At 46.7% G+C, this 72089-nt stretch overlaps 3 protein-coding genes and 1 pseudogene across 3 annotated transcripts; 2 read left to right on the top strand and 2 right to left on the bottom strand.

Moving 5' to 3' along the window:
* Window positions 1-28217: 28217 nt before the first annotated feature.
* LOC119314453 (sodium/potassium/calcium exchanger 1-like) lies at window positions 28218-29978 on the top strand. Its single transcript, XM_037589177.1, has 4 exons — window positions 28218-28589; window positions 28685-29124; window positions 29223-29387; window positions 29487-29978. Exons 1-4 carry the CDS (start codon window positions 28250-28252, stop codon window positions 29847-29849), a joined length of 1308 nt encoding a protein of 435 aa, XP_037445074.1. The 5' UTR covers window positions 28218-28249; the 3' UTR covers window positions 29850-29978.
* Window positions 29979-29994: 16 nt separating this feature from the next.
* Window positions 29995-32886, bottom strand: LOC119314454 (annotated as a pseudogene).
* A 2117-nt stretch (window positions 32887-35003) lies between these two features.
* LOC119316071 lies at window positions 35004-36299 on the top strand. The gene has a single exon (XM_037590450.1). The coding sequence runs from the start codon at window positions 35004-35006 to the stop codon at window positions 36297-36299; it is 1296 nt and encodes a 431-aa protein (XP_037446347.1).
* Window positions 36300-53896: 17597 nt separating this feature from the next.
* On the bottom strand, window positions 53897-55132 carry LOC119314452 (ubiquitin carboxyl-terminal hydrolase 23-like). Its single transcript, XM_037589176.1, has 3 exons — window positions 54511-55132; window positions 54294-54390; window positions 53897-54210 (listed from the first exon to the last, which is right to left on the bottom strand). The coding sequence occupies exons 1-3, from the start codon at window positions 54998-55000 to the stop codon at window positions 54048-54050; spliced, it is 750 nt and encodes a 249-aa protein (XP_037445073.1). The 5' UTR covers window positions 55001-55132; the 3' UTR covers window positions 53897-54047.
* Between the last annotated feature and the right edge of the window lie 16957 nt (window positions 55133-72089).

Here is a 72089-nt window from a genome sequence, read left to right as displayed (position 1 = left end):
TTGCGCCGTGTGCCGCTCATGGTGCTCTGCCATGCGCCTCCACGGATCCCCTCGGCAGGGGCTGGCTTGGATCATCCATGAGTATGGCGCCTATCAGGCGCTCCTGGACAGCCGAGTCCATTAGCTCCCTCTTCCCTAGACCATGACATGTGTCGGCTCCACCACCGACTGGATCGCCCTCCACCGCGTGGACTACGCTGTGCAAATACACACGTACACACTGTACAACCACTTCTCCGGTGTCACGGTGTCGCTGCCAGAGCTGGACTCCGTCATCAGGAAGGCCCATGAGAACTTTGAGATCCGGAAGGTGCTCATGCGGTCGACACCTGACGATCTTGTTGCTGTCACAGGCAACATATGCAAGTACCCTCTCATCTTGTGCCGACCTGGTAAGCAAGCATGGGTGGCGAGGCCATTGGTTATGCCGTATTTCCGTATCATCAATTTTACGTTCCTCGGGGACGTGCTCTATGCGATCACCAAGGCCAAGGACCTTTATGCCATCCATCTTGCAGAATATGGTGAAGGCAACCCTAGGGTCTCATTTGTCAAACGAATCACGAGACACACCCCTTACCCAAATGGTGATAGATACAATGATAACATGTGGATGGGTACGACCGACAACTATAATGAAGACACCCCTAATCAAGAAGATGCCCCCGATGAATTGGTTGGTGATGATAGTGAGACCGACAATGACAATGACCACTCATACGTGTACAATGGTAGGTTGCCTAAATGTGTAGAGTTTGTGAACGAAGGACGAGAATTACTTGTGACTTTCAGACACCTTGTTGAGTCGCATGGTAAGTTGTTCATGGTTCGGCGGCAATGCTTAGTCTCTGCTTCCACTCCAAACCACCCCACTTGCAAGGTCGAAGTCTTTGAGGCGGACGTGGACAAAGGCACATGGGTCCCAGTGCCCACCTGTTGGGGATATCACTACTGGGCATAAACCGGCCTATCTGTGCCGGGTTAACTTCATCAGTAGTTAACTATGTTAAAGCCCAAGAAGGCAGATGAGGGCTCAAGGCCCATAGTCGGTTCAAGGCTTGTAGCCATAAACCGGCGTTGGTATGTCACTTGTATTGTAAGTTAGGAATAAGTAGAGACCAAACCGGACACATCTATGAGCCGGTATTGGGACTCTGTGAACCGACGGGCGTCACCCGTGTATATAAGGGGACGACCCGGTGGCGGTTCAAGGAGAACAGACAACAACTCGAGACTTAGGCGAAGCTTATTTGCTCCATAGTCATCGAAACCCTATCAATTCCATCACAACTAGACGTAGGCTTTTACCTTCACCGAAGGGGCCGAACTAGTATAAGCTCCCTTGCGTCCCTGTGTCCGCTTTAACCCCTTCAAGCTAACCCGTTGCGATGGCTCCACGACTAAGTCCTTTCACAAGGACATCTGCCGTGACAAAACCACGACAGTTGGTGCCCACCGTGGGGCTATCGCACGATGGTTTCAAGTTCTTGGAGGGCCGCTTTGAAGGACTCGAGGGCTACGCTGTGGCCTGGATGACTAAGAGTCGTCGCGGCAAGCTCTACATCGACAATGCAGGCTGGGGCCCCGAGGCCGGATCAGTTGAGTACGGGTACCAGGTCCCCTTTGGTGGCATACACGTTTTTATCGGCAAGATTGGTGAACTGGGCCCTGAGCCGGACATCTGCACCGACCTCGTCGAAACGGCTCAGCGTGCGCGATCCGCCCGGGTTAAACCGGCCGTGAAGCGTGCCTTCTTGGGAGTCATCCATGGAGGAAGTTATGAGGATGGATCGGAATCTCGCGGCGAGACCGTCGTTTGTTACGGCGACGGGTCATCAACCAGAGAAACCGAATCTCTATATCAGCTACAAGATGGCCGGATTGGGGGCTGTTCCGATGGCGACAGTATTCCGGACCCCTCTGATCTACCCAACCGAGTTGGAATATTCATGGCCGGCACACAAGCAGTGCTTCATTCTTCGACCGCTGCGCCAATAACCTTCGGTTCAGTAGCGGCGACGGTTGCCGGGGCAGGAGGCTTTGTATGCTCGCCGGCTCAAGTTCTATCAGATCTATTTGATGCATTGGTTGTGCTTATGGCAGAAGCTAACCCGGCGGATCAGGACGTCCACAACGCGGAGATAGCAAAGGTGAAGGAACAGATCACCCAGGCCAAGGCGGACCTAGCAGCTGAGAATGCCAGGATGACCGCAGAGCGGGCCGCTTTAGACGCACAAGCCTACAGGCTCATGTTGGACCAGAACGCGACGCATGAAGTCATGAAGAGGAAGTACCGATCCCGTTTGCCTTCGGTTTTCGAGGCCAGAGACCTTTTCAACACCCCAGGAGCAGGAACCAGTAATCCGCTGGAGGTAAACCGGGCGGAAGCTCCTGCGACCGGCACGCTGGTCCAGCCCCGTCTGATGGATCTGCCTCGTCAAGGCACTGTTATACCTTAGGCTGTTTCAACACCTCCGGGTCACTACTCCAACCCGATGGACAATCTCGTTGCTGTTGCTGCACGGCTGGAGGCCATTCCAATTGAAGGTGACTCACCGCAGGCAGTAGAGACGCGACGGGTCAAGGAGCTTCTTAGGACAGCTTTGGTCCAACAGGAAGCATACTCGTACAGCCGCGACCGGATCCACTCGACCCCTCGTCCAAGCCGGAGCTATAGCAGGCATATGGATGAACTGGCAGTGTCAAGTAATGAACGACGTGGAGCACCCCGCGGCAACAACCCGACGGGTGGTGCTGATAACGCTCAGGAAGTGGTGGACCGGGCCCGAGCGCGCAGGGAGGCCGAGTTAGCCGCACAGTATCAGGCTCGGTAGCTTACGCCGGTTCGTCCAACTATCTCGATCGAACCTGGTGTTACTTCTAGTTCTTTGGGGGTGCCTTGCCTTGTCCCCGCTTTATGCAATGTGCGTCTGCCCAAGGATTTCAAAGGCCCCCGCAAGGTACCAAATTACACAGCGGATCAACCTCCAGAGACATGGGTGGAGAGCTATGAGATGGCCATGTAGATGCTCGATGTGGATGATGCGGCATGTGCGAAATACTTCACCATGATGCTTGAAGGAACGGCCCGTACTTGGTTAAAAAGCTTACCGGCCAATTCTATCAGTTCATGGGCCCAATTACGAGCCCGGTTTATCAGTAATTTCAAGGACACATGTAAGCAGCCTATGTCGATAGTGGACTTAGCTGCCTGTGTCCAGGAGGAAGGAGAATCAACGACTCATTGGGTGCGCCGGGTCTCGCAGGTTCTGCATTCATCAGACTGCATCAACGCTGACACTATGGTTATAACCCTAGAAGGCAACTGCCGGTTTGGGCCCCTAAAGTTGAAATTGGGACGAATGAAGCGCCATTGCACTGACATGGGGACCCTCATGGCTGCCTTGGTAAAATATGTTGATTCTGATAGTACCAAGGATCCCAAGTCTGATGATGACAAGACAGGGAAGGGAAAGAAGAACAGCAACCCCAAAGGTCAGCAGCACCACTCGGCAGGTAACGGTAGCGGAGGCAAGCGTAAAGCGGATGGCAACATGGACTTCATAGCTAATACCAACGCGCAGGACAAGGGTCAGCGACGCAAGGGTAAACCGCCGAATCGCAGTGGAGCGCCTAACCCTAACCCAGACTGCTTAAATTATCTATTGAACCAGCCCTGTCCAAAGCATGGGACGAAGGAGGTGCCGGCAAACCACCTTTGGAAGGATTGCTTCATTATGCAGGAGTTCAAGAATTCTAATGCTTTCCGGTATGATCACGACTCCGACGGTGGCTCAGGATCCGGGCCGGGATACGGTGGAGGAAATTCCGGTTCAGGATTTAATGGTAATCCGGGCGGACATAACAATCAAAATAATCAGAACAACTAGGGTGGTTACAACCAGCAGCAGCAATAGTCGGGTTACTAGAGCAACGCAAAGCAGTTGAATAGTGGGCAGTACCATGTTTTCACCACTAGCTTGGACAAGCGAGACCGGAAGGTTCAGAGGCGGGCGGTCAACTCTGTTGAACCGGCCGTGCCCCGTTACCTACGCTGGTCTGAACAGCCAATCATATGGAGCAGAGAGGATCACCCTCCCCAGGTTGATAATCCGGGTCAGCTGGCTCTGGTGGTGGCGCCTCAGGTGGGAGGTTACAAGTTCACCAAGGTGCTCATGGATGGAGGGAGCATCATTAATATCTTGTACTATGAGACCTTCCGTCGTATGGGACTAACAGATAAAAATCTCAAACCGTCCAATACGGTGTTCCACGGTGTGGTACCTGGCAAGTCAGCATATCCTGTTGGTAAGATAGCTCTGTAAGTGGCCTTTGGAGATGATCATGATTCCAGGTCGGAAACATTGACGTTTGAAGTGGTGAAAATCCAAAGTCCGTATCACGCCCTGTTTGGGCGACCGACCTACGCCAAGTTTATGGCACGGCCCTGTTATGTGTATTTGCAGCTCAAGATGCCGGGTCACAAGGGGACAATAACGATTCACAGAAGCCGTAAAATCGCTTTGGAGTGCGAGGAAGGAGATGCGGCCTACGCAGAGTCGGTTTGTGCCACCGAGGAGCTGAAGTATTATAAGGACAATGTTGATCCGGGGACATGACTCCATTAAAGAAGCCAACTACGGAGCATGATCCGGCCCTGAAGTTCAAATCAGCAGCTGAAACTAAGCTTGTTGACTTCGTGCCTGGCGATTCATCCAAGCAGTTCAGCATCAGTGCCAACTTGGATCCGAAATAGGAAAGCGCGCTCATCGAGTTCATCCGTGAGAATCGGGACATTTTTGCATAGAAGCCCTCTGACATGACAGGTGTACCGAGGCAACTTGCTGAGCACACCCTTAATGTGGATCCTAAATACAGACCGGTGAAACAGTTCCTCCGCTGGTTTAACGAAGAAAGACGCAAGGCGATTGGAGAAGAGGTAGCCAGGCTCTTAGCAGTTGGCTTTATTATTGAAGTATTCCACCCTGAGTGGCTTGCTAATCCGGTGCCGGTCCTTAAGAAAAACGGCACCTGGCGCATGTGTGTGGATTATACAGATCTTAATAAGGCTTGTCCAGCAGATCCTTTTGCCCTCCCCCGTATTGATCAAATTATTGATGCTACGGCGGGTTGTGAGCGTTTGAGTTTTTTGGATGCATATTCTGGCTATCATCAGATCAAAATGGCAGTTAAGGACCAGGAGAAGACGACATTCATAACTCCCTTTGGAGCCTTCTGCTATGTGTCTATGCCCTTTGGGCTCAAAAGTGCCCAGGCAACTTATCAACGGTGTGTACAAAATTGTCTTCATAAGCAGATTGGTCGTAATGTACATGCTTACGTGGATGATATTGTGGTTAAGTCAAGGGAGAAGGGGACTCTGGTTGACGACTTGAAGGAAACCTTTCATAACCTGAGGACGTACAAGATGATGCTTAATCCGGCCAAGTGTGTCTTTGGTGTACCGGCAGGCAAGTTATTGGGTTTTCTGGTGTCCAACAGGGGAATCGAGGCTAATCCGGAGAAGATCACAACCATCACCTCCCTGGCTAAACCGAAGTGTATCAACGATGTTCAACGCCTGGCAGGCCGGATTGCCGCGTTAAGCCGGTTTATCAGCCGCCTCGGTGAGAAGGCAATCCCTTTGTATCAGATGTTGAAGAAGACGGATCAATTCGTCTGGAGTTCTGCTGCTGACAAAGCATTTGAGGACTTAAAGCGGCAATTGGCCAATCCGCCTGTGCTCGCCGCTCCCATGGACAAGGAGCCATTGCTGTTATATGTTGCTGCTAATGCTCGTGCGGTCAGTGTGGCTATTGTGGTGGAGCGAAAAGAGGCAGGCAAGGAGCATCCGGTTCAACGTCCGGTCTATTATATCAGCGAGGTACTCATCGAGTCCAAGCAAAGGTATCCGCATTGGCAGAAGCTGGTATATGGAGTTTTTATGGCAAGCCGGAAGCTCAAGCAATACTTCCAAGGGCACCCCATTATGGTGGTCAGTTCTACTCCCTTGGGGGATATCATCCAGAACCGGGAAGCGACTGGCCGGATTGCCAAATGGGCTATAGAGCTTGGGCCGCACGGGTTGAAGTATGTGCCTCGGACGGCGGTTAAGTCTCAAGCACTTGTTGATTTCATCAATGATTGGACAGAACTGCAAGCACCTAAAGAAAAGCCGGATCACACGTATTGGACCATCCATTTCGACGGATCCAGGCAATTGGAAGGCTCGGGGGCTGGAGTCGTATTAACTTCCCCACGAGGTGATAAGTTTTGTTATGTTCTCCGCTTAATGTTCCCTTGTACTAACAATGCAGCTGAGTATGAAGCCTTGCTCCATGGTCTCCAGATGGCTAAGGAGATGAATCTAAGTCGAGTTAAGTGCTTTGGTGACTCGGACCTCATGGCTCAACAAGTATCTGGCACTTGGGATTCCAAGGACCCACTCATGGCAGCATATCGTCGTGAGGTGGATATTGTTGCAGGTCACTTTAAAGGCTATCAGGTGGACCACGTGGACCGACGGAAGAATGAAGCGGCGGACGCTTTAAGCCGGCTGGGCTCTCAGCGCAAACCGGTCCCGCCCAATGTTTTTCTAGATGTGCTGCACAACCCGTCGGTCAAGCTCCCTGGTGAAGCGGATTTGGCTATTCCTGATTCGGAGGCTCAATTGGTAGCAACTCTTCATGTCATTCCGGATTGGACGCTTCCTTACCCGGCGTACATGAACCGGGGCGAATTACCAGAGGATGAGACTCTGGCCCGACAGATAATCCGGCGGTCCAAGTCCATGACTATTGTCAATGGCGAGTTGCATCATTACAGTGTATCAGGGGCGCTTCAACGCTGTGTGTCTCCTGAAGAAGGCTGTGAAATTTTGCATGAGATCCACGAAGGAGATTGTGGTCACCACGCCAGTTCAAAATCTTTGGTGGCTAAAGCGTTCCGCCATGGCTTCTATTAGTTAACTGCTCATGCTGATGCGGAGGATCTGGTCAGACGATGTGATGGTTGCCAAAAGTTTTCAAGATGTGCTCATGTGCCGGCTTAAGAATTGAGAATGATTCCAATTACTTGGCCGTTTGCGACTTGGGGGCTGGATATGGTTGGGCCTTTCAAAAGGTCCAAAGATAAGAAGACCCACCTCCTGGTGGCGGTTGACAAGTTTACAAAGTGGATGGAGGCAGAACCTGTTAGCAAGTGTGATGCGGCCATGGCAGTTCAGTTCATCAAAAAAGTGATTTTTCCGGTTTGGCTTTCCACACAGTATCATCACAGATAATGGTACCAATTTGTCCAAGGGTGCCATGAAGGAGTTTTGTGAACGGGAGCACATCCGGCTTGATGTTTCATCAGTGACACACCCACAGTCCAATGGTCAAGCAGAAAGGGCTAATCAAGAGATCTTGAGAGGCATCAAGCCCCGGCTTATGGTTCCTTTGCAGAGAACACCGGGTTGTTGAGTAGAAGAGTTACCATCTGTGTTATGGAGTATCAATACTACACCCAACAGATCAACAGGATACACACCATTCTTCATGGTCTATAGAGCGGAGGCGGTTCTCCCCAGTGATATCTGTCATGACTCACCTCGTGTGGCGGCTTTGTTGGGGAACGTAGCAGAAATTCAAAATTTTCTACGCATCACCAAGATCAATCTATGGAGTAATCTAGCAACGAGGGGAAGGAGAGTGCATCTACATACCCTTGTAGATCGCTAAGCGGAAGCGTTCAAGTGAACGGGGTTGATGGAGTCGTACTCGTCGTGATCCAAATCACCGATGATCCTAGTGCCGAACGAACGGCACCTCCACGTTCAACACACGTACAGCCTGGTGACGTCTCCTACGCCTTGATCCAGCAAGGGGAGAAGGAGAGGTTGGGGAAGACTTCATCCAGCAGCAGCACGACGGTGTGGTGGTGGTGGAGGAGCGCGGGACTCCAGCAGGGCTTCGCCAAGCACTACGAGAGACAAGGAGGAAGAGAGGTAGGGCTGCGCCAAGAGGGAGAGGATCTCGTGTGTTGCAGCCCCAAATACCTCAAGTATATATAGGGGAAGGGGAGGGGCTGCGCCCCCACCTAGGGTTCCCTCCCTAGGGGTGGCGGCAGCCCCCAGATCCCATCTAGGTGGCGGCCACAAGGGGGAGAGGGGGAGGCGCACCTGGGGTGGGCCTTAGGGCCCACCTGCCCTAGGGTTTGCCCCCCTCCCCTCTTGGAGGCGCCTTGGGCCTTGGTGGGAGGCGCCCCAGCCCACCTAGGGGCTGGTCCCTTCCCACTATTGGCCCATGTAGGTCTCCGGGGCTGGTGGCCCCACCTGGTGGACCCCCGGACCCCTCCGGTGGTCCCGGTACACTACCGGTGATGCCCGGAACACTTCCGGTGGCCAAAACCATACTTCCTATATATTAATCTTTACCTCCGGACCATTCCGGAAATCCTCGTGGCGTCCGGGATCTCATCCGGGACTCCGAACAACATTCGGTAACCGCGTACATACTTTCCCTATAACCCTAGCGTCATCGAACCTTAAGTGTGTAGACCCTACGGGTTCGGGAGACATGCAGACATGACCGAGATGACTCTCCGGTCAATAACCAACAGGGGGATCTGGATACCCATGTTGGCTCCCACATGTTCCACGATGATCTCATCAGATGAACCACGATGTCAAGGACTTAATCAATCCCGTATACAATTCCCTTTGTCTAGCGGTACGATACTTGCCCGAGATTCGATCGTCGGTATCCCGATACCTTGTTCAATCTCGTTACCGGCAAGTCTCTTTACTCGTTCCATAACACATCATCCTGTGATCAACTCCTTGATCACATTGTGCACATTATGATGATGTCCTACCGAGTGGGCCCAGAGATACCTCTCCGTTTACACGGAGTGACAAATCCCAGTCTCGATTCGTGCCAACCCAATAGACAATTTCGGAGATACCTGTAGTGTACCTTTATAGCCACCCAGTTACGTTGTGACGTTTGGCACACCCAAAACACTCCTACGGTATCCGGGAGTTGCACAATCTCATGGTCTAAGGAAATGATACTTGACATTAGAAAAGCTTTAGCATACAAACTACATGATCTTGTGCTAGGCTTAGGATTGGGTCTCGTCCATCACATCATTCTCCTAATGATGTGATCCCGTTATCAACGACATCCAATGTCCATGGTCAGGAAACCGTAACCATCTGTTGATCAACGAGCTAGTCAACTAGAGGCTTACTGGGGACATGGTGTTGTCTATGTATCCACACATGTATCTGAGTTTCCTATCAATACAATTCTAGCATGGATAATAAACGATTATCATGAACAAGGAAATATAATAATAACCAATTTATTATTGCCGCTAGGGCATATTTCCAACAGTCTCCCACTTGCACTAGAGTCAATAATCCAGTTCACATCGATATGTGATTAACACTCAAGGTCACATCCCCATGTGACTAACACCCAAGAGTTCTGGGTTTGATCATGTTATGCTTGTGAGAGAGGTTTCAGTCAACGGGTCTGCAGCATTCAGATCCGTATGTACTTCGCAAATTTCTATATCATCTTGTAGATGCAACTACTACGCTACATTTGGAGCCATTTCAAATAACTATTCTACTTGGAGCTATTCTAAATTGTTGCTCCATTATACGTATCCGGTATCTCTACTCAGAGCTATCCGGATATGTGTTAAGCTTGCATCGACGCAACTCTTTACGTCAAACTCTTTATCACCTCCATAACCGAGAAACATATCCTTATTCCTCTAAGGATAATTTAGACCGCTATCTGGTGATCTACTCCTAGATTACCTTTGTACTCTCTTGCCAGATATGTGGCAAGGCACACATCAGGTGCGGTACTCAGCATGGCATACCGTATAGAGCCTATGACAAAAGCATAGGGGACGACCTTCGTCCTTCCTCTTTCTTCTGCCGTGGTCGAGCTTTAAGTCTTGACTTCATACCTTACAACTCAGGCAAGAACTCCTTCTTTGACTGATCCATCTTGAACACCTTCAAGATCATGTCAAGGTATGTGCTCATTTGAAAGTACCATTAAGCGTTTTGATCTATCCTTATAGATCTTGGTGCTCAATGTTCAAGTAGCTTAATCCAGGCTTTCCATTGAAAAACACTTTCCAAATAACCCTATATGCTTTCCAGAAATTCTACGTCATTTCTGATCAACAACATATACTCATCAGAAATTCTATAGTGCTCCCACTCACTTATTTGGAAATACAAGTTTCTCATAAACTTTGTATACACCCAAAACTTTGATCATCTCATCAAAGCATACATTCCAACTCCGAGATGCTTACTCCAGTCCTTAGAAGGATTGCTGGAGCTTTGCATACTTGTTAGCATCTTTCAGGATTGACAAAACCTTCCGGTTGTATCACATACAACCTTTCCTCAAGAAAATCGTCGAGGAAACAATGTTTTGACATCCTATCTGCAAGATTTCATAAATAATGCAGTAATCTCTAATACAATTCCAACAGACTCTTAGCATCGCTACGAGTGAGAAAGTCTCATCGTAGTCAACTCCTTAAACTTGTCGGAAAACATCTTAACGACAAGTCGAGCTTTCTTAATGGTGATACTTACCATCATTGTCCGTCTTCCTTTTAAAATCCATATGTACCTAACAGCCTTATGACCATCAAGTAGTTCTTCCAAAGTCTACACTTTGTTTTCATATATGGATCCTCTCTCGGATTATATGGCCTCGAGCCATTTTGGAATCCAGGCCCACCATTGCTTCTCCATAGTTCGTAGGTTCATTGTTGTCTAGCAACATGACTTCCAAGACAGGATTACGTACCACTCTAAAGTAGTACGCATCCTTGTCATCCCACGAGGTTTGGTAGTGACTTGATCTGAAGTTTCATGATCATTATCATAAGCTTCTACTTCAATTGGTGTAGGTGCCATAGGAACAACTCCCTGTGCCCTGCCACACACTAGTTGAAGAGACGGCTCAATAACCTCATCAAGTCTCCACCATCCTCCCACTCAATTCTTTCGAGAGAAACTTTTCCTCGAGAAAGGACCCGATTCTAGAAACAATCCCTTATTGCTTTCGGATCTGAGACAGGAGGTATACCCAACTGTTTTGGGTGTCCTATGAAGATGCATTTATCCGCTTTGGGTTCGAGCTTGTCAGCCTGAAACTTTTTCACATAAGCGTCGCAGCCCCAAACCTTTTAACAAATGATAGCTTAGGTTTCTCTAAACCATAGTTCATACGGTGTCATCTCATCGGAATTACGTGGTGCCCTATTTAAAGTGAATGTGGTTGTCTCTAATGCCTAACCCATAAACTATCGTGGTAATTCGATAAGAGACATCATGGTATGCATCATATCCAATAGGGTGCAGTTATGATGTTCGGACACACCATCATACTATGGTGTTTCAGGCTGTATTAGTTGTGAAACAATTTCCACAATGTCTTAATTCTGTGCCAAACTCGTAATTCAGATATTCATCTCTATGATCATATCATAGATATTTTATCCTCTTGTCACGACAATCTCTCACCTTCACCCTGAAATTGCTTGAACCTTTCAATAATTCAGACTCGTGATTCATCAAGTAAATATACTCAACATCTACTCAAATCATCTGTGAAGTAAGAATATAACGATATCCACTACATGCCTCAGCACTCATTGGGCTACACACATCAAGATGTATTACTTCCAACAAGTTGCTTTCTTGTTCCATCTTACTGAAAACGAGGCCTTTCAGTCATCTTGCTCATGTGGTATGATTTGCATGTCTCAAGTGATTCAAAATCAAGCGAGTCCAAAGATCCATCAACATGGAGCTTCTTCATGCGTTTTATGCCATTGTGACTAAAATTGCAGTGCCACAAGTATGTGGTACTATCATTACTATCTTATATCTTTTGGCATGAACATGTGTATCACTATGATCGGGATTCGATAAACCATTCATCTTACGTGCAAGACCATTGAAGGTATTATTCAAATAAACAGAGTAACCATTATTCTCCTTAAATGAATAACCGCATTGCGATAAACATAATCCAATCATGTCTATGCTCAACGCAAACACCAATCTCGATGGTAGAGGGAGCGTGCGATGCTTGATCACATCAAGCTTGGGAAAAACTTCCAACACATATCGCCAGCTCACCTTTAGCTAGTCTCCGTTTACTCCGTAGCTCCGTAGCCTTTTATTTCGAGTTTACTAACACTTAGCAACCAAATCGGTATCTAATACCATGGTGCTACTAGGAGTACTAGTAAAGTACACATTAACACAATGTATATCTAATATACTTCTATCGACCTTGCCAGCCTTCTTATCTACCAAGTATCTAGGGTAATTCTGCTCCAGTGGCTGTTCCCCTTATTACAGAAGCACTTAGTCTCGGGTTTGGGTTCAACTTTGGGTTTCTTCACTAGAGCATCAGCTGATTTGCCGTTTCATGAAGTATCCCTTCTTGCCCTTGCCCTTCTTGAAACTAGTGGTTTCACCAACCATCAACAATTGATGCTCCTTCTTGATTTCTACTTTTGTGGTGTCAAACATCGCGAATATCTCAAGGATCATCATATATGTCCCTGATATATTATAGTTCATCACAAAGCTCTAGCAGCTTGGTGGTAATGAGTTCGGAGAAACATCACTATCTCATCTGGAAGATCAACTCCCACTCGATTCAAATGATTGTTGTACTCAGACAATCTGAGCACAAGCTCAACAATTGAGCTTTTCTCCCTTAGTTTGCAGGCTAAGAAAATCGTCGGAGGTCTTATACCTCTTGACGTGGGCATGATCCTGAAATCCCAATTTCATCCCTCGAAACATCTCATATGTTTCGCGACGTTTCAAAACGTCTTCGGTGCCTCAATTCTAAACCGTTTAACTAAACTATCACGTAGTTATCAAAATGTGTATGTCAGATGTTCCCAACATCCACAGACGACGTTCGAGGTTCAGCACACTGAGCGGTGCATTAAGGACACAAGCCTTCTATGAAGCAATGAGGACAATCCTCAGTTTACGGACCTAGTCCGCATAATTGCTACTATCAACTTTCAACTAAATTTTCTCCAGGAACATATCTAAACAGTAGAACTGAAGCGCGAGCCACGACATAATTTGCGAAGACCTTTTGACTATGTTCAGGATAATTAAGTTCATCTTATGAACTCCCACTCAGATAGACATCCCTCTAGTCATCTAAGTGATTACATGATCCGAGTCAACTAGGCCGTGTCCGATCATCACGTGAGACGGACTAGTCAACATCGGTGAACATCTTCATGTTGATCGTATCTTCTATACGACTCATGTTCGACCTTTCGGTCTTCTGTGTTTCGAGGCCATGTCTGTACATGCTAGGCTCGTCAAGTCAACCTAAGTGTTTGCATGTGTAAATCTGTCTTACACCCGTTGTATGTGAACGTTGGAATCTATCACACCCGGTCATCACGTGGTGCTTCGAAACAACGAACTGTCGCAACGGTGCACAGTTAGGGGGAACACTTTCTTGAAATTATTATGAGGGATCATCCTATTTACTACCGTCGTTCTAAGTAAACAAGATGTAAAAACATGATAAACATCACATGCAATCAAATAATAGTGACATGATATGGCCAATATCATATAGCTCCTTTGATCTCCATCTTGGGGCTCCATGATCATCTTGTCACCGGCATGACACCATGATCTCCATCATCATGATCTCCATCATCGTGTCTCCATGAAGTTGCTCGCCAACTATTACTTCTACTACTATGGCTAACACGTTTAGCAATAAAGTAAAGTAATTTACATGGCGTTTCTCAATGACACGCAGGTCATACAAAAAATAAAGACAACTCCTATGGCTCCTGCCGGTTGTCATACTCATTGACATGCAAGTCGTGATTCCTATTACAAGAACATGATCTCATACATCACATATATATCATTCATCACATCCTTTGGCCATATCACATCACAAAACACTTGCTGCAAAGACAAGTTAGACGTCCTCTAATTGTTGTTGCAAGTTTTTTACGTGGCTGCTATAGGTTGCTAGCAAGAACATTTCTTACCTACGCCAAAACCACAACGTGAATTGCCAATTTCTATTTACCCTTCATAAGGACCCTGTTCATCGAATCCGATCCGACTAAAGTGGGAGAGACAGACACCCGCTAGCCACCTTATGCAACTAGTGCATGTCAGTCGGTAGAACCAGTCTCACGTAAGAGTACGTGTAAGGTCGGTCCGGGCCGCTTCATCCCACGATGCCGCCGAATCAAGATAAGACTAGTAACGGCAAGATAATTGACAATATCGACGCCCACAACTACTTTGTGTTCTACTCGTGCATGGTAACTACGCATAGACCTAGCTCATGATGCCACTGTTGGGGAACGTAGTAGAAATTCAAAATTTTCTACGCATCACCAAGATCAATCTATGGAGTAATCTAGCAACGAGGGGAAGGAGAGTGCATCTACATACAATTGTAGATCGCTAAGCGGAAGCGTTCAAGTGAACGGGGTTGATGGAGTCGTACTCGTCGTGATCCAAATCACCGATGATCCTAGTGCCGAACAGACGACACCTCCGCGTTCAACACACGTACAGCCCGGTGACGTCTCCTACGCCTAGATCCAGCAAGGGGAGAAGGAGAGGTTGGGGAAGACTTCATCCAGCAGCAGCACGACGGCATGGTGGTGGTGGAGGAGCGCGGGACTCCAGTAGGGCTTCGCCAAGCACTACGAGAGAAGGAGAAAGAGAGGTAGGGCTGCGCCAAGAGGGAGAGGATTCATGTGTGTTGGAGCCCCCAATACCTCAAGTATATATAGGGGAAGGGGAGGGGCTGCGCCCCCACCTAGGGTTCCCTCCCTAGGGGTGGCGGCAGCCCCAGATCCCATCTGGGTGGCGGCCACAAGGGGGAGAGGGGGAGGCGCACCTGGGGTGGCCCTTAGGGCCCATCTGCCCTAGGGTTTGCCCCCCTCCCCTCTTGGAGGCGCCTTGGGCCTTGGTGGGAGGCGCCCCAGCCCACCTAGGGGCTGGTCCCTTCCCACTATTGGCCCATGTAGGCCTCCGGGGCTGGTGGCCCCACCTGGTGGACACCCGGACCCCTCCGGTGGTCCCGGTACACTACCGGTGATGCCCGGAACATTTCCGGTGGCCAAAACCATACTTCCTATATATTAATCTTTACCTCCGGACCATTCCGGAACTCCTCGTGACATCCGGGATCTCATCCGGGACTCTGAACAACATTCGGTAACCGCGTACATACTTTCCCTATAACCCTAGCGTCATCGAACCTTAAGTGTGTAGACCCTACGGGTTCGGGAGACATGCAGACATGACCGAGATGACTCTCCGGTCAATAACCAACAGCAGGATCTGGCCATGTTGGCTCCCACATGTTCCACGATGATCTCATCAGATGAACCACGATGTCAAGGACTTAATCAATCCCGTATACAATTCCCTTTGTCTAGCGGTACGATACTTGCCCGAGATTCGATCGTCGGTATCCCGATACCTTGTTCAATCTCGTTACCGGCAAGTCTCTTTACTCGTTCTGTAACACATCATCCTGTGATCAACTCCTTGATCACATTGTGCACATTATGATGATGTCCTACCGAGTGGGCCCAGAGATACCTCTCCGTTTACACGGAGTGACAAATCCCAGTCTCGATTCGTGCCAACCCAACAGAAACTTTCAGAGATACATGTAGTGTACCTTTATAGCCACCCAGTTACATTGTGACATTTGGCACACCCAAAGCACTCCTACGGTATCCGGGAGTTGCACAATCTCATGGTCTAAGGAAATGATACTTGACATTAGAAAAGCTTTAGCATACGAACTACATGATCTTGTGCTAGGCTTAGGATTGGGTCTCGTCCATCACATCATTCTCCTAATGATGTGATCCCGTTATCAACGACATCCAATGTCCATGGTCGGAAACCGTAACCATCTATTGATCAACGAGCTAGTCAACTAGAGGTTTACTAGGGACATGGTGTTGTCTATGTATCCACACATGTATCTGAGTTTCCTATCAATACAATTCTAGCATGGATAATAAACGATTATCATGAACAAGGAAATATAATAATAACCAATTTATTATTGCCTCTAGGGCATATTTCCAACAGGCTTATGTTGAAGCGGAAAACGAGACAGCACGGCAAGACGCTTTGGACCTGTTGGATGAAGAACGTGACATAGCAGCCACCCGCTCGGCGATTTACCAACAGGATCTTCGTCGTTATCACAGTCGCCGAGTCAGAACCAGAACCTTTTAGGAAGGAGATTTGGTGCTTCGGCTCATCCAAGATTAGACTAATATGCATAAGATATCCCCACCTTGGGAGGGACCTTTCGTGGTCAGCAAGAATCTGCATAACGGGTCATACTATCTGATCGATATTCGAGAGCATAAAGACTCACGTACATCAGAGGAGGAGACCAACAGGCCATGGAACATAGCTCATCTTCGGCCTTACTATACCTGAGCCATTGGCTCTACTTATGTACATATTACGACGATGTATATATATGATTAAATATAATAAACCGGAACCTCAGCTAAAGCGGGGTATCTGTTCTTTTACATCATGTGTGGTTACACGGAGTTGTTCTAAAGCGGCCTCCGGTTTACCCCTTGAATTAGCTTTTCAAAGCATCATGTTATATCACTTGGGGGCTTGGTCGTGTCCGAACCAATGCAACACCTCTTGATAGGCGAGAGCCACCAGATCACTTGGGGACTTGGTCACGTCTGAACTAGTCACGCCTCTTGATCGGCCTAAGGCCACAGAATCACTTGGGGGCTTGGTCGAACCCGAACCATTGCCACGCCTCTTAATCGGCATCAATGCCACGGTTTCATTTGGGGACCTGGCTGACTTGAACCACAGCTACACCTAACGGGAGCTTGGTCGTGTCCGACCATGGTAACGCCATCTGATCAGCTCAAATAAAGCCTCTTTTTTGCAAACGGTTTTATCATTGCCTTTGCTTCACATTTTTCATTGACAAATATTTCTTTTTGTTGTGTTTTTTAAACCGACAAAGTTTTAAGCCGGTTCAAACTGTCAATTGACATAACAGAGTCCATTTTTTGTCCGGAGACTATTTGCCCGGTTTGATTTTTTGTTAACATCCTATTACAGAGTAACACGGTGTTTTGTTATAACCCGGCATGGTTTACATGGTAAACCGGCATTATATATATACAGGAGCTGCTATCTCCTCCAATAGTGCGGGTTTATAAACCTCCGCTTCAAGATTGGCCAAGACAACTTCATGCCCAACGATGGCAGAAAATACTTTGGAAAGTTCATCACCCAAAGGAAGAACAAGTTGCAGTAATTATGCACGAAGGCATATCAAAATCAAGAGTATCGGCTAGCCTATTACAAGGCAACACGGTGCCCAAAATAAGATCATTGTTTTTTCGCAAAGGAGAAGCAGTTTAAACCGGCTTCAGGTTCAAGCTTGGTCACCAGCCTGGCCTGATGGTTGTGGGTCATCCCGCGCCGCTTCAACTTCAGCTTCTCTACCCAGCGGCTGGAAATCAACAGTTGTCCAGTCGATTCCCATTAATGCTCGAAAGACAGCTTCATCATGGATCAGCAACGACGGTTCAATATCGGGAGCATAAGTATGCTTACGGATTGGAGGGATAAGATTTTCCGCTTCAGGAATTGGTGCAGCTACTCGCTTGTTTTGGTTGTCATATTGAGCTTGATAATGAGACAAGTCTGCTTCTTCAATCAATTGACAAGCTAGCGGACGCACCTCCTGGTTTATTGCTCGTAGATCCGTTTCACTAAACTCTGACCCGTCTTCCTTCAAGCTGGGATAGCCCGAGCCGCTTCAACAGGATCAAAATCCGGCACCCAAGCTTTTGCCCAGATTAAGGCATTGATCGCATCGGTTCGAGCAGCAGATTTCTTTATCTCTTCAACCCGGGCAGGAAGCATCGATAGTCTCTTCAGAGTATCCTGTATCAAAGTGGGTGCCGGATTGTTGTGGGATGCAGTACAGATGATCCGTTGTGCACCAGTGTACAACTGTTCGATCAATGTGTAGGCGGCTTTCAATTTCTTCCGCACATCTGACCCCAAGTGACCAATGCTTGTCCCTGAAATATTACAAAGGGTTAACAAACCGGCAGCTCTATAAGACGTCCGAATCAATCCAGAAATCAAACCAGCTTACCAAAGATAGCAGCGGTCATGGCATGCACATGCCGCTTTATGCTGTTCAGTTCGTCCACCACCGGTTTCAGTGCAGCCTCGGCATCTTCTACTCATTTGGTTAAAGCGGATTTTTCAGTGGCCCAATCCGCCCGCTCTTTCTTGAAGCCCTCCTTAAGCTGTTCCATGGCGCTTAAAGCGCTGGTTAATTCCTCTTTTGCTTTGGAGGTTTCAGCTTGTTGGGACTTCAGATTTTCTTGGAGATCGGCGACTTGGTTTTCTTTTGTCTTCAGCTCAGCCTGCATACCGACAGTTATATGATTCAGCAAGCAGTGCAATAATTGAAGCACCAACCACATAACAAGTTATGCACTTGGCACTTTGGGGCTAATGTATATTTGATCTTAATCTTTCAATAGATTCTAAAGTCCCAAGATCAATACAAGTATTCAACTTGGCACTTGGGGGCTAATGGCTATTTGCTCAAATAAAGTTGACAATTACTTAAAGTCCCGGTTTAACTACGCTAAGTTGAACCGGCCCTTGGAGGCTACATCAGCGAATTCCGAAGTATTAAGATTTATATTCACAAGTCCCGGTTTGAATGAAGGTTCTAAACCGGCCCTTGGGGGCTAGGAGACTTAACAAGATTGAAATATCCAAGCAGGGGAAAGCACATGGAAGTTACCTCAAATTTCTCTTTCATCATATTCACCAGACCAGCTTCATAATCACGGCTGGTATACAGCCGGTTCAGGTAGCCAGAATGAAGATCTTGGGCATTCAGAGCAGCATAGGTCACCAAGTCAACATTCCACTTGCCTTTGCCCATGGCAGCAAATTCTTCTTTGGCGGTATGCTTGGATAAAGCAACAGGATTGCTGGGCTCTGTACGGCCAACACCAGTAATTACAACTTCATCATCCTTAGCATCACCGGTTTGCACTGGCGCGGTCGGTTTGTCAGCAGGCCGGGATGGACTGGTGGATTTCCCAAACCGGATGGGGCTTGTGGGCTGGTTGACAGGGCCTGAGGTGTCAATAGGCCTTTCTTCAGCAATAAAATCGTCATCCTGCTGTGGTGGATCATTGGGTATATCTTTATGAATAGTCGCTTCAAGATCCGGTGTTTTACTCGGTTCAGGGACGGTGTCCTCCTCAGCCGCTTTATCCAGGCGAGCCTTCTTGCTCGGCCTAGGCTTGGCCCTGAAAGGAATAACAAAGTCAAATACAAGATGTGTTACAAGGTGATGTACCAAAAATATTATGATAAGTATAGCTTACCCAAGCACCGTTTTGAGCGGTGGCAGCTGAGTAGCCGATGACTCGCCAGAGGATGAGTTGGAAGTAAGCTGATAATCGGAGTCAGATGGATTAAGAGGTTGACGAAAACAGCCCGCTTTAGGACAAGCACTGACAAGCAAATTAGAGACCTCTGAACAGCGTTTCCGAACCGGATTGTTCGGTAAACCGGCGGAGGTAACTACCTGGCCGCTATGCCGGGTTGTGCGGCGAGCTTCATGTTGTTGGGTCTTCATAAGAAATTTGGGATCCAAGTAAGCAAGAGGATGAGAAAATTTAACCTTCTGGTTTGCCTGACGGATTTTTAGTGAAGGCAAATGGTCTGAATCGGAGGAGAGAATAATTACCTCTGCAGCATCAGCATGGCTGGCTTCGGCATCATCCTGACAAATATCATCATCAATAAGGCGCATGAAAAATAAGCCAAGTGAGTCAAGCTCTACCTCAAGGTCCGGATTACCCACATCATCATCAGGGGCCGGATCAGAAGATGCAGTGGTTTTCTTCTTATGAGCAGGCCGTTTCACGACTTTAGTCTTTGGCCGGGTTGGTCGTTCCGGTTTGTCTGCTTTTTCTGGCTTCTCCTGTGGAAGTTTCTTGCCCCAAAACGGATCATTACCCTGTTTAAACAGACATTGATATTAAACAATAACCAGATATATCAATAACAGGTTCAGTAAAAAGAAAGATCAAACTCTTACAGCTGGCGGTTTGTTGATGGCACAGAAGGGAAGCAGGCCGGTTCGAGCACAGACGTGTTCCGGTTCATTCAACATTTTATTCACAGCCTCTGTGATTTCTTTGTCGGTGAGCTGGATGTTAGCATGTCGCAGTGGGTCATCAACACTGCCAGTATACTCGCACATCAAACCGGAGCGCTGACTAAGGGGCAGTATGCTCCACGATATCCAACAGCGAGCGAGATCAACTCTTGTTAAACCGTTGGCCATGAAGGCTCTGAGCTTGGACAGTTGAGGAGCATATTTGCTTCTCTCCTTGGCAGTCAACCTTTGCGGAAAGGGGTGTGTATTGCTAAGCCGCTCCGGACAAAAGCCGGGCAAAGGATTTTCACCAGCAGGGGAGGTGTCTTTGCAATAGAACCATGTTTGATTCCATTCTTTGGGATGGCTGTGCAGTTTGGCTTGAGGGTATGTGACCTCTTTCCTTTTCTGAATCGCCACACCACCCAATTCTGTATTGGAACCGTCAGTAAACTCAGTGCGGCGGTTTAGATGGAAGCAGTCTCTGAACAGCTCAACGGTGGGCTCCTCTTGAAAGAACGCCTCACAGAGTACTTGGAAGTGACACATGTTTGTAACAGAGTTGGGGCCAATGTCTTGTGGGTGGAGTTGAAAATTGGCTAAAACGTCCCGGTAAAATTTAGAACCGGGTGGCTTAAAGCCCCGGGCTAAGTGATCTACGAAAACGACGACCTCTCCTTTTTGAGGTGTGGGAGGGCATTCTTCGCCAGGGACCCTCCAATGGATGGTGTTTTTGCTGCCTAAAGCGCCGATCAGGACTAAATTGTTCAGTTCAGTCTCTGTGACGCGAGAAGGAACCCAGTTGCACTCATATACTTGCTTGGCCATGATGGAATCTATAAAATAGGTGATTCCGGTTCAAGAAGGCATTGATTAAAGTACACTGGTATGTACAATGTTAAACCGGAGACAGCTCTATCTAAACCGGAGTTTTATGAAGCAAACAGCATCTGGCGGTTCAACAAGGGGACTAATGGTATATACCGGTTTGGTAATTGTTCTACAAAGTTAAACCGCCGGATCTAAGCATTGAAACAGTTGAGATTGCGGATGGGTAAGTGTACAGAAACAGATTTCACAAGATTTCTCTACGGCGACGGATCTGAAGCAAGTTCAGAAAAGAAGGAAAATATTCAAGGTTCAAAAAAGAACAGTACCGAATCAATGGGCAGAGATACAGGTAGATCTATGGTCTTGAGGCATGTAAGTGAAGGCGGATGCTAAAAACTACCGCTACACAGAGCAAAGGTTCACAGGTTCATCTAAGATCTATCATATGAGTACGAAGTAGACGATGAACACTGAAGAACTTGGAAACCCTAGAACGGATCTACGGAGGAAAAGGTGAAGAACTCACCGGAGCCGAGGAGGAAACAGAAGGTCGCCGCGATGCTCTGGTACAATCAGGGTGATGCAGCGGCCAAGGTTGGAGCAGAGGTCGTCGACGGCGGCGGAGCTCCGAAGCTGGACGACGCGGGGAAGACGAAGCAGAAGGGCACGAAGGGGAAAAAGAAATGACCCTTCGGTCCTATTTATAAGGCAAGGGACATGTGTCAGGCGCGAAAATCAAGGGACCGTGGGTTTGAAAACGAAGTTGTCGCCTCAATTGTCGCAGACCTATTAAACAAAAAAGGTATCATGGGTAAAGTTTCTTTATAACAGGTGACATCACGCCGGTTTACAACAACCAGAGAAGATGACATCACGGCGGTTCAACAAACTACAAGAAGATGTTGAAGATGAAGATTTTTGCTAAGGATTGACATGAATCTGTTCAAATAAATCTGGAGCCTAATGTTGGGGATATCACTACTGGGCGTAAACCGGCCTATCTGGGCCGGGTTAACTTCATCAGTAGTTAACTATGTTAAAGCCCAAGAAGGCAGATGAGGGCTCAAGGCCCATAGTCGGTTCAAGGCATGTAGCCATAAACCGGCGTTGGTATGTAACTTGTATTATAAGTTAGGAATAAGTAGAGACCAAACCGGACACATCTATGAGCCGGTATTGGGACTCTGTGAACCGACGGGCGTCACCCGTGTATATAAGGGGACGACCCGGCGGTGGTTCAAGGAGAACAGACAACAACTCGAGACTTAGGCGAAGCTTATTTGCTCCCTAGTCATCGAAACCCCATCAATTCCATCACAACTAGACGTAGGCTTTTACATTCACCGAAGGGGCCGAACTAGTATAAACTCTCTTGCGTCCCTGTGTCCGCTTTAACCCCTTCAAGCTAACCCGTTGCGATGGCTCCACGACTAAGTCCTTTCACGAGGACATCTGCCGTGACAAAACCACGACACCAGCAGACTAGGTGGCGGTCAGGCGATGTTCATCAGCGAGGGCTTCAACAAGATAGTTTCTGCTCGTGGAGAAGTGAAAGAGGATGTCATATATTTTCTAGATACAAATGATGTGTTTGACATGCAAACAGGGATTATTGGAAGTTTAGGGCCCATAAGTCGTGTATACGCCTATTGGAAGGCGTGGGTCTTTCCACCAGAATTAGTTGTTTAATTTATGAGTAGTATGTGTCCAACCTATTTCTACATGTATTTTTTGTTTCGTTTTATCATCGAATGTTAGCTTACCAATCTGGGAATTGTGATATTTGCTATCTAAATCTTTAACTGGTGCAAGCTGCCACATCACATTTTGGTAGTTCTAGTGACTATGTAAAAACAATAACAAAAAAGGGGTGGAATCATATCTCGTGGGCATTTCATCAAACACCTTGTGCGCATTGGTCGCCGGCGCAACAAATTGCGAGCTCTCCGGCACTTCGGTCGGCGGAGGCGCGGTCGGACGCCCTGCAAGTTTCTTCTCCGGCCGCCTAGAAGAGCCATCCGCTTTGTTCTTCTTCCCAGACACCTTCCCTACCGTCGCCGTCACCGCATTCGGTCGCTTGGAGACGGGGCCCGTAGCTTCACGGCGGGCGGCGGGCGTGACACCACCCTGCGAGGTCATCCGTGGCGCCATGAAAAGGCTGCGTGCGAGACCAGCGGTTGGAGGAGGAGGGGCGCCGGCGGCGAAGCCGAAGCTCAGCCCCACGGTAGGGTTTTCGGCGGCGGCGGCGACAGAGGGGTCGCGGGTGTAGGGAGGGGTTGGGGGATGTCGGTGCGGCCTTCCATCGCCGGCGGCGGCGTAGGGCGGGGCGAATGCGGGTCGGCGGCGTGGGGCGAGGCGAAGGCGGGGCAGCAGTTAAGTGAAGTCGCAGGTGAATCGTCGTTGTCCAGCACGCGGGAGCGGGCGCAACAAATACACCACACGCGATGCCGTTTTCCTCCGCGCGCTGAACCAATTTTACCTCGCGCGCGATTATTGCGCGTCTGCTGTGTGGGAGCGTGAGGTTTTTTCCAGCACGTGGCTTATTTCCTGTTGTGTGGGAGCGTGAGGTAGGTGCCATCCCCAAGGACGGCCCAGGGCAGCCCCCGGCGATGGGAGTCGCGAAGGCGCGTGGCTGAGCACCACAAGGGGCGCGTGTGCATCGACGTTTCACAAGGCGCGCCTCTAGCGTTTGACAGGTCACGGGCATGTTTTTTTAACACAGTACAGACGCAAACGCTTATATACACGCGCATACACTCACCCCTAGGAACGCACACACGCACACCCTACCTCTATGAGTACCTTCGAAAGACTGAGCCGACATGTCATCTTGAAATTTACGAAGTTACCGTAGGCACTTCGTCGTCGACGGGAACGTCTTCTCCCACTGAATGTGCATCTTCGAAAATCCTGAAATAAATTTAAAAATAAATGTGATCACCAGGACTTAAACTCTGATAAACTGAGATACCACAACCCTCTAACCATCCAAGGACCGCCGATTGAGCAAATGATCGGGGAGTCGCTGACCAGGCCGATCCACCCGTGAACCGGATGAGGCGCCGATTTATAAAGGTGGGTCACGAGTCCCCCGCGACGGTCGGGCGTGGACTAGCCAGCCAAGCCAAGCCGGCGAGCGCGGGAGCGCACCCAGCTACCACCGCCGGGCCACCCTCATTGCTCCTGCGACCCCATCTCGCGTCAGTGCATTTTTTCATATACAAATCGCGCACCAAAAACGGCGTACGAACCGATCGACTAAAATTCGAGCGAGCCAGCCGGGTTGGAAATTCAAAAGGGGTCGGCTTGTAAATGTGTGCAGGTGCGCGCGTGCATGGATTCAATGGGACACCTACCGTCGGTCCACCCTGTCTGTACCGCGGATGGAGGCATATGCATACGTGCCAAACGGTTTTGAACCCAAATTTTTTATTAATAGTAATTAATAATTCATTTATTTTGAAACTGGTCAAAGGTTGGTGGAAATTTTAAAAATGAGAAGGACGCAATGAACAATAGCGTCCAGGGCTGCACGCTATTGAGGACAGCGTCCAGGTGTGGACGCCATCACAAATAGCATCCAGTTCTGTTGTTCGCCCAACCATCAGATTGAACTAAATCGGGTCGTTTCCTACTAACAAATAGAAGCTCAGTGATATTAAGTTATGCTAGTTTACGAGAAGCCAATTTTTTTGTTATGAGTCTACAGTACATAATTTAAAATTAAGATATTCACTTACTGCACTTCATGTTTGTAGGCGAATGTAAGAACGTGTTAAATGTTCTCGTTTAAGTGGATGGTGAAGTGCGACATGGATCTATGGGTGTGGAGTATAGTGTTCCTTCCAAATTAGCACTTCCTCCGAGAAGACATCAAGAGTGAGACGTGTCGAGGACTTGGAACTAATAATGACAATCCTCAAAACAACCTGAATATCCAACCTCGCTTTGATATTTGAGCTCTTGGACCATATTATTTTCAATTAATTTTAATATACGAGGAAAGAGGATGGACAATGATTTTTTAGAAGACCAAGTCCCAGACTACATGACAAGTAATAGAGTTATATGTTAATTTCATGCAAAATCGAGACATGTTGAGCAAAGTCAGCAGTGGAAGCAACACAACAATAATTGAAGGGGAATCACAAAGGTATGAAAGTGCAATGCATTCGTCATTGCATCAAACATCTGTCGGTGAATTTTCAAATTCTAGTACACATAGGTGAAAACTATGTGTCTTGGGCCGCCAATGCTCTCCCGAGGCCAATATCAAATATTTGTAGACATTGAATTTTCCTCATCTTAGCAATCTGATAAAAAACAAGGTTCTCTAAAGCTGAGCTACATAGAGGATCAAATGGGATGCCGACACGATAACACCATACATTCAAGAAAATGTTAGGCTGCATAAATACACAGAACAATTAGTCTTTAGTTAACCACTTAGTTTAACATAAGGCATGCAAATTTAAAGGATACTCACATTTTCCCAAGTTTTGGGTATTTTGTGCTGGCTGTGAGCCATCCATAACAAATCATTGAAATGGCCATTTGTTTCCATTTGAAGACCATGTTACAACATAAAAGGAATGAGTAAGATGTTGGAATGAAATATCAAAGCTCAAACAATCCAATGTTTTCACCTACGCTTAGGCAGTCAGTGAAATCAGTAAAGCTACCGCAAGATAGCATATCAATCAGTTATGCTCAACTGCTTAAGTACTAGGTCATTTCATAACAGTTTCGAAATTTATATTATTTTGGTTCGACAGACAATACCAGTCTATTAACCAGAATAAGAGACAAATAGTAAATCATTAATAGAAGTAATTTGAAAGCATCTACCGTTTATTTGGGGACTAGCAGAATGTGTACCTTTTATCAGGGCAAATTACAGTGTCGTGATGTACCCTGCGACGATCCATGCTGCTACCAATGGTTGAGATGACACACGAACAAGCAGTGAAGAGACATGGATGATCACCTCCAGCCGAATTATTGATTATGCAGCAGCCACGTCCTCTGCCCACCCCCTTTGGCCGTGATGAGGTCGGGGGCAGCCGTAAGGGTGTGGGCGACGGGGACGACCCAGAGGTCGGGGCAACGAGGCAGAGGCCGAGCGCGGTCCATGAAAAAGTGGGCAACGGGGATGGATGAACCGGAGGCCTGGCCAGCGAAGAAGCGGGAAGCTAAAGGTTGGCGACGAGGACGAGGCGGAGGCGGCGGCCTCCAGCATGCTATTTGGTTCAGAGAGTCGGGGTTAGGCGCAACCAGATGGTGGATGCTGGCAACAACAGCGTCCATACTGGGACGTTATTCTCATCTGTGTCGGGCTGGACGCCGTTATCCACTACGTCCTTACTATTTTTTAAATTTCCATTTATCCTTTACTACTTCCATAATTATTGAATTATTAATTAATAAAAATTTCGGGTTTTGAACCACGGCCGGCGGTGGGTATCGTTGCCTGCTTAGAGTTCGCGATCGGCACGCTCCTGGCCGGAGATTCATAACAATGTGCAGCAAACATGCATCTCAAAGTAACTTCTTTTGGTGTCGGGCTCACCGATAGTATCACTCCAGGGCAGTAACATGTCTCTTGGAGTATTACTCTTGTGATCTTTCTTTTCCCGAGATTTTGTAATCCAGGGTAACAAGAACTAAAAAGAACTCTTCATCGATGAGCTATTCGGGCAATTTAGTGCTTAAGGCTTTCTTGGAGTATTACTTTTGTGATCTTTCTTTCCCGAAAGGCTCAGCCTGCCTAAATTCAGCATGTTTTGAAGTCGGGACGTTGGAATTTTTGTTTTTCTTATCCAAACGTCAACTACGCCTCTCGGCAAGGTTAGAGGCCCCTCCAATCTGCACATAAACTGCTGCATCGAGCAAGGAATGTGGTACAAAGCAACTGAAGTTGCTCAAGAACTCATCCAGGAAGGTAGAGGTTGTTGGGACTTGTGACCTGCCAATGTCATCAAGCGACTCGTCGGACTCAGAAGCCTTCAAGCTGGAAGTTCAGTAGGCGCTATCAAACTCTGGATACGAAACCAAAAGCGGCAATCTCCCCAACCAAGCTAACATGTAAAAACGCCTGAGTCAGGTCCATGCCATTGCTCGAAGCCACAATTTCCTCAACCTTGACTTGTTACTCCATGCCTTGAATAATCATTTCGGGTAAGCCAACATCCAAAGCCAAAGGAGCATGACACTTTTTTTTGTGATCCAGACGCTAGAAGGTATCATGGCAGGTGTAAATTCTTTTTTGATGAGCTATCCGTTTTTTTAATTTAGCAAATGGAGTCTTGATTTACCTGACCAGCAACTTATTCATAGGTAAGTTACAATAGTCCTCAAAGTCTTAAACAAGGCCTAGTCGACAAAAATGGCGACTAGCCAAATGTCACACAGTTCTAATTGTAAGCCATCTATCATGTGCAGATTATAGAACCCGAGATATAATCTATCATGATATTCCGCTTCAATCAACCATTGCCTCGCCATGTGTTTTTATTGATTTCTTTTTGTTTGTGCGAAATGTGTCTTTATTGATTTCGTTGGAATGAAATTGAAAATGAGAAACCCCTCAATTCGGCAAAGATTCTGCTTCAAGGCGTTGTCTGAATTTTTTTTTATAGCAAGTTAAATTTTGAGTATATGTATCAACTCTCAACCCTTACAAATCAGAATTGTACAAACTCATCACGGAGGTGGTACACTTCAAACTCAAAGAGTAGATTAAAAAAAAATCAAACGCCGGAAATTATCGGGAAGATTTGAAAAAACATTACTCCCTTCATTCCCTTATACAAGGCCACAAACTTAAATTATAGGTACCAAGATAAAATTTAATGACTGATTTTGCAAGTCAATTATTCTTTTCGTTAATCGGGATCATTAATACGCCGCATGTATGAAAAAAGGAACGGAAAGGAAGTTGTACTAGCACAGCGTTTCTTAAATCAAGGGAAAATGAAGCGTGGTTGGTCAAAGGACATGGAAGGTTTAACGCCCATTTAAACCCCACACTGCCCACCATTTCCGTCTCCTTATAAATATGCGCGCCCAACATGGAATCCTCCATCATTCCTCGAATCCCCTCGCCATTGCCGCGCCATTCAGTGTCTCGATCGCAAATGGCAATGGAGAGGAGCACGGCGGAAACGCTGCCGCTGCCCCCGCGCCTCTCGGCCTCGCCAACTTCCTCGCCGGCCACAGTCGGCGCCCACCTCACCAATGCTGCCTGCGCCAGCAGGATCCGGCGCGAGTGCCGCTCACCACGGTCCTTGCTGTCGCGCATTCTCGGCAGGGGCAGCAGCAGGTTCGGCTGCCGCCTGCGCATTCCCCGCTACTGCTCCAGCGGCGCCGGAGCGGCCGCCAAGGAGGACGCCGTAGAGGAGGTGGTGGCCGCGCCGAAGGTCGTGGCGAGCAAGCAAGAAACAGAGGTTCGCGAGTCGCCTCGGAGTTCCCTGCAGGGTACGTGAGTGATTACCGTGAACTGGCTGAGTTAGTGATTGGCGTTGATGGTGATGGTCAATGGCGTGGCGTGGTTAATCGTTTCGTTTGCGCAGGGATGAAGGCGGCGCCGGAGGTGTCGGCGGCGAGCCTCGGGCTGGGCGCGGGCCTGGTGCTGCTGCTGTCCAGGGGCGCGGCGGAGCTGAGCAGGATGGCGGAGCTGCGCGCCCAGATGGAGCGGCTGGTGATGGACGTCAAGGCGGAGGCGCGTGGCAGCACCCGCTCCGACTTGTCTGACGGCGGTCATGTCGACGACGGGGCCAGCGTCGTCAAGGAGCGCATCGTCTTTAAGGACGCCGGCGGCGAGGACGCCCCGTTGTCCCGTGGTTCGCGCGATGCCGCCTCGGCGTGCGGCGATGCCGGCGTTGGAGATGCCGCCGCGGCCTTGGATCAAATGGAAGCAGAGCTCGAGGCTGAACTGAAGCGCCTGCAGGTCGACTCCGACCACGACGATGAGGAGGAATGTGTTAGACCGCGGCGAGATCACCAGCTCGAGGTACCGTCGTGCTCGTACAACTAGTGGTGCTCACGCGCGCCCGCTCTATGTCAATTTGACAATTCTGTACTAAGTTCCGATTGAACTTTAATTTGCAGTCGGAGGCCAAGAGCGACATCTCCTCGGAGAGCGGCTCCCTTGCTTGCGTCGACATAGACGGTGACCAAGACATAGACGCGGCAACAGAATGCAAGGAACACGAAGACAACGAGGAGGACGATGAGGAGGAATGCGTGAGACCGCGGCGAGATCACAAGCTCGAGGTACCGTCCACTCGTGCCGCCACTGCCGCCGGCGTGGCGGCGTGCTCGCTCTGTGCCAATTTGACGCTGTCCTGAACTGAATTCCCATTGATTTTGCAGTCCGAGGCGAAGAGCGACATCTCCTCGGAGAGCCGCTCCCCTGCTTGCGTCGACATCGACGGTGTCCTCGGCGACGCGGCAAGAGATTGCAAGGAACACGAAGACAACGAGGAGGAGGAGGAGGGAGACACTGACGAGGAGGATGAAGAGAGCAAGGCGTGCCACGGCGGTGTGCCGGCCCGGGTGCTGGAGCGGAGGCTGCACGAGCTCCTGCAGTCGCGGCACGAGCAGCGGATCGCGGATCTGGAGACGGAGCTGCAGCGCGCGCAGAGGAAGCTGCGGGACAAGGAGCGCGAGGTGTCTCGGTGGCGCGACACAGCCAATCTCGTCTCCAACCACAAGGATGAGTCGTTGCTCAGGTAGAACCAACGGACCGCGAAGATGAGACATAATTAACACTACTAGCAACCCACATGTATCAATCTAAACCTGTCAGTAAAAGTAGAACCAACGGGTCGCTGCATGCTCAGATAAAAGTAGAACCAACGGACCATTATCCCCATGGCTGGCTTTTCTACTCCCTCCCGGCATACTTTGCAAGAAACAAGAAAATCCCATCCGAACCTCAGTGTGATTTCATTACATATTCTCGCTATCATCATGCACACCGAACTCCATGATATATAAGCCTTTTAGAAATTTCATCAGTAGAGACAACATACAGATGTAGAGGGTACATTCACTCATTTTGTTCTATATATGGCCCGTATTGAAATCTCTAAAAAGACTTGTATTTAGAAACAACTCATTCGATCCTATAGTGACTGTTTTATTAGCTTTGTCTAGTGCGTCCATACATATTACTATCATCAGATCAGGCCCTCATGGAACCTGGTCCACCATAGAAGATAGTCATCCCGAAATCCTTGCTAATTTCAAATCCACCCGTAGTGTATTTGGACGGATCGCTCGACCCTTGCCCCACTAGGTATCTATCAGGGGTCGCAAACTTGACCGTGTCGTCTGCAATCTCGATCTTTCTTATGAACGCTGCTTTTCCAAATCCTTCCGAAGCAAAATGGCCGCTGCCCATCTGCGTAGACTTTGATGACGCTGTCGGCCCCTCAACCTGCCCGCCCTAGAACGCCAAATCGCCCTTGTATCTAATGAATTCGAACAGCCCACCCGGCCAATATCCAATTGCTATGTTATTGTAACTCACCCACCAATAGTTTGATTTCGGCTCCTAAAATAATTCAGTATTAATTAGTTAGCTATATGCCCATAAATAAATAAATTAGTTCATTTGTACATGGTACGTACTTGAGATATTGCAAATTTATTTTAAGAATAACATAATACGTACCTTGAATATTTGAATGCCTGCTACTCTCTGGTCTCCACCATAGACAGAGGATGGTTGTATTCTTGATCCAGGACCAATGTGCGGGTGGACTTGCACATATCCAGGACAGCTGTGGTCAATGCAGCCCTTCTTTGAATAGCCATCGAACTGTCAAGTTTGTTCCAAGGTCAAAAACAAAAACAAAATATCAACACACATACATTATTAATTTCTTATCATAGAAATATATAGAGCATGTATCCAAATAATATTATGCATTACCCAAGCAACATGAAGTCTAACAAAAGCATCACCACTCAATGCTGGAGCTACCCGAAGACCGGCGCTCAGCCGTCAGGCCGTTGTCCTCTTCTATTTTCAATACTTATCCAAATTGCACTAGAATCCTGGCTACCTTTAACCTTTGGCTCCCAAACATTTAATGAAGCACGCGCCCCATATAAATCACCCATGTATGTGAGTCCTGCCCTCTGCGAGAAATAAAAGTAACATCTGCAAATGTCAAGAATGAATACTATGTATAGATAAACCTGATAGGATATCACATCTAATTCACGTTATAAAAAATGTAAGGCGCCAATCCCATCAGAATTTTTAATTGGACCACTAATTAAGCTAAGAAGTTCTAAGTTATGTGGCACATAAATCATATTATATTATTCATATTCAAATGCATTTTAAATGTTATCACTTTCGTTTCATATTGCCATGTTGTCGATACAACTTAAATCTTAAGATGTGTGGTCATTCACATTTTGGGAAGGAAAGAGTAATGAAATTAATGAATACAACTTAATGCCAAAAACTAAGAATTTGGGACTAGTATATATGAAACTCTCCAATAGAGTGTTACTAAAACTTGGTAATGAAATCAAAATTCCTTCATGTACAACTAAAATAATGCTCATACATAACTTATTTAGTAGATATAAGAATCTAAGGGCACAAAAATCATTCCTAACTACTCAAATGTTGTAGAGTACAAGGTCCTTCATTCACTATAAAATTACCAAAAAAAACTCATTGTTCCATAATAACTTGGTGAATCTAAACCATTCATTATTGTGACCCTCGATGGAAAATTAACCGTTACCATCCAAATATTACTTTTTTTTCTTAGAGTACTTTCTTAGGATTTAATTAGATTATTTATAGTGTCTATGGTGCATCTTTAATCCAACATTGTACATATGATATGCATCATAAATGCAACAATTATACGTCAATTGGCATAATCAACCCTATCAAAACATCCCATCAAACTATGATAAAAAATTCATTTTGTAACTTATACAAAAACTCACCTCCCATTGCATATCGTTTTTTAGCCCATCAATATTGTGTGTTGCTATGGTGCTACTTCCGTTACTACGCAGTATTGGAACTGTTCCTGTTGGGCACTCGATGATAGATGGTTCTGCTTGTGAAAAAGAATCTGAAGGAAATGTTTCGGTATCCATCCAAACAGGGATAGAACTTGGTTTCATCTGTTTGAAAATAAAATCAACCACCATGTAACAAAATATTACAAATGCATCAGACAATACACACAAAACATGTTGTAGTTTTATTCATCATTGACATAGCTTATACTATGTCAAAAGGTTGTCACTTTAGTTCATTTTCAATAGTCCTAATTTTCTAATGTAAAAAAGCATATCCAGAAAGATTGATGAAACAAGAAGGGAGTAGAACACACTAAAGCAACATTCGTGGACTTAATTATGAACTGACAATATACCGAGCAATTCATGGATGTATATCATATTTTTATGAAATTAATTTACCTTGATTTTATGGTCTTTCAACAATGGGTGGTTTAAACCCGGTTGCTTATACACATCGATGCAATCATAGACGTCTCCGTCTTCCATCTATTTTGAGATTTCCTTTGCTTGTTAGTCATAAAAATATATGCTAAATATACATGAGAAGGTTAATTAGTCATACCTGAATGGTTTTATTAACTCCTTGATAAGTCAGAATCTGGGTATTGTCTTCCTCTTGCCTTCTATATCTCACATCTTTTCCTCTGGTCGCTAGAACAAGAAATGACATAAGAAGAGTCACACTAATGGCTTGTGTTCTTTTCATTGTTAGAACCTGGAATTGTTTGTTTTGGAGTTCCTATACCACCATATTTATATGCATCTGAATGTACCACACATTTAATGTTGCAAATAATTATAAGATATATCATAAGGAATTAGTTCACTGTACGCGTACAAAAGATATCATATATTAATTGCACTAAGATATATTACCTCTACAAAATTATAGCATTAATTGCACTATGATAATTTGTGTTGGAAAATATGCCATTAATTTCCGTAAGATATGATCATCCTTCTCTTTTGTACAAAATATACGGTGTTAATGCCACATAAATGATGTGATGTGTTTGATGCATAGGAAAATCTTCACAAGTTCCAAGTTTGATACGGAAAGTGTTAACATGATTAATTTATTGCTACCAAAAGATATGCTACTCCCTCTGTTTCCAAATATAAATCTTTTTAGAGATTTCAACAAGAGACTGCATACGGAATAAAATGAGTGAATCTACACTCTAAAATATGTCTATGTGCATCCGTATGTTGTATTCCATTTGAAACCTCTAAAAAGACTTATATTTAGAAACGGAGGGAGTAAATATAAATGAGAAGGTTAATTTTTCATACTACCCGAATGGTTTTGTTAATTTGTCAGTAAGTGAGGTTTGAATACGGCCTCACAATTTCTTTCATCATTTATCCTTGAAATGTTTTATACCATCAACTTTATTACCCAACCAACATATTTTTGAAGAGACTCTTTCACGCACGCGCGCTGGAGATCAATCGATCCAAAGCGAAGGGCCAATCCAACAACGTTTCCCTTGGGGCCCCACGTGGATTGATGACTTGCAAGTGTACAGAGCTGTTGTAGCATTTTCGTGTGATAAATAAAGTGTCGAACCCAAAGGGAGCGAGTAGGAAGGCATAAGGACAAGTCGCTGCTTAGGTAGAACCAACGGACGGCGGAGGCGCGCGCGTCCGGTCTGTCAGTACTCGGTATAGTTTTTGCTCAGTGTGATTTAATTACATATTCTCGCTATGATCATGCACATGGAACTCGATGATATATAAGTCTTTTAGAAATTTCAACAGACTACATACAAATGTATATAAACGTATTTAGAGTATAGATTCACTCATTTTAAAAAGACTTGTATTTATGAACGAAGGAAAAATCACTCATTTGATCATATGGTGACTGTTTTATTAGCTTTGTCGAGTCCATACATATTACTATCATCAAACCCTCTTGGAACCTGGTCCACCATAGAAAATACGCATCCCTAAATCCTTGGTAATGTCAAATCCACCCGCGGTGTATTTGGACAGATCGCTCGACCCATGTGATCCGAGTTGGACTTGGATCGTGACCGAGTAAACTTTGGGCTTTAGGGTTCATGTGCGGCTCAAGTGTTGAGCCCGTGATAGATGGCTATATATAGTGGAGATGCGGCACACTCATTTGATTTTGGCGCCCCCACTAGGGCTTTGTATGTGTTGCAACTAGCCATCTCCACTCGCCGCTGGTTGTCTGATCGGACCTACCAGTCTTCCGCACAACGTTTCTCTTGCGCGTGTGGATACTGAAAGAGGCGGTGCAACCTGAAAAAAAATGTTGTTTATATGCTCAATCGATTGATATTGCAACTGATGAGACGAGGCTGTACGCGCGATCGATTGTGTCGCGAGTCGACGATCCCCGTCGCGGCGGCGACACCGAGCGGAGAGGAACGTGACGACCTCGCATATATAGGTGCGTCAGCGGGAGAGGTGATTGTGCTTCCGACGGACGCCGTCGTCAACGAGCCTCCGTCCGACGAGGACGCACGCACGCGTTCTGGGCGCCGCCGATTGGGTCGGAACAAGGAGAGGCATTTGTGCTCCGTCCGTAACTAGAATCACAAAGAACACGTTCAGTCCAGGGTTGACTTCCCGACCCGAGCGTGACTCGTTCGTGAACCATGCACGTACACGCTCGGCACACCATCAGACTCAGACTCGGATCACGGCCGGGCAACCTCCGTCGCACTACATATGTAATCCTCTCCCCGGCTCGGCACAGACGCGATTTTCTCCTACGCAGTTCACATGCGATCGATCGATATGGACCTGATCCAACCCCAAAAAAGAAGAAGATCTGATCCGATTCTGGCCATGGCGGCCTCGAGCCCGGAGTGGTCGAGCCTCCTGCCGGATCTGCTGGGCCAGGTGATCGCCCGCCTCCCGCACATCGCCGACCGTGCCCGCTTCCGCGCCGTCTGCCGCTCGTGGCACTCGGCCGTGCGCCTGCACGTCTCCCCTCGGCGGCGGCTCCCATCGGTCGTCCTTCTCGACGGCACCTTCCTGACGCTCTCGGACGGCGGCATCCACCGCGCACCCTTCGGCAATAACACAGAGTGTGTTGGCTCTACTGGCGACTGGATCGCCCTCGACTGTAAAGACGGGGCTACGCAGACACACACATATAGGCTGCACAACCACTTTTCCGGCGCCACCGTTCCGCTCCCAGAGCTCGGCTCCATCATCGGCAAGGTTCCGGAGGAATTCCAGATCCGCAAGGTGGTCATGCGGTCGACACCCCAAGACCTTGTCGCCGTCACGTGTAATGCATGGAAGTACCCTCTGATTCTATGCCGACCTGGGAAAGGAGTCTGGGTACCGAGGCTATTGGCCATGCCCTACTTTTGTATCTGTGACATTATGTTTTCTGGAGACAACAAGCTCTATGCGATCACCAAGGCCGAGGACCTTTTTGCACTACATCTTGCTGAGGACGATGATGGCAAGCCCATTGTTACCAATGTCAAACGGATCATCAGGCATGCTCCCGGCCACGAGGACGATATGTATGACGTCGGCATGTGGAAGAGGTTGACCGACATCGATTCGTCAAGTGACGAGGACTCTGAGGAAGACTCGGATGATGAGGCATTGGGTGGAGAGGACAACAACGAAGTGTTGAGTCAAGAAGACGCTCACGATGAACTGGTCGGTGGTGATAGTGACACGAAACACTTAGCTTTCATGGAAGAGGATACTTTTTCTGAATGTGAAGACGGTGTGAGAGAAGGGTGGGACGCCGTCCACACCAGCCGGCACCTTGTCAGGTCACAAGGTAAACTACTCATGATTAAGCGAGAACGACTAATTGCAGCCTTGACTCCAACTCACCACACTCGCAAGGTCGAAGTGTTTGAGGCGGACATGGATGCATGTGCATGGATACCCACGAGCAGTAGGTTCGGTGACGGCACGGCAATATTCATCGGCTATCGCTTCAGCAACATAGTTCCCGCTTGCGGAGAAGTGGAAGAGGATGTCATTTATTTCCCCGATACTAATGACGTGTTTGACATCCGATCCAAAACAATTAGACCGTTGATGCACATGAACCCATTGCATGACCGGTGGAGGGCGACGTGGGTTTTCCCACCTAACCTGGTTGTCTAAATGGCAGTTGAACATTTATGTTGTTCTTTTCTAGCATAGGTGTATTCCGGTGAATGATAACTTCACACTGCACCAAATATTAGGTATTTTTTCTCAATATTTATGTATTATTTTCTTATATACTGCAGTGGCAAAAATAACGGTGCGTTACAATGGAAGGAGAAAAAACTATATGTACGGATGATCCTAATAGTGGTTGGATGGTCAGAGAGATAATAGTATCCTCAGCCCACCAGGGTTCAAGTCCTGGTGCTCGCATTATTTTTGGATTTATTTTTGGATTTTCGGCAATGCGCTTTCAGTGGAAGGAGACGTTCCCGTCGACAAGGAGGCGCCTACGACGACTTCGTAAATCTCAAGATGATATGTCGACTCAGTCTCTAGAAGGTGCTCATAGGGGTAGGGTGAGCATGTGTTCGTTCATAGAGATGAGTGTATGATGCGCATGTTCACCACAAAATCCTACGCATGTTCCCACCCACACATGTGTCACCTCCACCTCCACTTTCTACAATCCCCACCCCACTTTTTTCTCTCGAAACAGGCCTTCATCCGGCTTTATATATAAAGCAACACAAGAGGAAGTACATCTCTGAATGATACATGATGGTGAGGTAGCCCTCTTATAAAGCCGATCATGAGATAACCGGCACACATAGAACGCACGCGACTACGCTATCAGAATAAGCACTTGAAGACCTAAACACCCGCACATATGACCTAGCACACCTAAGTTCCACGACAACGCCCCCAAGAGGGAGAATGGCGCATAGCGTAGCTGGTGCTGAGTCCACGAGCAGTAGGTTGGGTGACGGCCAGGCAATATCAGCTATCGCTTCAGCAACATAGTTCCTGCTTGCGGAGAAGTGGAAGAGGATGTCATTTATTTTCCCGATACTAATGATGTATTTAACATCACATCCAAGACAATTTGATCGTTAATGCACATGAACCCGTTACATGACCAGTGGAGGGCGACGTGAGTTTTCCCACCTAACCTAGTTGTCTAAAAATGTCAAATAGAATATTTATTTGTTTCTTTCTCCGTCATAAGTGCATTGCTATGAATGTTGACTTCACACATACTTCACCAAGTATTGTGGTCTTTCCTATCTCAGTTGTTCCGCTTTTGTTCTTAGAGCATTTATAACCTGACCTGGCAAATCCGCATCCCTATACGTCCACAGACACGCTCGGATGTGCCCACGGACGTAGTTGGACAGCCCCTCATATGTCCTGCCACCAGTCGCATACCTTAAATCCAGACTCAAACACATGCAAATTCATCATACACACCATTCTCACGCATAAATAACAAATGTTGGTAGTGAAAGTACATAGTTTTTACATAATATTTATATTAAGTATACAACTCAAACGTAACCTCTTTGATTTTCATTATGGGTCAGCATAAGCTCCACAAGATCACTGAGTAATTGTGCGTGCTCCTGATGATCTCGAAGATTATGATGAATTTGCAGAAAGTTCATAAACTGATTTGCATCTTGATTTCCGGGATTTGGACTTGTCCTCTATACGCTTCAAAACCATTGGTTTGGGCTACACATCACCCTCATTCTCGACAATCATATTGTGCAAAATAATACAAAATGTCACCGTCTGTCACAAAATTTCTGATTCCTATATCATTGCAGCTCCACGAACAATTTTCCGACAAGCTTGAAGCACTCTGTATACCCTCTCCGCATCCTTCCTAGTTGCTTCCTGCATTTTTGCAAAGTGGCTTTGTTTGTTGCCTTGTGGTTCGGATATGATCTTCACAAACGCCGTCCACTGAGGATAGATGTCATCGACAAGATAGTATCCCACGTTGTAGTCGCGGTCGTTGACAGTGTAGTTGCACGATGGCGATTCCCATTACAAAGCCTCCGGAACACGGGAGATCGTTGAAGCACATTGATGTCATTGTGAGAACCCGACATTGCAAAAAAAAAAGCATGCCAAATTCATAAATCATTTACGACAACAGACGACATCATGGACCCTCTTCTCGGTGATGTTGTGCATTGGGGGTAAACTTAAGCATTACTTAGGCCGGCCAGGTTTAAAAAGCTCAACCTTGAACTTTCAAGCCCGAATTAGGTCAGAAGTCCCAAATTTTGATCAATAGTAAGCCTGAGCCAAAGGAACAAATAATTTATAGTTTAGCTGCCATTTTTCCGTGTTCACCAAGCTACCGCAAGAACACATGATATTTCTACCATCAAAACGAAAACACATACACACAACCACAAACCACAAAATAGTTACGCACACGCACGCAGTATGTGTCCCCAACCTATTTTGACAGGTATTTTTCATTTCGTTTCATTTGTTCATTGAATGTTAGCTTCACAATTTGGGAATTGTAATATTTGCTATGTGTATGTTATTTGATTAGTAGAACCCATAAAATCATTAGCCACTAGAACTACTCGAATAATGTTGTAAGCATATTCCCCGCAAAAAGGAATGTTGTAGGGGTATCTCCACAACAAAATAGAAAATACTCTTGACAAATCTTCTATGTGTGTGATTCTTTGGCGGTTCAAGTCCATGTTTTTGAAACGACTCTGACTCTTCTTTGGGTTGTACTCAGAGACTAACTCGTCCATACCTACACATGTGTAAACCGAGAAGTAGTGGTATATCAACTTGCAGCACTCTTTATTCGCATAGGCTGCTCCGCTGGTGTTGGCATAGGCATTGCATCTTGATATCTTCGATGTCTTGTTTGTTCTTACACCTCTTAGAAGATATCTTCCCCGGATCCGGCTGGTTTCTGTTGTTCACTTGTCGTCTCTAGACACTTTGAATGGAATGTGCGCTGCCTCTGACCTAGTACGACTCGATGTTATGGACATGCTTCCGAGGTGTTTGGTTTTGGTTGTGACGCTACATGCGTGCTCTCTATACTGTTTCTACGCTATTTGTGGCCTGAGAATGGGCAAGGCGAGTTTAACTAGCTGGTTCCTCGAAGGTTGAGCATCTCTTCTTGTGCTCATGCACACGAATATTGTGGTGCATGTTGGAATTTTGCTAGTAGGTCTTTGGCCTAAAGCCCAACTAAAATTCTGAAATTCTCTTGGCCCATTCATGCACATATGTGAGTGGAGTGAGTGAGGCTAAAGTTTAGTCCCACCCCGAAAGTTGAGAGAGAGTTGCACCTCTTTATAAGGTGAGCTCTTCTACCATTTGTATGAGCATGAGAAGAGGAGACCTACACGCGCGCTCCTCCTCCTCGCTCGCCACGACGCGCCGCGCCGCGCCGCGGGTTGCGGGATTGAGCCGAGCCGAGGACAGAGCTATGCACATAGCCGAGGATTGAGTCTACCCTAGCCGCCGCCGCCTCGTATGGTTTCTCACCACCGTTCCAGATCATTGCGCCGCCAAGCAAGTCTTCTCCACCCCTCCTTCCGGCGTGCACCGCGAGAAGGGACAGCAGGCCTCTGGAACCCCGCCTCTCGTGATCCTGTACGGGAGAGGGGCGATCAGGTTTTTGGGGAGCGCACTCGCGCGACTGCTGGCAGCGACGACTTCGCGAACGACGACTTCTTCCCCGACCTCGGCAACCTCGTCCTCGACGACATGGGCGACAACGTCAACGCCGGCGGTGCTGCACCGTATGTGATTCTATCCTTCCTGTTCGAGATCGTGGTAGAATTCATGCTTCTAGTATGTGCCCTAGATGTGATATGTTCATCTGCTATGCTAGTTCGCATGATTAGTTTAATCTCTGCTGTTGTGGTCATGATTTATCTTCTGTTTATTCGGATTAAATCTCGTAGTAATTTGCTCATATTTCCAACAATTCAAAAACCTGATTATAGGCAATTTACTCTGAGTGGTTTTGCTGCGCATCTGAAGCTGCCTGCCTTTAAGGGGGCGCAATATAAGAGGTGGCGCACGAGAGCAGTCTACTGGTTTCAGACCATGGGCTGCTATGATGCCACCAAGGGCAAGCCTGAGGGTGATCTTAATCCAGCACAGCTGGAAGCTTTTGAGAAGATCGATACCCTCTTTAAAGGCGCTCTTCTGAGTGTTTTTGATGACTCCATTGTGGATTCGTATATGTCGTTTGACAACGGCAAGGACACGTGAGCCGCGCTCGAGGCCAAGTTTGGTGCCTCGGACGCCAGCAGCGAGTTGTACGTCATGGAGCAATTCTATGACTACAAGATGACTGATGAGCGCCCTGTTGTATAGCAGGCTCATGAGATACAATCGCTCGCAAAAGAACTTGAGTACTTCAAGTGTGTGTTGCCGGACAAATTTGTTGCCGGGGGCATCATTGCCAAGCTTCCACCTTCGTGGAATAATTTTACTACTTCCCTGAAACACAAGAGATAGGAGTTTTCCGTTGCGGATCTCATTGGTACTCTTGATGTTGAAGAGAAGGCGAGAGCAAAGGACACACTTGCTCGAGTTGCTGAGGGAGGTTCTAGTGCCCACATGGTACAGAAGAAGAACTCCCAGCCCAACAAGTTCAAAAACAATAAGAACAAAACTCAGGGCAAAGGCAAGTTTGATACAAAGAACAAGCCATCACATTCTACCAACTTCAAGAAGAATTCTCATAAGAAGGGGAAGGGACTTTGCCATGTCTGCGGTGATCCTAATCACTGGGCTCCGAAGTGTCCTAACCGCTTTGAGGAGCGCGAACATGAGAAGAGCGGCAAGTCCGCTAATGTTGTCATCGGTGATACTGATATGATGGAATCAGGGTACGGTATTTTTCCTACCATCCTTTCAGTATTTTAATCCCCTGATTGGTTAATTGACACCGGTGCCAATGTACATGTTTGTGCTGATGCCTCCATATTTTCTTCTTACCAGGCAACAGGGACTTCACCCGTGCTGATGGGGAACGGGTCACATGCCATCGTTCGAGGTGTTGGTACGGTCGATCTGAAGTTTACTTCGGGGAAGACTGTGCGTCTGAAGAACGTTCATCATGTGCCGTCCATCAATAAAAATCTCGTTAGCGGTTCCCGTTTATGTCGAGATGGTTTTAAGTTAGTTTTCGAATCCAATAAAGTTGTAATTTCTAAGTGTGGACAATTTGTTGGAAAAGGCTATGAGTGCGGAGGCTTGTTCCGCCTATCTTTGTCAGATATTTGCACTAAAGTTATTAATAATGTTTGTCACAATAATGAGTCTGATATTTGGCATTCATGACTCTGTCATATTAACTTTGGTTGCATGACGCGGTGAGCCAATATGAATTTAATTCCAAAAATCTCTACTGTCAAAGGCTCCAAGTGCCAAGTATGTGTGCAAGCTAAGCAACCTCGCAAGTCCCATAAGACTGCAGAGTCAAGAGACTTGGCGCCACTAGAGCTTATACATTCTGATCTTTCTGAGATGAATGGCGTGTTGACAAAAGGTGGAAAGAGATACTTCATGACGTTGATTGATGACTCCACTAGGTATTGTTATGTGTATCTTCTGAAATCAAAAGATGAGGCTTTGACTTTCTTTAAAAACTATAAAGTTGAGGCAGAGAACCAACTTGATCGAAAAATTAAACGGCTTAGGTCCGATCGTGGTGGAGAGTATTTTTTCAATGAATTTGATTTGTTTTGTGCGGAACATGGTATAATCCATGAGAGGACGCCTCCCTACTCACCCCAGTCAAATGGGGTAGCCGAAAGAAAGAACCGAACTCTAACTGATATGGTTAACACCATGTTAGACACTTCGGGTCTATCCAAGGAATGGTGGGGGAGGCGCTAATGACTGCGTGTCATGTCCTACACCGAGTTCCCACAAAGTATAAGACCATGACTCCATTTGAGGAATGGGAAAGGAAAAGGTTGAAACTCTCTTACCTACGTACTTGGGGTTGTTTGGCAAAAGTCAATATACCAATTTCCAAGAAGCGCAAGCTTGGACCAAAAACCATGGATTGTGTTCTTCTGGGCTATGCTTTTCATAGCATCGGCTATAGATTTTTGATAATAAAATCTGAGGTATCCGACATGCATGTTGGTACGATTATGGAATCAAATGATGCAACTTTCTTTGAGGACATATTTCCTATGAAGGATATGTCGAGTTCATCAAATCAGGAGATACCTACTCCATCTAGTGAGGAATTCACTGTAATTCCTGAACCCACCATTGCGATGGAACACGTTGAGAATCCTGTTGAGGGTAACAATGGAACTCCTATGAGGAGTAAGAGACAGAGGACTGCAAAGTCTTTTGGTGATGATTTCATTGTGTACCTCGTGGATGACACACCCAGGACTATTTCAGAAGCCTATGCATCTCCTGATGCTGACTACTGGAAGGAAGTTGTACGTAGCGAGATGGATTCCATCTTAGCTAACGGTACCTGGGAGATCACTGACCGTCCTTATGGGTGCAAACCTGTAGGATGTAAGTGGGTGTTCAAGAAGAAGCTTAGACCTAATGGTACGATTGAAAAGTACAAGGCACGGCTTGTGGCCAAGGGTTATACCCAGAAAGAAGGTGAAGACTTCTTTGATACTTACTCACCCGTGGCTAGACTGACCACAATTCGGGTGCTACTATCACTGGCTGCCTCACATGGTCTTCTTGTTCATCAAATGGACGTTAAGACGGCTTTCCTCAATGGAGAGTTGAAGGAGGAAATTTACATGGATCAACCAGATGGTTTTGTAGTGCCTGGTCAAGAAGGAAAGGTGTGCAAGTTATTAAAGTCTTTATATGGCCTTAAACAAGCTCCTAAGGAGTGGCATGAGAAGTTCGAAAGAACATTAACTGCTGCCGGCTTTGTAGTAAACGATGGTGACAAGTGCATGTACTATCGCTATGGTGGGGGCGAAGGAGTTATTCTTTGTCTGTATGTCGACGACATATTGATCTTTGGAACCAAACTTGATTTAATCAAGGAGGTTAAGGATTTCTTATCTCGCTGTTTTGAGATGAAGGATCTAGGAGTAGCTGATGTTAACTTAAACATCAAACTGTTGAGAGATGAGAATGGTGGGATCACACTGCTTCAGTCTCATTATGTGGAAAAAGTCTTGAGTCGTTTTGGGTATAGCGACTGCACGCCTTCTCCAACTCCATATGATGCTAGTGTGTTGCTTCGAAAGAATCAACGGATTGCTAGAGATCAACTGGTATTCTCAGATTATTGGCTCGCTTATGTATTTGGCGAGTGCCACGAGGCCTGACATCTCTTTTGCTGTGAGCAAGCTGAGTCGGTTTGTGTCAAAACCGGGAGATGATCATTGGCATGCGCTTGAGAGAGTTATGCGCTATTTGAAAGGCACCGCAAGCTATGGGATTCACTACACCGGGTATCCAAGAGTACTGGAGGGTTATAGTGACTCAAACTGGATGTCTAATGCTGATGAGATTAAGGCCACAAGTGGTTATGTTTTTACACTTGGTGGTGGCGCTGTTTCCTGGAAGTCTTGCAAGCAGACCATCTTAACGAGGTCAACTATGGAAGCAGAACTCACAGCATTAGACACTGCCACTGTTGAAGCAAAGTAGCTTCGTGAACTCTTGATGGACTTATCTATGGTTGAAAAACCAATACCCCCTATCCTGATGAACTGTGATAATCAAACTGTGATCGTCAAGATAAACAGTTCTAAGGACAATATGAAGTCATCAAGGCATGTGAAGAGGAGACTAAAATCTGTCAGAAAATTGAGGAACTCCGGAGTTATTACGTTGGATTATATCCAAACGTCGAAAAACTTGGCAGATCCCTTCACAAAGGGTCTATCACGTAATATGATAGATAATGCATCGATGGAGATGGGTTTGAGACCCACCGCATGAGTTGTCCATAGTGGTAAACCACTCTATGTGATCGGAGATCCCGTGAAGTAGAAGTGGGAGACAAGCTGTTGGTCGGCTGGGAGGAGAGTATCCCTATATTAATTACCCACTCCATGAAGATGCAATACTCTCCTGATCTGCATGGCAGGTTGATACTTATCTTAATGTGTTCCAAGTGGCTTATTCGGGTAAGCAGAGATGTTGTCTTGCAGAACATCTTCCGAGGAACACACCTATATGAATTTGACTGTTAACGTTGCAGTCTGTGAGAATTGGGTGTTCTCTAATAAATTCATGAAAGGCCCTGGAGTATGACGTATACGCTCCACCCGCGGGGAAGCCTTGCGGCAGCCCAGTATCAGTCAAGAATTTGTGTGAAACTAGTTTCACAGAAAACTTGTAGTTCAAGGCATAGTCCACTATTCAAGTTGTGATCTAGTGTAGCATAAATTTCAAAGTGGAAGTTCAACTTCACAGTCTCCACTAAGCACCGATATATAAAACAATGTTTTGAAACTAAATGATAAGATGTGCCAATGAGCCTTTGTGGGGGATTGTTGGAATTTTGCTAGTAGGCCTTTGGCCCAAAGCCCAACTAAAATTCTGAAATTCTCTTGGCCCATTCATGCACACATGTGAGTGGAGTGAGTGAGGCTAAAGTTTAGTCCCACCCCGGAAGTTGAGAGAGAGTTGCACCTCTTTATAAGGTGAGCTCTTCTACCACTTGTATGAGCATGAGAAGAGGAGACCTACACACGCGCTCCTCCTCCTCGCTCGCCTCGCCACGACGCGCCGCGCCGCGCCGCGCCGCGTCGCGCCGCGGGTTGCGGGATTGAGCCGAGCCGAGGACAGAGCTATGCACGTTGTCTATATTTTTGCTGCATGGGAAAATTAATGAGTCATTCATTAATAATTAACGGACGCGTTAATTACTGAACCGTTTCCGATTCTTTTGGATCGTGACGACTCGGACGTGGGGTTTACTCCGACGACATACACGGCCCGCACTATATAGTCAGGCAGACGTCTACCCTAGCCGCCGCCGCCTCGTATGGTTTCTCACCACCGTTCCAGATCATTGCACCGCCAAGCAAGTCTTCTCCATCCCTCCTTCCGGCGTGCACCGCGAGAAGGGACAGCAGGCCTCCGGAACCCCGCCTCTCGTGATCCTGTACGGGAGAGGGGCGATCAGGTTTTTGGGGAGCGCACTCGCGCGACTGCTGGCAGCGACGACTTCGCGAACGACGACTTCTTCCCCGACCTCGGAAACCTCGTCCTCGACGACATGGGCGACAACGTCAACGCCGGCGGTGCTGCACCCGCTGCACCGTATGTGATTCTATCCTTCCTGTTCGAGATCGTGGTAGAATTCATGCTTCTAGTATGTGCCCTAGATGTGATATGTTCATCTGCTATGCTAGTTCGCATGATTAGTTTAATCTCTACTGTTGTGGTCATGATTTATCTTCTGTTTATTTGGATTAAATCTCGTAGTAATTTGCTCATATTTCCAACAATGCCCACTCCTCTCTTCTTTCTCCTCTTCTCTCTCCTCTTCTCTATTTTACTCTCTCTTTTTTTGCGAAATGTCTTCTCTATATTACTGTTGTACATTTGTTTACCTATCAATGTAATGATATCCAATATTTAGGGGTTATTTGGTTCCAATAAGTCACCAATTTGTTTACTTATAAGTCAGGTGACTTAAAATCAGTGACTTATAAGTCATGCCTATTTGGTTGTCACCTGACTTATAAGTCACTTAAGCACACCTTTCCACCTTGTTTTTTATGTAAAGGTGATGAGACCCATGTAAAAGAGGGTGACTTATAAGTTTTAAGTTGAGGTGGAGCAATTTATGACTTATAAGTTGGGGTGACTTATAAGTTAAGTCCGTTTGTCAAAATAAGTTACTTTTTGCACTTTTCGACTTATAAGTTGGTGACTTATTTGGAACCAAAAAGGGCGGCCTTATGTACTCGCGGAAAAAATGCCATGCGGCTACATGAAATGGTTGTGCGCAACAAGTCTAGGGCTTGCGGCTCTGCGACCGCACTGCATCGTGGCGTCTCCGTGGTGGAGGTTGCGCTCGTGCTCATGGTTCAATTTCTTTTTTCTACTGTGCTCGTGCCAAGGAACGCGACAGAGCCGCTACATCGGAAGTTACAGCCCCGCCATCGACCTAGCTAGGAGCTCCGCCATGGCGTCTGTTCCATACCCAATGGACTGAAAAACTAAAAATGTACGCTAGCTCGGTAGTCCACCAGAGAAATTTGCTCTGGAAGCTTGGAACCCAGCCGATGCCCGACCACCCTGGTGCAGGCAGAGGGCAGAGAAATATGGCAGGCACGGTAAGCCAGGACACGGTCGGAGTCCGACCCCGATCAGACTCGGATCACAACCGGGCAATCTTGGCAGCTGACACTACATATTTGTCGCCCCCTCGCCCAGCACAGACGCAATTTCCTCCCTTGCAGTTCGCACGCTTGCGATCTGATCCCCGTCCATGGCGGCGTCCGCTCCGAACTGGACCACCCTCCTGCCGGATCTCCTGGGCCAGGTGATCGCCCGCCTCCCGCACATCGCCGACCGCGCCCGTCTGCGCGCCGTGTGCCGCTCGTGGCGCTCGGCCGTGCGCCAGCACGTCTCCCCTCGGCGGCGGCTTCCGTGGATCGTCCTCGAGGAAGGCCACTACCTGACGCCCTGCGATGGTGCCGTCCACCGCCTCCCCTTGCCCAAGAACACCAGGTGCGTAGGATCCACCAACGAGTGGATCGCCCTCGACTCCACGGACAACGTCACGCGGGCGCACAGGTACGCGCTGCACAACCACTTCTCCGGCGCCACCGTGCCGCTGCCGGAGCTGGACTCCGTCATCGGCGAGGTTCCGGACGAGTTCGAGACCCGCAAGGTGCTCATGCGCTCGACCCCCGACGACCTCGTTGCGGTCACCGGTAACATATGGAAGTACCCTCTGATCCTGTGCCGACCGGGGAAGGGAGTGTGGGTGCCAAGGCTATTGGCCATGATGTACCTTCGTATCAGCGACATTGCATTCTTCCAAGACGAGCTCTACGTGGTCACCAAGGCCGACGATCTCTTTGCCCTCCATCTTGCTGAGGACAAGGATGGCAAGCCCATGATCACTGGTGTCAAACGAATCATCAACCATGCCCCCGGCCATGAGGACGATATGTACTACGAAGCCGATATGTGGAAGAGGTTGACTAATGACATCGGTTCATCGAGCGACGACGAACACACTGAGAGAGACTACGAGGCATCATGTGAACATGACAACCATGACACGTTGATTCAAGAAGACGCTCATTACGAATCCGCCGGTGAAGATAGTGACAACGAACGCTTGGCTTTCAGTGAAGAGGATACATTTTCTGAATGTGAAGAGGGGGTGAAAGAAGGGTACGACGCCGTCCACACCAGCAGGCACCTTATCAAGTCACAAGGTAAACTGCTCATGGTTAAACGAGAGCGGCTGATTGCAGCATCCACTCCAACCGACCACACTCGCAAGATCGAGGTGTTTGAGGCGGATATGGTCACAGGGACATGGGTACCACTCAACGGTGGGCTAGGCGGCGGCCAGGCGGTACCTTTTCTGCCCGTGGAGAAGTGGAAGAGGATGTCATGTATTTTCTTGATACAAATGACGTGTTTGACATGAGATCCGCCACTATTAGGCCGATAGCCCCCATGGATTTGTTAGATGACAGGTGGAGGGCGTGGGTTTTTCCACCGGACCTAGTTGTTTAAATAACTAGTAGAAAATTTTCATTGTATTTTTTTTAATTAGGACCGCTCATTCTGGTTGAGTGTGAATTTCCCACTCCGTCGGTGGATTAATTTTAATCATTTTTTTCTTACAAAATTTTGTATTTTTGAGGTAAATTTTACCCAAGCCACGCGGAACGCCCAAATTCCAAAAGCGGAAAAGAGCACGAGACAAGTTTATCATGACTTCCTATACACCTACACCATCTTGACGATTAAGTTCAAAGAAGTAGATTATGTACAAGCCCAATCTGAAAAGAGGGGACTGACATAAGCTGCTCAAGAAGCTAAAACTACCGGGTGGCTCAGGTGGCTGTGGCCACGTCAATTATGACGTGAAGTGATACAGGCGCATCTTGGACGTCCATCGCCCTTTAAATCGAGCGGTTGAGTTCTGTTTCAATTCAAAACGGTATCAACCAGTTAGGAGTCTAAATGGAGTGAAACTTTTTGCATATTGAACGCCGAAAAACAGCTTTCAATCTGAATAGACTAAATTAACTTTTGTAGAGTTTAAGTTTGAATTCTAAATAGAATCATTTCAAACATAATTAGAGTCTAAATTTCAAATTATAACTCCATTGTAATTAATTCTTTTTGCAGACTGATCTAAAAAAATTGTACTTTCAAATGAACATGATGAAATTCAAGTTTACACAAATTAAATCCAGAATTCATATAAAGTTACCATAGGCATGCATCCAAATAAATTCAAACTTAAAGTGGTTATAACTTTAAATTAAAACTAAAGACTTAAGTTGAATAATTCCTTTTGCATTATATTTCAGTAGTAAAAATAAACGTTAGGAATTTATTTAAAAGACCTTGGAGAATTCAAACTTAAATGCATCGTGGGCTAGGCGGTGGCCAGGCGATCTTCATCAGCAATCGCTTTAGCAGTACCTTCTCTGCTCGCGGAGAAGTGGAAGAGGATGTCATGTATTTTCCAGATACAAATGACGTGTTTGACATGAGATCCACCACTATTAGGCTGATAGCCCCCATGGATTTGTTAGATGACAAGTGGAGGGCGTGGTTTTTTTCCACCGGACCCAGTTGTTTAAATAACAAGTAGGACATTTTCATTGTTTTTTTCATTATGATCATTCATTCTGGTTGAATGTGAATTTACCACTCCATCCCGGGATTAATCTCAATCATTTTTCATAGACTTGGCAAGAATTGTCACTTTAGTGCAAACTAGCTAATTGTTCGTGCATTGCAACAGAGTCACAAAAATTCTAATAGTTCAATATTAATCGTGTCAATAATACATGCAGTGTTCTCATAAAATAAAGTGGCATTGGTGATATTTTACAAATCCATCCTCCCCCACACCTCTCTCTGCCACACCCAAAACCCTACCCACCCATATTCAACATGCTCATCATCATATTCATCATAAATGGATGGCATATCGAAACATGACATAGTATGCGATGAATCCATAAGGTGATCATCATCATGTAAGCAACCCTTTGCAAGATAGTCCACTAGTGGGATAAGTGAAGTACCATAACCTATGTTACCTGTAGAGCATCGCTCATGTGTTGTAGGTGAGGTGTCAAAGACCAAGTCGTGGTCATCTTCATCTTGATGGAACCATGTGGGGGTGCATCATCGTCCACCATATGGCCATCGGTTTGCCCATAGGAGGTATGGACTCGTCGAGGATTGACGCTTCGTCTTGTTGGAGATCTAGCACCAAAAAGGAAAACACACTTGGAGTAGAGGGTAAATCGTTAGAAATTATATTGGCCTCACATGTCGTGTCAATTACCTCACTCACTAAGTGTTGTGACTCACTCACTCCCTCTTGGATGCTCTCACTCGTATGTTGGTGGAGTCACTCAAATGGCTCTCAACCTCACATAGGATGTGTGACATGCTCTCATGTGTGGGGCTAGTGGTGGCCACACTCATCCTCTCATAGGAAATGCTCTTAATGTCACGTATGGTGGAGTCACTCATGTGATGGTGGCTCTCCTCACATGGCAATTGGGGCATCTCGTCATATGTGGGTGTCGGAGAGATGTAGGTGCAAATGTCTCCATGGTCAACTCCTATCGTCGCCTTAGTTGAAGGGATAGTCCCATGCTTAACCTCCTCATCCCTAACGCATGCAAAGATGAATGCCGTAGGATGTGGAAAATCATTGCTCTCCTCCGAGACCAAAGATAAAGTCTCATGTGCGGTCTCGTAGCTTGACTCGGAATATGAGTCCCGTTGGGGCGCCGTCTTCATGTTGGTGAAGAGGTTCGTACTCAACGGCGTGGTCGAAGGGGATGGCCCTTGCTCGACCGACTTGTCGTTGTCTTGTATGAGGCCCATATGATGTGGCACCTCGTATCTCGTCTTCATGACTGAAAGGAATTTCCCATGCTCGGTCGAGGGGCTTTCGAAGATGGAAGTGTCTCCCTCGCTTGTAGGTGGTCGCCTCGTTGTTGAAGATGTTGATGTAGGCGAAATCACGGGAACTGGGTGAAGATGCCGTATGTCCAAAGGCGAATATGCCTTGATAGCACTTGGCGAAGATGGCGAAGTGGTTGTTGTAGCTGTAGTGTCGTCTTGGTTGTGGTCGTCTCGCAGTCTTCTCTTGAGCTCATGAAGTTTGGCTGTAGCTTGATGTAGAGTTTGTTGGGACTTGTAGGTTTGCGCGTGTTGAGCATCTTCATGTTGATGGTCTTGTTGTCGTGCTTGAACTCGTAGTAGATGTCGTTCATCATCGTCGTGCACATGATGCTTGGAGGTGACTTGCCCTTCATGACAATTTGGATCACAAATGTGATGATGGTCGCCATGTAGATGTGGACGTGGACAAATTGCGCTTCCATCGCTTGTTCGCTCCGAAGATGATCAATTTGGTCGCCGCCGCCTTGAACATGACGAAGGGCTTGAAGATGACGAAGAGGAAGAATGGTTGTCCAGCAAGGCCCGAATCTCCTCCATCCTTGCATCTTGCTCCTCCTTTTGTGCAGAAAGCTTGTTGTCGATGTAGCCTATTTTCCTTGCTTCAGAGTGACGAATGTCGATGGAGAGGTTCTCGATGCGCTCTCGCAAGGTAGAATGTCCCTTTCTTTGTTGTTGTAGACCGACGATGGACGTTTTAATGATGTAGTTGTTCACGCCGTCATTGTCGTTGAAGACCGGAGATGAAATGCCTTTCCTATCCATCACAAGACTCAAGCAAATATGAGTGGAAGAAAGGAGACAACTATACCAAATGTACCTTAATCGATGTTGAGAATGGATCAATGATCAATCAATGATGTAACAAGGAAATAGCACAACTGGTACCGGTCTCGTCGATTTCTCACACCAACACAAATAAAGCTTACGGTGGAGCTTGGTGAGGATAGTGGCACAAAAATTTGATGCAAAATGTTAGCAAGAGTCAATAATGTTGAAAGAGCTTCACACATTCGCAAATGAAACAAGTAGACCAATAGCAATATGGCACTCGGAAACACATACACGGATAGATAGACCAAGGTTGTCCGCATTGCATTAGGCGCACATATGACATGGTGTTTGGTTGCAACCTGCATAAGGTGTTGTCACCACTTCTAACTAGTGGTGAGCTTACCACACACAATCTGAATATATAGTGCCAGCTAGTTAAACAAATGACAATTCATCCTAACTACTATCAAATGACAGTTCAGATTATTAATAGCCATTGGCTAAATAGGGGATAGCTCATCGGTGTTGCTGCTACCAGATCTTTCTCTTCCTCTTCCTCTTCTTCTACTTCTGCTTCTACTGCTGCGGCATCTTCTTCTTCTTCTTCTTCTTCTTCTTCTTCTTCTTCTTCTTCTTCTTCTTCTTCTTCTTCTTCTTCAAATCCTGCACTGACCTCTATTAAGCCACATTGCCTCTGCCCACTCCAACATTTTGTTCTTCCAATCGTCATTGTCAAATGCCTCCACACCATGGCCGGAGCTAACAACATCCTCAGGCTCGACCTCTTGCTCCTCAGGCACGTGTTCATCAAAGCCCCACTGGAGGATCCAATTATGCAGAATGCAACAAGTAAGAACAAGCTTAACCTGAGTGGAGTATGGGTGGAATGGCTTCTGATCCACGATCTTAAACCTATTTTAGAGCTCCAAAATACCCTCTCAACAGTTACTCTAAGGATGGAGTGTCTGAGATTAAACAGCTCATGTGCAGTCCTAGGATAGTTCCTACCAGAGAACTCGTTGAGATGGTACCTGGTTTTCCTGAAGGGTGGAAGAATACCCGGCCGACATGCATAGCCAGCATCTCCAAGGTAGAACTTGTGTCGGGGATGTTGATCCCATCAGGTCGACTCATGCTGTCACTGAGAATGTTAGCATCATGCGTTGACCCCTTCCAGCCAGCTAGCATATATATGAACTTCAGATCAAAGTCAACAGCAGCAAGCACATTTTGACTTGTGTAGTGCTTCCTCCCCTGTATGCTACAGAGTGTGACTTAGGAACTCTGGCGGTGACATGAGTACCACCTATTGCCTGAATGCAATCCTGAAAATGGCATCACAAGCCTGTGTTAGTGCTAAACTTGAATGATACAAGCATATCAAGCCATGAAAAGTGAATATTGTCAATGCTCACCTTGAAGTATGGGTACCATCTTGGGCTTCCGCGAATCTTGGGTGGAGTCTGGCCAGATGGTCTCCTGATCATCTCTCCTCTAAGCTCCCCAACAGCAAAAAGCACCTGCTTGAAGTACCTAGAGATGGTCTCCATTGATCTCCTGAATGTGTTGTGAATGACCCTGAACCTCTGGTTATGGCCAACAACATGGAGAAACATGGCCACTTGCTCTTCCACACTGGTGTTGATGTTATCTTGTAGCAGTCCCCTGTTCCTGAAGGTCTCGACAAGCCTGGCAAATGGTGCTCTTTTCATTCGAAGCATCCACAAAGCCTCGACGTAATTGCAGTTGTAGGTGTAGTTCAGATTTTGGATCTTCTCCTGTTCCCGGATAAACAATGGACCATAGCGGATCAAAGGTCTCCCAGCACAAGGAACAGCTCTTTGGTGCATGAACATGACACATGCCTGAATCACACTAATCAGTGCTGCTGCCTGAATTATGAGCCTCATCCGTGCGTCCATAACCTAGTTGACATCGACGGTTCGTTCAGTGGAAAATCGATCTTACACCTTGTCTAACGGCCTAACCACCGACCTAACAAAGGGGGGAGGGGGTGCTGCTTACCGACATCAGAGATGAGGACGGCGTAGGGGGAGGCATGGCACAGACAAGGTCGACCAGACAGTGGCCAACAACAAGTGGAGCACCAGATCCGCCGCAAACGCCGCCGCCTCTAGCGTATATCTGAAATCGCAGCCGCCGCCGGTGGTGAGGCAATAGGGAAGAAATGGAGTAGTGGCTATGGGTGAGCGAGTGAAAGGGGGGTGATGCTAGATTTGGCGCCGGGACGGCGCGCCAGATTTCCATCTCCCGCCATCCCCCCTCGCCCTCGCACCGCACTCAACCTGCCTCGTGAGAAACTGACGATCCAAGCGTTTCCAGCGAGGCAGGCTCTAGGCTGCTTTGAGAAGCGTGCGATGCAGGTCCAACAGTGAAACCACGCAACCAAGCAGGCATCTTCCTTCCCGTCCGGCCTGGTTGAGCTCGACGGGGGCAACCAAACACGCCCTATCTAGCTCCGGATAGATTCCATCCGACCAAAACGCATGTATACATACACGTGATGGACAATGCTAGCTCCTGATCAATTCGTTCCGGTCATAAGGCACACATACGTAGCCCGTCCTCCCGTGGGAAGTCCATATATAGAGCAACAGCAGCCAGTGCAAAACCAACTCGGCAACTGATTCATGTCCAAGCCGATATCAGGTGACGCGATCTCCACCACAAGCAGATCGAGCAAGGAGCGACGCTCCCTCCGTCCCAGGGCTGGACAAAGGCCAGGAGCAACTTAGAAAATGTTGGATTTGTTGCTCGATCTGATCACTGATCACTCAGAAAACGAACAACATGCTTCGAATATCTGTCAGGGCTCTTACATAACACACGAAGGATAGGGGAAAACACTGGAGGAAAAACAACTAGTGTAACGTACACCGAGGGAAGCAAAACAAGAATAAATGAAAAACAATCACTGCAAAACTGGGTGATAGATACAACAACATCGTCTGCTGCTCCGATTTGTCATATCCTGCGAGGCTGGTTTCCCCATCTGGCCTGGTCGGATCTCGGTCTCTTCCTCGGCCGTGCTCTGACATCGGCCGCCTCTTGGAACGGGTTCGGTCCGTACGGCTCCTCACGTGGCTTCCTCACCTTCTTCCTTTTCCCACGGTCATACCCCTCGTCCCTGGAACAAACATGGAGATGAGTGACCCCATAAAGTAAATAACCTGCCATCACAAAGAAATTAACCGTTGTTTGCAAACTTACCATTCATCTAGCACATAACCAATACTGTCGGTCCTTCTCGGATATTGAAACTCTGTTGCCTTCCTATCTGACATGTCAATGTCATCCCACAGTGGAACTGCGAAACAAAATCAATGACTGTAAATATTTAATGCTGATGGCAGCGAACAAAAATGAGAAACGCATTTCTGCAAGGTTGCGCATATGCTGGCAACAGAGGAGAGTTATATGTGCTTACCAGGGATTTCTCTCAAACCCCTTGTGAGGAGATCGAAATGCCGGGGGACTCCCTCGTTTGCATGTGCACTGTTTCTTGAATCAATCTGGTCCGCAACAGAGCTTACGCATGCACCTGGTAGCTCGGCACTAGCAAGTGTTGCATCCTTGTCGTCTTTCTTGTCCACGGGAAGGTCAGCAGCACTGCTGGGGCGTTCAGCGAGATGTGGTTTCTTCGTGGATATCTCAACACCATTATCTAAACTTGCAGCGGCGCGGGAGCGTTTGCGTCTTCTATGGGATTTACATGACATGTCCTTGGTAAAAACAGTTTCTGATGTTGATGTCTGCTGATCATCGGCGATGATTCCATTGTCAATGGACTGCCTTTTAGCTCTTTTGTGTTTCCTTTTCTTGTGCAGTTTTAGTGCAGCAAGTAAAGGTTGCTTGGACACAAAAAGCAAGTGCACAGTTGAATAATCCTTATGCTTCTTGGACTTCAAATCCTTCATTGTATGTAAATTACCATGGCATGGATCCTTGTCCAACACTTGTGCAGGGTCTTCAGGGCAGATCACCTGAGCAGAAGCTTCAGGGCAGACCGCCTGTGCGGACACTTCAGGGCAGACCGCCTGTGCGGACACTTCAGGACGATATGTACTACGAAGCCGACATGTGGAAGAGGTTGACTAATGACATCGGTTCATCGAGCGACGACGAACACACTGAGAGAGACTACGAGGCATCATGTGAACATGACAACCATGACACGTTGATTCAAGAAGACGCTCATTACGAATCCGCCGGTGAAGATAGTGACAACGAACACTTGGCTTTCAGTGAAGAGGATACATTTTCTGAATGTGAAGAGGGGGTGAAAGAAGGGTACGACGCCGTCCACACCAGCAGGCACCTTATCAAGTCACAAGGTAAACTGCTCATGGTTAAACGAGAGCGGCTGATTGCAGCATCCACTCCAACCGACCACACTCGCAAGATCGAGGTGTTTGAGGCGGATATGGTCACAGGGACATGGGTACCACTCAACGGTGGGCTAGGCGGCGGCCAGGCGGTACCTTTTCTACCCGTGGAGAAGCGGAAGAGGATATCATGTATTTTCTTGATACAAATGACGTGTTTGACATGAGATCCGCCACTATTAGGCCGATAGCCTCCATGGATTTGTTAGATGACAGGTGGAGGGCGTGGGTTTTTCCACCGGACCTAGTTGTTTAAATAACTAGTAGAAAATTTTCATTGTATTTTTTTAATTAGGACCGCTCATTCTGGTTGAGTGTGAATTTCCCACTCCGTCGGTGGATTAATTTTAATCATTTTTTTCTTACAAAATTTTGTATTTTTGAGGTAAATTTTACCCAAGCCACGCAGAACGCCCAAATTCCAAAAGCGGAAAAGAGCACGAGACAAGTTTATCATGACTTCCTATACACCTACACCATCTTGATGATTAAGTTCAAAGAAGTAGATTATGTACAAGCCCAATCTGAAAAGAGGTGACTGACATAAGCTGCTCAAGAAGCTAAAACTACCGGGTGGCTCAGGTGGCTGTGGCCACGTCAATTATGACGTGAAGTGATACAGGCGCATCTTGGACGTCCATCGCCCTTTAAATCGAGCGGTTGAGTTCTGTTTCAATTCAAAACGGTATCAACCAGTTAGGAGTCTAAATGGAGTGAAACTTTTTGCATATTGAACGCCGAAAAACAGCTTTCAATCTGAATAGACTAAATTAACTTTTGTAGAGTTTAAGTTTGAATTCCAAATAGAATCATTTCAAACATAATTAGAGTCTAAATTGCAAATTATAACTCCATTGTAATTAATTCTTTTTGCAGACTGATCTAAAAAAATTGTACTTTCAAATGAACATGATGAAATTCAAGTTTACACAAATTAAATCCAGAATTCATATAAAGTTACCATAGGCATGCATCCAAATAAATTCAAACTTAAAGTGGTTATAACTTTAAATTAAAACTAAAGACTTAAGTTGAATAATTCCTTTTGCATTATATTTCAGTAGTAAAAATAAACGTTAGGAATTTATTTAAAAGACCTTGGAGAATTCAAACTTAAATGCATCGTGGGCTAGGTGGTGGCCAGGCGATCTTCATCAGCAATCGCTTTAGCAGTACCTTCTCTGCTCGCGGAGAAGTGGAAGAGGATGTCATGTATTTTCCAGATACAAATGACGTGTTTGACATGAGATCCACCACTATTAGGCTGATAGCCCCCATGGATTTGTTAAATGACAAGTGGAGGGCGTGGTTTTTTTTCCACCGGACCCAGTTGTTTAAATAACAAGTAGGACATTTTCATTGTTTTTTTCATTATGATCATTCATTCTGGTTGAATGTGAATTTACCACTCCATCCCGGGATTAATCTCAATCATTTTTCTTAGACTTGGCGAGAATTGTCACTTTAGTGCTAACTAGCTAATTGTTCGTGCATTGCAACAGAGTCACAAAAATTCTAATAGTTCAATATTAATCATGTCAATAATACATGCAGTGTTCTCATAAAATAAAGTGGCATTGGTGATATTTTACAAATCCACCCCCCCACACACCTCTCTCTGCCACACCCAAAACCCTACCCACCCATATTCAACATGCTCATCATCATATTCATCATAAATGGATGGCATATCGAAACATGACACAGTATGCGATGAATCCATAAGGTGATCATCATCATGTAAGCAACCCTTTGCAAGATAGTCCACTAGTGGGACAAGTGAAGTACCATGACCTATGTTACCTTTAGAGCATCTCTCATGTGTTGCAGGTGAGGTGTCGAAGACCAAGTCGTGGTCATCTTCATCTTGATGGAACCATGTGGGGGGTGCATCATCGTCCACCATATGGCCATCGGTTTGCCCATAGGAGGTATGGACTCGTCGAGGATTGGCGCTTCGTCTTGTTGGAGATCTAGCACCAAAAAGGAAAACACACTTGGAGTAGAGGGTAAATCGTTAGAAATTATAGTGGCCTCACATGTCGTGTCAATTACCTCACTCACTAAGTGTTGTGACTCACTCACTCCCTTTTGGATGCTCTCACTCGTATGTTGGTGGAGTCACTCAAATGGCTCTCAACCTCACATAGGATGTGTGACATGCTCTCATGTGTGGGGCTAGTGGTGGCCACACTCATCCTCTCATAGGAAATGCTCTTAATGTCACGTATGGTGGAGTCACTCATGTGATGGTGGCTCTCCTCAAATGGCAATTGGGGCATCTCGTCATATGTGGGTGTCGGAGAGATGTAGGTGTAAATGTCTCCATGGTCAACTCCTATCGTCGCCTTAGTTGAAGGGATAGTCCCATGCTTAACCTCCTCATCCCTAACGCGTGCAAAGATGAATGCTGTAGGATGTGGAAAATCATTGCTCTCCTCCGAGACCAAAGATAAAGTCTCATGTGCGGTCTCGTAGCTTGACTCGGAATATGAGTCCCGTTGGGGCGCCGTCTTCATGTTGGGTGAAGAGGTTCGTACTCAACGGCGTGGTCGAAGGGGATGGCCCTTTCTCGACCGACGAGTCCCGTTGGGGCGCCGTCTTCATGTTGGTGAAGAGGTTCGTACTCAACGGCGTGGTCGAAGGGGATGGCCCTTGCTCGACCGACTTGTCGTTGTCTTGTATGAGGCCCATATGATGTGGCACCTCGTATCTCATCTTCATGACTGAAAGGAATTTCCCATGCTCGGTCGAGGGGCTTTCGAAGATGGAAGTGTCTCCCTCGCTTGTAGGTGGTCGCCTCGTTGTTGAAGATGTTGATGTAGGCGAACTCACGGGAAGTGGGTGAAGATACCGTATGTCCAAAGGCGAATATGCCTTGATAGCACTTGGCGAAGATGGCGAAGTGGTTGTTGTAGCTGTAGTGTCGTCTTGGTTGTGGTCGTCTCGCGGTCTTCTCTTGAGCTCATGAAGTTTGGCTGTAGCTTGATGTAGAGTTTGTTGGGACTTGTAGGTTTGCGCGTGTTGAGCATCTTCATGTTGATGGTCTTGTTGTCGTGCTTGAACTCGTAGTAGATGTCGTTCATCATCGTCGTGCACATGATGCTTGGAGGTGACTTGCCCTTCATGACAATCTGGATCACAAATGTGATGATGGTCGCCATGTAGATGTGGACGTGGACAAATTGCGCTTCCATCGCTTGTTCGCTCCGAAGATGATCAATTTGGTCGCCGCCGCCTTGAACATGACGAAGGGCTTGAAGATGACGAAGAGGAAGAATGGTTGTCCAACAAGGCCCGAATCTCCTCCATCCTTGCATCTTGCTCCTCCTTTTGTGCGGAAAGCTTGTTGTCGATGTAGCCTATTTTCCTTGCTTCAAAGTGACGAATGTCGATGGAGAGGTTCTCGGTGCGCTCTCGCAAGGTAGAATGTCCCTTTCTTTGTTGTTGTAGACCGACGATGGACGTTTTAATGATGTAGTTGTTCGCGCCATCGTTGTCGTTGAAGACCGGAGATGGAATGCCTTTCCTATCCATCACAAGACTCAAGCAAATATGAGTGGAAGAAAGGAGACAACTATGCCAAATGTACCTTAATCAATGTTGAGAATGGATCAATGATCAATCAATGATGTAACAAGGAAATAGCACAACTGGTACGGATCTCGTCGATTTCTCACACCAACACAAATAAAGCTTACGGTGGAGCTTGGTGAGGATAGTGGCACAAAAATTTGATGCAAAATGTTAGCAAGAGTCAATAATGTTGAAAGAGCTTCACACATTCGCAAATGAAACAAGTAGACCAATAGCAATATGGCACTCGGAAACACATACACGGATAGATAGACCAAGGTTGTCCGCATTGCATTAGGCACATATATGACATGGTGTTTGGTTGCAACCTGCATAAGGTGTTGTCACCACTTCTAACTAGTGGTGAGCTTACCACACACAATCTGAATATGTAGTGCCAGCTAGTTAAACAAATGACAATTCATCCTAACTACTATCAAATGACAGTTCAGATTATTAATAGCCATTGGCTAAATAGGGGATAGCTCATCGGTGTTGCTGCTACCAGATCTTTCTCTTCCTCTTACTTTTCTTCTGCTTCTGCTTCTACTGCTGCGGCATCTTCTTCTTCTTCTTCTTCTTCTTCTTCTTCTTCTTCTTCTTCTTCTTCTTCTTCAAATCCTGCACTGACCTCTATTAAGCCACATTGCCTCTGCCCACTCCAACATTTTGTTCTTCCAATCGTCATTGTCAAATGCCTCCACACCATGGCCGGAGCTAACAACATCCTCAGGCTCGACCTCTTGCTCCTCAGGCACGTGTTCATCAAAGCCCCACTGGAGGATCCAATTATGCAGAATGCAACAAGTAAGAATAAGCTCAACCTGAGTGGAGTATGGGTGGAATGGCTTCTGATCCACGATCTTAAACCTATTTCAGATCTCCAAAATACCCTCTCAACAGTTACTCTAAGGATGGAGTGTCTGAGATTAAACAGCTCATGTGCAGTCCTAGGATAGTTCCTACCAGAGAACTCGTTGAGATGGTACCTGGTTTTCCTGAAGGGTGGAAGAATACCCGGCCGACATGCATAGCCAGCATCTCCAAGGTAGAACTTGTGTCGGGGATGTTGATCCCATCAGGTCGACTCATGCTGTCACTGAGAATGTTAGCATCATGCGTTGACCCCTTCCAGCCAGCCAGCACATATATGAACTTCAGATCAAAGTCAACAGCAGCAAGCACATTTTGACTTGTGTAGTGCTTCATCCCCTGTATGCTACAGAGTGTGACTTAGGAACTCTGGCGGTGACATGAGTACCACCTATTGCGTGAATGCAATCCTGAAAATGGCATCACAAGCCTGTGTTAGTGCTAAACTTGAATGATACAAGCATATCAAGCCATGAAAAGTGAATATTGTCAATGCTCACCTTGAAGTATGGGTACCATCTTGGGCTTCCGCGAATCTTGGGTGGAGTCTGGCCAGATGGTCTCCTGATCATCTCTCCTCTGAGCTCCCCAACAGCAAAAAGCACCTGCTTGAAGTACCTAGAGATGGTCTCCATTGATCTCCTGAATGTGTTGTGAATGACCCTGAACCTCTGGTATGGCCAACAACATGGAGAAACATGGCCACTTGCTCTTCCACACTGGTGTTGATGTTATCTTGTAGCAGTCCCCTGTTCCTGAAGGTCTCGACAAGCCTGGCAAATGGTGCTCTTTTCATTCGAAGCATCCACAAAGCCTCGACGTCATTGCAGTTGTAGATGTAGTTCAGATTTTGGATCTTCTCCTGTTCCCGGATAAACAATGGACCATAGCGGATCAAACGTCTCCCAGCACAAGGAACAGCTCTTTGGTGTATGAACATGACCCATGCCTGAATCACACTAATCAGTGTTGCTGCCTGAATTATGAGCCTCATCCGTGCGTCCATAACCTAGTTGACATCGACGGTTCGTTCAGTGGAAAATCGATCTTACACCTTGTCTAACGGCCTAACCACCGACCTAACAAAGGGGGGAGGGGTGCTGCTTACCGGCATCAGAGACGAGGACGGCGTAGGGGGAGCCATGGCACAGACAAGGTCGACCAGACAGTGGCCAACAACAAGTGGAGCACCAGATCCGCCGCAAACGCCGCCGCCTCTAGCGCATATCTGAAATCGTAGCCGCCGCCGATGGTGAGGCAATAGGGAAGAAATGAAGTAGTGGCTATGGGTGAGCGAGTGAAAGGGGGGTGATGCTAGATTTGGCGCCGGGACGGCGCGCCAGATTTCCATCTCCCGCCATCCCCCTCGCCCTCGCACCGCACTCAGCCTGTCTCGTGAGAAACTGGCGATCCGAGCGTTTCCAGCGAGGCAGGCTCTGGGCTGCTTTGAGAAGCGTGCGATGCAGGTCCAACAGTGAAACCACGCAACCAAGCAGGCATCTTCCTTCTCGTCCGGCCTAGTTGAGCTCGACGGGGGCAACCAAACACGCCCTATCTAGCTCCGGATAGATTCCATCCGACCAAAACGCATGTATACATACACGTGATGGACAATGCTAGCTCCTGATCAATTCGTTCCGGTCATAAGGCACGCATATGTAGCCCGTCCTCCCGTGGGAAGTCCATATATAGAGCAACAGCAGCCAGTGCAAAACCAACTCGGCAACTGATTCATGTCCAAGCCGATATCAGGTGACGCGATCTCCACCACAAGCAGATCGAGCGAGGAGCGATGCTCCCTCCGTCCCAGGGCTAGACAAAGGCCAGGAGCAACTTAGAAAATGTTGGATTTGTTGCTCGATCTGATCACTGATCACTCAGAAAACGAACAACATGCTTCGAATATCTGTCAGGGCTCTTACATAACACACGAAGGATGGGGGAAAACACTGGAGGAAAAACAACTAGTGTAACGTACACCGAGGGAAGCAAAACAAGAATAAATGAAAAACAATCACTGCAAAACTGGGTGATAGATACAACAACATCGTCTGCTGCTCCGATTTGTCATATCCTGCGAGGCTGGTTTCCCCATCTGGCCTGGTCGGATCTTAGTCTCTTCCTCGGCCGTGCTCTGACATCGGCCGCCTCTTGGAACGGGTTCGGTCCGTTCGGCTCCTCACGTGGCTTCCTCACCTTCTTCCTTTTCCCACGGTCATACCCCTCGTCCCTAGAACAAACATGGAGATGAGTGACCCCATAAAGTAAAGAACCTGCCATCACAAAGAAATTAACCGTTGTTTGCAAACTTACCATTCATCTAGCACATAACCAATACTGTCGGTCCTTCTCGGATATTGAAACTCTGTTGCCTTCCTATCTGACATGTCAATGTCATCCCACAGTGGAACTGCGAAACAAAATCAATGACTGTAAATATTTAATGCTGATGGCAGCGAACAAAAATGAGAAACGCATTTCTGCAAGGTTGCGCATATGCTGGCAACAGAGGAGAGTTATATGTGCTTACCAGGGATTTCTCTCAAACCCCTTGTGAGGAGATCGAAATGCCGGGGGACTCCCTCGTTTGCATGTGCATTGTTTCTTGAATCAATCTGGTCCGCAACAGAGCTTACGCATGCACCTGGTAGCTCGGCACTAGCAAGTGTTGCATCCTTGTCGTCTTTCTTGTCCACGGGAAGGTCAGCAGCACTGTTGGGGCGTTCAGCGAGATGTGGTTTCTTCGTGGATATCTCAACACCATTATCTGAACTTGCAGTGGCGCGGGAGCGTTTGCGTCTTCTATGGGATTTACATGACATGTCCTTGGTAAAAACAGTTTCTGATGTTGATGTCTGCTGATCATCGACGATGATTCCATTGTCAATGGACTGCCTTTTAGCTCTTTTGTGTTTCCTTTTCTTGTGCAGTTTTAGTGCAGCAAGTAAAGGTTGCTTGGACACAAAAAGCAAGTGCACAGTTGAATAATCCTTATGCTTCTTGGACTTCAAATCCTTCATTGTATGTAAATTACCATGGCATGGATCCTTGTCCAACACTTGTGCAGGGTCTTCAGGGCAGATCACCTGAGCAGAAGCTTCAGGGCAGACCGCCTGTGCGGACACTTCAGGGCAGACCGCCTGTGCGGACACTTCAGGACGATATGTACTACGAAGCCGACATGTGGAAGAGGTTGACTAATGACATCGGTTCATCGAGCGACGACGAACACACTAAGAGAGACTACAAGGCATCATGTGAACATGACAACCATGACACGCTGATTCAAGAAGACGCTCATTACGAATCCGCCGGTGAAGATAGTGACAACGAACACTTGGCTTTCAGTGAAGAGGATACATTTTCTGAATGTGAAGAGGGGGTGAAAGAAGGGTACGACGCCGTCCACACCAGCAGGCACCTTATCAAGTCACAAGGTAAACTGCTCATGGTTAAACGAGAGCGGCTGATTGCAGCATCCACTCCAACCGACCACACTCGCAAGATCGAGGTGTTTGAGGCGGATATGGTCACAGGGACATGGGTACCACTCAACGGTGGGCTAGGCGGCGGCCAGGCGGTACCTTTTCTACCCGTGGAGAAGCGGAAGAGGATATCATGTATTTTCTTGATACAAATGACGTGTTTGACATGAGATCCGCCACTATTAGGCCGATAGCCTCCATGGATTTGTTAGATGACAGGTGGAGGGCGTGGGTTTTTCCACCGGACCTAGTTGTTTAAATAACTAGTAGAAAATTTTCATTGTATTTTTTTAATTAGGACCGCTCATTCTGGTTGAGTGTGAATTTCCCACTCCGTCGGTGGATTAATTTTAATCATTTTTTTCTTACAAAATTTTGTATTTTTGAGGTAAATTTTACCCAAGCCACGCAAAACGCCCAAATTCCAAAAGCGGAAAAGAGCACGAGACAAGTTTATCATGACTTCCTATACACCTACACCATCTTGACGATTAAGTTCAAAGAAGTAGATTATGTACAAGCCCAATCTGAAAAGAGGGGACTGACATAAGCTACTCAAGAAGCTAAAACTACCGGGTGGCTCAGGTGGCTGTGGCCACGTCAATTATGACGTGAAGTGATACAGGTGCATCTTGGACGTCCATCGCCCTTTAAATCGAGCGGTTGAGTTCTGTTTCAATTCAAAACGGTATCAACTAGTTAGGAGTCTAAATGGAGTGAAACTTTTTGCATATTGAACGCCGAAAAACAGCTTTCAATCTGAATAGACTAAATTAACTTTTGTAGAGTTTAAGTTTGAATTCCAAATAGAATCATTTCAAACATAATTCGAGTCTAAATTGCAAATTATAACTCCATTGTAATTAATTCTTTTTGCAGACTGATCTAAAAAATTGTACTTTCAAATGAACATGATGAAATTCAAGTTTACACAAATTAAATCCAGAATTCATATAAAGTTACCATAGGCATGCATCCAAATAAATTCAAACTAAAAGTGGTTATAACTTTAAATTAAAACTAAAGACTTAAGTTGAATAATTCCTTTTGCATTATATTTCAGTAGTAAAAATAAACGTTAGGAATTTATTTAAAAGACCTTGGAGAATTCAAACTTAAATGCATCGTGGGCTAGGCGGTGGCCAGGCGATCTTCATCAGCAATCGCTTTAGCAGTACCTTCTCTGCTCGCGGAGAAGTGGAAGAGGATGTCATGTATTTTCCAGATACAAATGACGTGTTTGACATGAGATCCACCACTATTAGGCCGATAGCCCCCATGGATTTGTTTGATGACAAGTGGAGGGCGTGGTTTTTTTCTACCGGACCCAGTTGTTTAAATAACAAGTAGGACATTTTCATTGTTTTTTTCATTATGATCATTCATTCTGGTTTAATGTGAATTTACCACTCCATCCCGGGATTAATCTCAATCATTTTTCTTAGACTTTGCGAGAATTGTCACTTTAGTGCTAACTAGCTAATTGTTCGTGCATTGCAACAGAGTCACAAAAATTCTAATAGTTCAATATTAATCATGTCAATAATACATGCAGTGTTCTCATAAAATAAAGTGGCATTGGTGATATTTTACAAATCCACCCCCCCCCCCACACACCTCTCTCTGCCACACCCAAAACCCTACCCACCCATATTCAACATGCTCATCATCATATTAATCATAAATGGATGGCATATCGAAACATGACATAGTATGCGATGAATCCATAAGGTGATCATCATCATGTAAGCAACCCTTTGCAAGATAGTCCACTAGTGGGACAAGTGAAGTACCATGACCTATGTTACCTTTAGAGCATCTCTCATGTGTTGCAGGTGAGGTGTCGAAGACCAAGTCGTGGTCATCTTCATCTTGATGGAACCATGTGGGGGGTGCATCATCGTCCACCATATGGCCATCGGTTTGCCCATAGGAGGTATGGACTCGTCGAGGATTGGCGCTTCGTCTTGTTGGAGATCTAGCACCAAAAAGGAAAACACACTTGGAGTAAAGGGTAAATCGTTAGAAATTATAGTGGCCTCACATGTCGTGTCAATTACCTCACTCACTAAGTGTTGTGACTCACTCACTCCCTTTTGGATGCTCTCACTCGTATGTTGGTGGAGTCACTCAAATGGCTCTCAACCTCACATAGGATGTGTGACATGCTCTCATGTGTGGGGCTAGTGGTGGCCACACTCATCCTCTCATAGGAAATGCTCTTAATGTCACGTATGGTGGAGTCACTCATGTGATGGTGGCTCTCCTCAAATGGCAATTGGGGCATCTCGTCATATGTGGGTGTCGGAGAGATGTAGGTGCAAATGTCTCCATGGTCAACTCCTATCGTCGCCTTAGTTGAAGGGATAGTCCCATGCTTAACCTCCTCATCCCTAACGTGTGCAAAGATGAATGCCGTAGGATGTGGAAAATCATTGCTCTCCTCCGAGACCAAAGATAAAGTCTCATGTGCGGTCTCGTAGCTTGACTCGGAATATGAGTCCCGTTGGGGCGCCGTCTTCATGTTGGTGAAGAGGTTCGTACTCAACGGCGTGGTCGAAGGGGATGGCCCTTGCTCGACCGACTTGTCGTTGTCTTGTATGAGGCCCATATGATGTGGCACCTCGTATCTCGTCTTCATGACTGAAAGGAATTTCCCATGCTCGGTCGAGGGGCTTTCGAAGATGGAAGTGTCTCCCTCGCTTGTAGGTGGTTGCCTCGTTGTTGAAGATGTTGATGTAGGCGAACTCACGGGAAGTGGGTGAAGATGCCATATGTCCAAAGGCGAATATGCCTTGATAGCACTTGGCGAAGATGGCGAAGTGGTTGTTGTAGCTGTAGTGTCGTCTTGGTTGTGGTCATCTCGCGGTCTTCTCTTGAGCTCATGAAGTTTGGCTGTAGCCTGATGTAGAGTTTGTTGGGACTTGTAGGTTTGCGCGTGTTGAGCATCTTCATGTTGATGGTCTTGTTGTCGTGCTTGAACTCGTAGTAGATGTCGTTCATCATCGTCGTGCACATGATGCTTGGAGGTGACTTGCCCTTCATGACAATTTGGATCACAAATGTGATGATGGTCGCCATGTAGATGTGGACGTGGACAAATTGCGCTTCCATCGCTTGTTCGCTCCGAAGATGATCAATTTGGTCGTCGCCGCCTTGAACATGACGAAGGGCTTGAAGATGACGAAGAGGAAGAATGGTTGTCCAGCAAGGCCCGAATCTCCTCCATCCTTGCATCTTGCTCCTCCTTTTGTGCGGAAAGCTTGTTGTCGATGTAGCCTATTTTCCTTGCTTCAAAGTGACGAATGTCGATGGAGAGGTTCTCGATGCGCTCTCGCAAGGTAGAATGTCCCTTTCTTTGTTGTTGTAGACCGACGATGGACGTTTTAATGATGTAGTTGTTCGCGCCATCGTTGTCGTTGAAGACCGGAGATGGAATGCCTTTCCTATCCATCACAAGACTCAAGCAAATATGAGTGGAAGAAAGGAGACAACTATACCAAATGTACCTTAATCGTTGTTGAGAATGGATCAATGATCAATCAATGATGTAACAAGGAAATAGCACAACTGGTACAGATCTCGTCGATTTCTCACACCAACACAAATAAAGCTTACGGTGGAGCTTGGTGAGGATAGTGGCACAAAAATTTGATGCAAAATGTTAGCAAGAGTCAATAATGTTGAAAGAGCTTCACACATTCGCAAATGAAACAAGTAGACCAATAGCAATATGGCACTCGGAAACACATACACGGATAGATAGACCAAGGTTGTCCGCATTGCATTAGGCGCATATATGACATGGTGTTTGGTTGCAACCTGCATAAGGTGTTGTCACCACTTCTAACTAGTGGTGAGCTTACCACACACAATCTGAATATGTAGTGCCAGCTAGTTAAACAAATGACAATTCATCCTAACTACTATCAAATGACAGTTCAGATTATTAATAGCCATTGGCTAAATAGGGGATAGCTCATCGGTGTTGCTGCTACCAGATCTTTCTCTTCCTCTTCCTCTTCTTCTGCTTCTGCTTCTACTGCTGCGGCATCTTCTTCTTCTTCTTCTTCTTCTTCTTCTTCTTCTTCTTCTTCTTCTTCTTCTTCTTCTTCTTCTTCTTCTTCTTCTTCTTCTTCTTCTTCAAATCCTGCACTGACCTCTATTAAGCCACATTGCCTCTGCCCACTCCAACATTTTGTTCTTCCAATCGTCATTGTCAAATGCCTCCACACCATGGCCGGAGCTAACAACATCCTCAGGCTCGACCTCTTGCTCCTCAGGCACGTGTTCATCAAAGCCCCACTGGAGGATCCAATTATGCAGAATGCAACAAGTAAGAATAAGCTTAACCTGAGTGGAGTATGGGTGGAATGGCTTCTGATCCACGATCTTAAACCTATTTCAGAGCTCCAAAATACCCTCTCAACAGTTACTCTAAGGATGGAGTGTCTGAGATTAAACAGCTCATGTGCAGTCCTAGGATAGTTCCTACCAGAGAACTCGTTGAGATGGTACCTGGTTTTCCTGAAGGGTGGAAGAATACCCGGCCGACATGCATAGCCAGCATCTCCAAGGTAGAACTTGTGTCGGGGATGTTGATCCCATCAGGTCGACTCATGCTGTCACTGAGAATGTTAGCATCATGCGTTGACCCCTTCCAGCCAGCCAGCACATATATGAACTTCAGATCAAAGTCAACAGCAGCAAGCACATTTTGACTTGTGTAGTGCTTCATCCCCTGTATGCTACAGAGTGTGACTTAGGAACTCTGGCGGTGACATGAGTACCACCTATTGCCTGAATGCAATCCTGAAAATGGCATCACAAGCCTGTGTTAGTGCTAAACTTGAATGATACAAGCATATCAAGCCATGAAAAGTGAATATTGTCAATGCTCACCTTGAATTATGGGTACCATCTTGGGCTTCCGCGAATCTTGGGTGGAGTCTGGCCAGATGGTCTCCTGATCATCTCTCCTCTAAGCTCCCCAACAGCAAAAAGCACCTGCTTGAAGTACCTAGAGATGGTCTCCATTGATCTCCTGAATGTGTTGTGAATGACCCTGAACCTCTGGTTATGGCCAACAACATGGAGAAACATGGCCACTTGCTCTTCCACACTGGTGTTGATGTTATCTTGTAGCAGTCCCCTGTTCCTGAAGGTCTCGACAAGCCTGGCAAATGGTGCTCTTTTCATTCGAAGCATCCACAAAGCCTCGACGTCATTGCAGTTGTAGGTGTAGTTCAGATTTTGGATCTTCTCCTGTTCCCGGATAAACAATGGACCATAGCGGATCAAAGGTCTCCCAGCACAAGGAACAGCTCTTTGGTGCATGAACATGACACATCCCTGAATCACACTAATCAGTGCTGCTGCCTGAATTATGAGCCTCATCCGTGCGTCCATAACCTAGTTGACATCGACGGTTCGTTCAGTGGAAAATCGATCTTACACCTTGTCTAACGGCCTAACCACCGACCTAACAAAGGGAGGGGGGTGCTGCTTACCGACATCAGAGACGAGGACGGCGTAGGGGGAGGCATGGCACAGACAAGGTCGACCAGACAGTGGCCAACAACAAGTGGAGCACCAGATCCGCCGCAAACGCCGCCGCCTCTAGCGTATATCTGAAATCGCAGCCGCCGCCGGTGGTGAGGCAATAGGGAAGAAATGGAGTAGTGGCTATGGGTGAGCGAGTGAAAGGGGGGTGATGCTAGATTTGGCGCCGGGACAACGCGCCAGATTTCCATCTCCCGCCATCCCCCCTCGCCCTCGCACCGCACTCAACCTGCCTCATGAGAAACTGACGATCCAAGCGTTTCCAGCGAGGCAGGCTCTAGGCTGCTTTGAGAAGCGTGCGATGCAGGTCCAACAGTGAAACCACGCAACCAAGCAGGCATCTTCCTTCCCGTCCGGCCTGGTTGAGCTCGACGGGGGCAACCAAACACGCCCTATCTAGCTCCGGATAGATTCCATCCGACCAAAACGCATGTATACATACACGTGATGGACAATGCTAGCTCCTGATCAATTCGTTCCGGTCATATGGCACGCATACGTAGCCCGTCCTCCCGTGGGAAGTCCATATATAGAGCAACAGCAGCCAGTGCAAAACCAACTCGGCAACTGATTCATGTCCAAGCCGATATCAGGTGACGCGATCTCCACCACAAGCAGATCGAGCGAGGAGCGACACTCCCTCCGTCCCAGGGCTGGACAAAGGCCAGGAGCAACTTAGAAAATGTTGGATTTGTTGTTCGATCTGATCACTGATCACTCAGAAAACGAACAACATGCTTCGAATATCTGTCAGGGCTCTTACATAACACACGAAGGATGGGGGAAAACACTGGAGGAAAAACAACTAGTGTAACGTACACCGAGGGAAGCAAAACAAGAATAAATGAAAAACAATCACTGCAAAACTGGGTGATAGATACAACAACATCGTCTGCTGCTCCGATTTGTCATATCCTGCAAGGCTGGTTTCCCCATCTGGCCTGGTCGGATCTCGGTCTCTTCCTCGGCCGTGCTCTGACATCGGCCGCCTCTTGGAACGGGTTCGGTCCGTTCGGCTCCTCACGTGGCTTCCTCACCTTCTTCCTTTTCCCACGGTCATACCCCTCGTCCCTGGAACAAACATGGAGATGAGTGACCCCATAAAGTAAAGAACCTGCCATCACAAAGAAATTAACCGTTGTTTGCAAACTTACCATTCATCTAGCACATAACCAATACTGTCGGTCCTTCTCGGATATTGAAACTTTGTTGCCTTCCTATCTGACATGTCAATGTCATCCCACAGTGGAACTGCGGAACAAAATCAATGACTGTAAATATTTAATGCTGATGGCAGCGAACAAAAATGAGAAACGCATTTCTGCAAGGTTGCGCATATGCTGGCAACAGAGGAGAGTTATATGTGCTTACCAGGGATTTCTCTCAAACCCCTTGTGAGGAGATCGAAATGCCGGGGGACTCCCTCGTTTGCATGTGCACTGTTTCTTGAATCAATCTGGTCCGCAACAGAGCTTACGCATGCACCTGGTAGCTCGGCACTAGCAAGTGTTGCATCCTTGTCGTCTTTCTTGTCCACGGGAAGGTCAGCAGCACTGCTGGGGCGTTCAGCGAGATGTGGTTTCTTCGTGGATATCTCAACACCATTATCTGAACTTGCAGCGGCGCGGGAGCGTTTGCGTCTTCTATGGGATTTACATGACATGTCCTTGGTAAAAACAGTTTCTGATGTTGATGTCTGCTGATCATCGGCGATGATTCCATTGTCAATGGACTGCCTTTTAGCTCTTTTGTGTTTCCTTTTCTTGTGCAGTTTTAGTGCAGCAAGTAAAGGTTGCTTGGACACAAAAAGCAAGTGCACAGTTGAATAATCCTTATGCTTCTTGGACTTCAAATCCTTCATTGTATGTAAATTACCATGGCATGGATCCTTGTCCAACACTTGTGCAGGGTCTTCAGGGCAGATCACCTGAGCAGAAGCTTCAGGGCAGACCGCCTGTGCGGACACTTCAGGGCAGACCGCCTGTGCAGACACTTTAGGACGATATGTACTACGAAGCCGACATGTGGAAGAGGTTGACTAATGACATCAGTTCATCGAGCGACGACGAACACACTGAGAGAGACTACGAGGCATCATGTGAACATGACAACCATGACACGTTGATTCAAGAAGACGCTCATTACGAATCCGCCGGTGAAGATAGTGACAACGAACACTTGGCTTTCAGTGAAGAGGATACATTTTCTGAATGTGAAGAGGGGGTGAAAGAAGGGTACGACGCCGTCCACACCAGCAGGCACCTTATCAAGTCACAAGGTAAACTGCTCATGGTTAAACGAGAGCGGCTGATTGCAGCATCCACTCCAACCGACCACACTCGCAAGATCGAGGTGTTTGAGGCGGATATGGTCACAGGGACATGGGTACCACTCAACGGTGGGCTAGGCGGCGGCCAGGCGGTACCTTTTCTACCCGTGGAGAAGCGGAAGAGGATATCATGTATTTTCTTGATACAAATGACGTGTTTGACATGAGATCCGCCACTATTAGGCCGATAGCCTCCATGGATTTGTTAGATGACAGGTGGAGGGCGTGGGTTTTTCCACCGGACCTAGTTGTTTAAATAACTAGTAGAAAATTTTCATTGTATTTTTTTAATTAGGACCGCTCATTCTGGTTGAGTGTGAATTTCCCACTCCGTCGGTGGATTAATTTTAATCATTTTTTTCTTACAAAATTTTGTATTTTTGAGGTAAATTTTACCCAAGCCACGCGGAACGCCCAAATTCCAAAAGCGGAAAAGAGCACGAGACAAGTTTATCATGACTTCCTATACACCTACACCATCTTGACGATTAAGTTCAAAGAAGTAGATTATGTACAAGCCCAATCTGAAAAGAGGGGACTGACATAAGCTGCTCAAGAAGCTAAAACTACCGGGTGGCTCAGGTGGCTGTGGCCACGTCAATTATGACGTGAAGTGATACAGGCGCATCTTGGACGTCCATCGCCCTTTAAATCGAGCGGTTGAGTTCTGTTTCAATTCAAAACGGTATCAACCAGTTAGGAGTCTAAATGGAGTGAAACTTTTTGCATATTGAACGCCGAAAAACAGCTTTCAATCTGAATAGACTAAATTAACTTTTGTAGAGTTTAAGTTTGA

Source organism: Triticum dicoccoides, chromosome 6A, assembly GCF_002162155.2.
Source record: "Triticum dicoccoides isolate Atlit2015 ecotype Zavitan chromosome 6A, WEW_v2.0, whole genome shotgun sequence".
Classification (NCBI taxonomy): Eukaryota; Viridiplantae; Streptophyta; class Magnoliopsida; order Poales; family Poaceae; genus Triticum; species Triticum dicoccoides.
The sequence above is the reverse complement of the archived record's forward strand: the minus strand, read 5'-3'. Positions and strand labels throughout refer to the sequence as shown.

Excerpts from the sequence above, each read along its gene's own strand:
- LOC119316071 (XM_037590450.1), top strand. The coding sequence starts at position 35,004 with ATGGCGGCCTCGAGCCCGGAGTGGTCGAGCCTCCTGCCGGATCTGCTG.
- LOC119314453 (XM_037589177.1), top strand. The coding sequence starts at position 28,250 with ATGGCAATGGAGAGGAGCACGGCGGAAACGCTGCCGCTGCCCCCGCGC. Across the intron at positions 28,590-28,684 it reads GCCTCGGAGTTCCCTGCAGG|GGATGAAGGCGGCGCCGGAG; the intron begins GTACGTGAGTGA and ends TCGTTTGCGCAG. Across the intron at positions 29,388-29,486 it reads GGCGAGATCACAAGCTCGAG|TCCGAGGCGAAGAGCGACAT; the intron begins GTACCGTCCACT and ends TTGATTTTGCAG.
- LOC119314452 (XM_037589176.1), bottom strand. The coding sequence starts at position 55,000 with ATGAAGGATTTGAAGTCCAAGAAGCATAAGGATTATTCAACTGTGCAC. Across the intron at positions 54,391-54,510 it reads GGGTTTGAGAGAAATCCCTG|TTCCACTGTGGGATGACATT; the intron begins GTAAGCACATAT and ends TTTGTTTCGCAG. Across the intron at positions 54,211-54,293 it reads GGTTATGTGCTAGATGAATG|GGACGAGGGGTATGACCGTG; the intron begins GTAAGTTTGCAA and ends TGTTTGTTCCAG.